The 61222-nt window shown below is 45.6% G+C and overlaps 1 long non-coding RNA gene across 1 annotated transcript; it reads right to left on the bottom strand.

The window, feature by feature from the left end:
• Positions 1-10562: 10562 nt before the first annotated feature.
• On the bottom strand, positions 10563-31965 carry LOC139044372 (uncharacterized). The gene is made up of 3 exons (XR_011501311.1): positions 31826-31965; positions 30453-30578; positions 10563-10699 (listed from the first exon to the last, which is right to left on the bottom strand). It is a non-coding gene; the product is annotated as an uncharacterized lncRNA (long non-coding RNA).
• Between the last annotated feature and the right edge of the window lie 29257 nt (positions 31966-61222).

The raw sequence follows: 61222 nt of genomic DNA, 5'->3' as shown, positions 1-61222 counted from the left end.
CCCTGGCTCCAAATCTGACCAAGGCCCCGACCTCTGGACTCCAGGGGTGCGTCCAGACCCCAGCTGAACAGACAGGGAGGGGGAGGGCAGGGTGTCTTGGGGGACCTGGCCGAGTGGCCCCGGCCTGCCCCACCCTCACAGGGCTGTCTGACACCCAGCCTGGGCCAAGCCTTGCCATAGCCTCACCTCCTAGGATCCCCTCAGGATGCTCCCCTCCCCTCTCCTTCTGGCCTCCTTCCAGATCTCCAGCCTCCAGGTTACCTGCACTAGCAGCTCCCTGCTCACGCGTTTCTCTCTCCTGACCCACTTCTTCCAGGTTCGAGAACTCTCCCTGCGGGGTGGGGAAAGAAAGAAAGCAAGCAAGCAAGAAAAACTGTGGGATGCTTGAAGGCAAATCCCATTTGTTTGAGAACCCAGCAGATCCAAACTGCCTGGGGCCTGGATGAGGGATTTCACTGGGGTGTTCTGAGCTCTAAGGTCCCCATGGGACTGCGGAGGGGCCTCTCCTCTTGTCCCTTGGGGCCTCCATTCCCAGATGTCCCAAACAGATCTCTTTGGAACAGTGTTGGTTTCAGCTGCATAGAGGCTTCTGTTGCTGCAAAGGAAACACCTGAGAATCTCCACCTGGGCTCAAGCCAGGATCTGGTCTGGAAGGAAATGAATCCCTGGGACGGAACTGCTGGCTTAAGGGCGCTGAGAGACTCAGAGACCCAGCACCCAGGTCAGTCCCTGTGCCCGGCGTTCGCTGTCTCCCAGGTGGTCTCACCTGACTTTGGGGGACATGCCGGCCCAAATCAGGCTGCCTGGGCCACCTCACCCTCATGGTGTTTGGCTGGAGAGCAGACCACCCACTACCCACCTGGAAACTTGTCCCCAGGTGTCTTGGAGACGGGCAATGGCAGGGCTCTGCAGGGCAGAAAGGATTGTGTGGAGGGAACAGAAGTTCCCGAGGCCTCGACACTCCTGGGGAAGCGAAGAGATGGAGCCGTGAGGGGGAGCTGAAGCTCTGCTGCCTCTGGTTTCTGTCCCCTCACGGACTTCCCCTGTCCTGGAGGAGACACATGCCCAGGGAAGCCAGGGAGGGCACACCTGCCACCCGATGAGTAACACTGCCAGGCACAAGGATTTGTAGCTCAACACAAGGGAGGAAGTGAGCTTGTCCCCACTGGGACCTCAAGTCAAGGTCAACGTGGCCCTGGCATGAGGGTCAAGGGACAGTCCAGGGACTAAGACCCCAGACTTCAATCCTGAGAGCTGAGAAACAAGAGGCAATTCCCACGCATCCAGACAGAGCGTGCCAAGGCTTACCTCAGCCACCCTGATCCACAGCTCAACCACCCTGGCCCTGTCCCGCGCTGTCATGCTGGGGTCCCCAAGGCAGGTGACGAGGATGCAATTGGCCACGGTGTTGTCGTGCATCACACTGTCACGGACAGTGGGTGCCAGGTACTCTCGTTCCCTGTTGTCGCACTCGGACCAGATGGAGCCGAGGCAGTGGGCGGGCACCAACGTCTTGAACAGCTCCTGCAGAAGATTCGGAGTGTCACCCGGTCCTGCCGCACCCCAGCTCGGCGTCCACATTCCCCCATAGGCCCAGCAGGCTGAGATCAGAACTGGAGCTCAGGAAGCAGAGCATGTGGCCTGAGGCTTGTGGGAGTCCCTGGGTTTTGTCTGTGTCCACTGAATGCACCCAGTCCAGGATGACCCCGGACACAGTACTGTGGGGAAGGGAGGGGACATTTGCTCCCAGCCCCGTCTCACTTCCTCCAAGCTCCAGAAGGCAGCCCACACATGCCCACCAGAAGGGCCATCATCCACCCATCCCAGTGCCCCTGAGGTCCCACTCCCCATTCCCATGCACATTCCCCCTGAGGCAGGGACAACCCCCGGCTTTGTTTGACTGTCTCCACTGGAGTCAATACACATCACCTTCCTGCTAAGTGCTGAGGCTGTCCGGGCCACCTGCACAGATGGGGGATCCACCCAAGGACCTGGCAGCACTTCAGTGAGTGCCCATCCCCCACCAAAGGGCCAGACTCTGCCCACCTTCCACTCTCTCCCACCTCATTCACCGGCACAGCCACCCTGTACAGCAGGTGCTCTGAGTGTCCATCTCTACTGTCCTCTGTTCTCTAGGGGACAGTGAAGGCTTGGGGAGAAAGAAAGCTGCCCAGGTCACAGTGTTGATAAGGGAGGGAGCAGGGATTTGGACCCAGATCATCGGAATCCCGAGCAGGGAATGGCAGGTGTGGGGCGGCTCATGGCACCGGGAAGGCAGGGGCCACCCGCCCCGTGAGCTCCTCTGCTCACCGCAGCCATCCTCGTCAGCTGCTCTGCCACCAGCTGGGGAGGGAAGTCCAAGATGTTCAGCTTCTCCTCCCGCAGCTGGTCCTCGGTGGTCACGGCCCGGGGGCAGCTGGGCTCTGGGGCTGCCTCTAATGGTGGCCCTTGCTCTGGTCCTGGAGTGGCCGACTCAGGGGCTGCTGGCTCCAGCTCTACCACACGTGGTGAGACTGGAGGTGCAGCTGGCTCCAGCCCGGGGGCTGGCACTGGCTCTGGCTTTGGAAGTGGCAGGAGCTTTGGAGCTGGCTCTGGAGCAGGATAAAGAGAAAGTTGCACCCACACACCTGACAGTTTCTGTGCCTTTCCAAAGATAGGAAGGGCTCCACTGCCTCTAAGGGAACGCTAGCCCATGAACCTCAACACAGACAGTCTTCCCAGACTCCAGTCCCCTCACCTTTCCGTTCGGCCTCAATGGCCTTGAGATGCTCCAGGTGGCCTGGCAGAAGGTAGGCATGGCCCTCCACGTGGGAGCCACCAAAGCTGATGTGCAGAGTGGCCAGCTGCAGGGTCCAAGAGGGAAACCGCAGGGGCTCCCTGCAATCCTGCCCTTGGCCCAGCCAAGTTCCCAGCAGGAAATAGATAGCACTGCGTGGAGGCAGATGGGCCAGAGAGTCAGTGGCCTGGCCTTTCCTTAAACACCGTCCTCCCAAGGCACTCTTGTTAGCATCTGCGCCCCTTTGCCAGACCCTCCCCCTCCAGAGGAGGGCCCCATCCCAGCCCTGAGCCCTGGCTGGCTGTCCTGGCTGTGGCAGGCCTGCTCATCCAGCAGGCTGAACACAGAGTCTGTGAGAGTCTCTTGTTCCCACCGATACTCTCCTCCCCAAGGGTCTGGACAGAGCCCACCCAAGCCCTGCATGAATGTGGGCCACTGGAATGAAGACTCCAGCAGATTTGGGAGCAGCTTGCTCACACACCTCCTACTATGGACCTGGCGGTGGTGCTCACAAGGTGTGGATGTGGAGAAAGGGAGGCAGGAGGGGCTGGGACTCTTCTGGGAGTGGGTCTCTTGGGGACAACGCAGCCCAGCCTCCCTTCCAATTCTCAAGGGGCCTGGGACCCATGCACAGCTCTCTTTGAGTCCAGTCCTGCCGGAGTGGAAGCCACCAGAACTCAGCCCTCCCATGGGAATCACAAGATGGGTGAGATGCAGGTTTCTCCCAGGCCTGACCCGGCCACAGCCTCCATCCTCTCCCCACACCCTGTTTGCTAGAGACAGGAGGCCCTCCTTCTCGACCCAAAGACCACTCACTTTGGGAGGTGGTCCTGTCCTCCAGCATCCCGCACGCAATGGGCCAAGCTGCCTCCATGTGTCCCAAAGGGGATGAGGGCATCGCCCGGGATGGAGGGTAGATGGGACCTGTGAATGCTGTCAAGTGTGACTGTCTGACTCTCAGATTAGAGGGGAGGGCCAGGGAGGCTGTCTGCTTCAGTCACTGAGTGACACTTAGTGTGTCCAGAAGTCCTGCTCAGAGTAGGTCCTTCATAGACATTGTTGAATGACCTCCAACCAGAACCACCCCGGGTGTCTGAGTGGGCCTGTGGCCCCTCTGTGGCCCTAGAGATCCCTAAGTGGCTACACCAAGGACAAGCACCAGGACCAGCTGGATGGCATCTCAAACTCCTTGACAGGGTGCTCTCCAGGTGCTTTTCCAAACTCAAAAAGCCACAAGCCAGTGAAGGGAGAGGAAGACTACTTTCCGTGGGGGACAGAGAAATAATCACCACCAGCAACCACAGCATGGCCCACCACCCTCTCTGCAGAGCCGGGCACCAGGGCAGCACCTGGAGGGCTGATCCCATTCATCCCTGGGAGAAGCCTAGCAAGTTCATCCTCTCCCACCCCACGTTTCAGAGGAGCCAACTCAGGCTCAGAGAGATGCGGTGACATTCCCAAGGCAAGACACACAGCTGGCAGTGGGCAGAGTCACCACTGTGCTGAGGAGGAGGCGGGAAGTCACCTGGGAAACAGCTGGTCCAGCACCTGGTGGGCTGTGCTGGAGCCTGAGTAGCTGCAGAGGGAGGTGATGACACTGCAGAGGACTCTGCTGGGGAAGGCTGGCAGCACAGTCTCTGAGAGCCTCTGCATCATGCCTGCCCGGAGGGCACGCATCCTGCAGGCCTCAGTGACAGACAGAGTGGACTCATCTTCACTCTGGGTGGGACGAGGAGGGACACAGAGTCAGGGTCACCACTGCCAACCACCAGCGTTATCAGGGTCTGCAGCTGACCCAGGAACTCCTAGCCCCTCCCAGACGTGTGCGACAGGAGAGACAGGGGTCCCAACTCAGCAAAGTTCTGGGTTCTCAAAGCACAATCTGACTTTGGTCCTGCGAAGGATTCCACATTGATCTCCCTCAAGGCCATTTGCTCGCTGAGGGACAACAGACCTCCGTCTGTGCAGAGCACCAGCCCAGTGAATCCTCAACAGACACCCCTCTCTAGAGAGGAGAACAGAGGCTTAGGCATGCCAAGTGGCTTCTCTAGGTCCTGTGGCTCAGAACTGAGAACCGCCCAAAGTGAGGGCTGAGGGACATCCCCTGTAACTGCCTGAGGCTTTATCAGACCCTGACCTGGAGGGAAATGTTATGTGGCCACCTCACCCCTCCCAGGTCTGGAAACAGTGTACAGGGCAGTGACACGTTCTGAGAATCCCTTTGACTTTCAAACACGCTGATGGTTATTTCTTTTACATTAAAGGGAGTTTGGAGACCCTTGTTATCGAGGTTTCATTTTCCAAAAAAGGCGAAATTCAAAGATACTCAGGGCCTATTGGGAAGTGACAACGACATCAACGTTTTCTCTAATCTTCCTAGGAAAATGCAAAGAGTGCCCTCCTACCCTCCTCCTATGCAGCTGGTGGGGAGGAGCGGAAGTCCAGATTCCTTTGGGAATGGGACTGTGGGACACTCATGGGGGACAGCCCTGTTAGGGTCCCAGGAGAACGGCAGTTTGAGGTTGGATTCTGGGCCGGCCCTGGTCATCTCAGGGGCCTGGGTGGGAAGACCCCTCCGTGCCCACTCTCACCTCAGAGCAGCCCTGGTTATTGATGGTGGCGCGGTGCAGCTGGTCCCTGTCCAGGGAGATGGAGTACCCGAAGCCATCCGTCAGCTCTTCCACCACCTCCTGCGTGCAGCTCTGCAAAGACAGTGCCCGAGAGCCGGGCCGGGAGGCCTGAGGGGCATGCCTCGACTTGGCCACAGGAGGAAACCCCAGCACAGATCAGGTACCGAGCAGCATCTGCATAGACCTCTAGCCAGGGAGGGAATGAGATGACACCTGGATGGCTCGGGACTAACCTATGGGTAGAGGAGCTTGGTTCCCAGCACCCACTCTCCCATCCTGCTAGCCACCACCTAGGCTGGGGACACGACACACTGCCAGGCTTCCAACACCGAGCAAATGGCTCCTGCCCAGTGTGGGTCCCCGCTCAGCACCGCCGCCCATCTCTCACTCCCCTCCGACACACAAGGAGGCTCAAATTGTTGTGCGGGTGGCATCCAGTTGTGGCCTAACCCGGTTGGCTTTCCCTGTGTTACCTGAGTGCTCCTCCTGCCAGTTGGACAGAGGCGGTGCAGGTGAGGGCCAAGCCAGTGTCTATAGTGACTGAAAAGGCTCTTTTTCTTGGCTTTCCTGAAGCCAGAGCCTCCACAACTCGGGAGACAGCAGGAGAACATCCTCTTGTCTTCAGTGTCGCCACTCAAGTGGGCTCAATAGGATGCTATGTCTAGAATGTGGGCGCCTGGAGACCAGTGTGCTAAGTTCTGTTGGGGTCTGTCTCCAAGGAAGTGAGGTCACTTCCTCAAGTTTCCCTTACCTGGGCGCCTTCTTCAATCACACCCACCGAAAACCTCTCTGGGATCTTGGCTGCTCACCCTCCTTGCCCATGTCACCTCCAGAACTGTACACAAATAGCCAGCACAGATCCCAACACAGGACCTTGAGATGGAACCAGGGTTCCAGCTTGAGGACATGCAGCTGAGTTCCGACCTCTTTTTTCCTACAAGCTCTGTGTCCTGGAAATGCCAATGGGCCTCCCAGGGCCTCCTCAATCACCCAACCTGCACAATGGGGACGAGGCCAGAAATATCTCCCTCGGGACGTCCTCAGGTGTAGAAGAGACAATAGCAACAACACCTGTGGTCTGGTTTGCATGTGTCTGATGCACACACTTAGAGATGAAAGAATGACAAGAAGGGGTGGGATGTAGTGTGGAGTACCCCTCAAAACAGGACTGGGTTCCAGCTCTGTGACCTTGAGAAAGTCACTGCCCCTCTGGGCCTCATTTCCAGGTCTGCACCTTTAAGAGGTGGAAATTAGGGGAAATTCAGATACTTCCATTCACTGGCATGAAACCTTGCAAGGTCTCCTGTTTGACTTAGAATCAGACCCAAGTGCCTCGTGTCGGCCTATGTAGTGGGCAGCCTCCACTATGGCTCCTGGTGCTCACTGTCTTCTGCTGTGCACGTCCTTGTGGAACCACAAGTGGTCAGGAACTGCCTTCTGAATAGAATGCAGCCAAGGTGATGGGATGGCCTGCAACCCAGGGTTAAGAACAAAAAGCCTGGCCCTTCCTTCTTACTCATTGGCTTTAGTCCCCTCCGTCTTTCCCTCCTTCTGTTTCCATCTCTCTCTCTCTCTGCATCTTATATCTCTGGAACTGGGGGAGCAAGTGTGCATGTTTTCAGTTGCCCTATGAAGATGTTCCATAGGAGAGAACGGAGGGAATGATTGGCCAACAGACAGGCAGGAACTCAGACTTTCAGTCCAAACAAACCCCGTCAGCATGCATGTGAGTGAACTTGGGAGCAAACCCTCCACAAGTCGAGCCGCAATATAGCCGCAGCCCCTGCTTCACAGAGACCTTGAGGCGGAGGCACCCAGCTAAGCTGTGCCCCATTCCTGGCACACAGAATTTGTGAGATGTTAAGGATTTGTATTTTCTAGGTGCAATGTCTTAGAGCAGTGTCATCAGAGAGCGACGGGAAAAGCACAGTCTGCCAGTTCCTGCCCTCTGGCCCTGCCTGTCCCCATCTACCCTCCTCTCTCTTCTCAGGCTCCTTCCAGCTACACTGCCCTCTTTCGGACATTGGTCAGACCCACTTCTTCCTGTGAGCCTCTGCGCCAGCGGTGCCTTCTCCCTGACACTCAAACTGTTCCCAGACACAAGCGGGCGTGCCTCTCATCTGGCACCCTGCTGACAGCAAATGTCACCCCTATGATGCCTTTCAGAGCCTCCCAGGCACAGGCTCCACTGTCACAGGTCTCCCACCTGCAAGGGCATCTCATGATGTCCTCCTTCTTGGTCTCATCTGGATAAAGTGAGTCCATGAAGGAGGGCTTTCTGCTTGGCGGACGAGGAGGCAGCTTCTTCTGGTTTCCTCAGGATCATGACTGTCTCTTCTGGGCTGAATGTTTCCCCTCCCAAGTCCATCGTGAAAGGAAATTCTCATTCCCTTGCTTTCAAGGGTCTGGTTTCCCCAAGAACACAGGGAGACTGGCCTCTCCCTGGAATGCGGCACCAGCCCCTACACCCAAAGCCAGAAAATTAGCACCCAGCTTGAAACACCACCAGATCCTGAAGTCAATTCCTGCTGAGGTCCCCCATCCATTTTGTAACCCCATAGTATCTCCTGATCTCACCTTTCCGCTAAGACACAGCTCCCAGCCTGCCCTTGGCTTCTTACAGGAACAGTGGGATTTCCCAGAAGCACTCCCAGCCTGGGCAAGAAATGTTTTGAAATGTTCTCTATGTATTTTCCAGGACATGGGATATGGGGAGAAGTCATTTTGGTTGTGTATGTGCAGCAGTTTTGATGCGAATAGCATCTTTTTCAGACAGAGATCAAAGAGTGGGGCTACCGGGTGTAACAAGAAAATGGATACACTGAGCCAACGTCTTCATGGTGTGAAGTCATAGGGAGCAAAGAACATGGTTAAGAGCAGAGAATATGGAGCCACAACTTATGTTCAAATTCCACCTCAATCACTTCCTAGATATTGGTAGAGGGCAAAGTACTTACCTCATTGGTGCCTCAGTTTCTTCATCTGTTGTTGGCAAGAAGGATAAGCGTACCTAATTTGTGAGGATATGGAGACTGCTAAAGGAGTTAATGTTTCAAAACACTTGCAACATCCAGCACATTGCATGCCCTGTACGCATACATTACAAATGAAATGTAAATGTTCTTCTGACGCTGTCTGTTTGCTCCAGACGGGAGACTAGGGGCTGGAAGGATGTAGACAGCACTCCCTGAGACAGGATGAATCGATGAATGAACAACCCTGTTGAAGGCATTACCAATGGCAAATCCGCCTCCCTATGGACATTCCCAAGGACAATCACACCCAAGCATCCCTCCTCCGTCCTGCATCGTCTTCTGGGATTCTATCCAGGAATCACGGGGGCTTCTTGAACCCTGGGACCCACACCCACCACAGGTTCTCTTCTGTCTGACAGCAAACCCCAGGCCTTGTCCTAATGGCTGCAGCCCACAGGCTCTGAACTCAGATCCTTTTCTTCACTTGAGGGAGACGTGTCATTCCCAGAGCTGGGCACACAGAGTGTCAGCCTTGGAGGAAATGCCTCCCTGGCCAGTGGCAGGTGGAAGAGCGCCGTGACGGAGTAGGATTTGTGGAGAGTCCTCCAGGTGTGGTCAGAAGGGGCCCAGCCAGGGCATTTGTCAGCAAGGTCTGGTTGGTGGACCTTGGTGGCAAAAGAGTGGTGGGGACAGCATGTTTTAGAGTTCCTGGCATGAGACAATCCACAGGATGGTCATGAAGTCAGAATCAGCCTAATGAGGTCCAGCGCAATGCACTGTCATTTGTTCCCTGACTGGCTCACTAATCCAGGAGTGATTTACAAGGGCGATATTCGTGTTCTACCATCTTTTCGTTGATTGGCAGGAGCTAGTATTCTTTACGAAACTTGTGTACTTTTACATAGGAAAGGATAGGTGAGTTCTGTAACAACGCTTCTTGCAAAGTTCTCGCTAATGTATTGAGTCTCTAACAGAATCCACTGCTGGGAACTTCACCAAAGATCCTGACCTTTACTCTCTGGTTTTAGATCTTCCTGGTTGGTAAATTTTCTTGACTCCTGGCTCCTTTCTTGAGGTTCGTCCACTTAGAACAATGTAGGACTGCAAGCTCTTGCCACATGAGAAGTAGTGGTTCAACTCTATGATGATGTTGGTCTTGCTTTCTAAGTGTGTGTGTGTGTGTATGTATGTGTGTATGAGACTGTTGTCTGCATCTTGCCACGTGGGTCAGATTGACTCCTTTCCTGGGAAAAATTGTCCCTAACCACTTTCTCTGGGCTTTATTTTCACGTCTTGAACAGTGCTGTCCAACAGTAGAATTTCACACTCTATCTAATGAAATTTAAACTTTTTTTAAATACTGACATTGAAAAAAGTAAAAATAAACAAGTGAAACTAATTTTTAATGGGATATTTAAACCCATTATAACCAAGATATTACCATTTGTCCAGGCAATCTATATGAAAATTAATAGTGAGATAGTTCACATTTTTTTTTTTATTGGGATCAACAAATCCATTTACATAGTCTCCGTTTGTAAGTTGAAACTTTTTACATATGTGGTTTCTGTGTCCCCCACTCAGAACCTGGGCTGACGTGTTAGAGAGGAAATAAAGCAGAACAGGCATAAGTAACGATCACTGTCAATCCAGCTCAGCACGAGCACTCACCACCGACAAAAAGGCTGTCCCTGACCAGGGAGTAGAGGCCCCTCGGGGTCACATGGTGGATCAGCTGGTTCCGCACCCAGGAATGCTGCTCTCTGTCACATGGGGTCTCTGTCACATTCTCCATCATGAGCCATGGGGTCAGGGTGGTAGGTGCAGACAGCTTCCATGCTGGAGGCTGCCCCTTCCTCCGCAGGCCCGGGGAGAGAGGAATGTGGGGACTCTAGAGAGATGTCCTGAATCCTCTGATAATGGGGGCCAGAGGGAGGGAGGAGCAAATTGGCAGTCAGTGGGAAGAGTGATAATTGGGGTGGTCACCAAAAGTGTTCATGACTCTCAAATGCTCAGAAAAGGGACTTCCCTGAGGGAGATCAGTCTACAGCCCAAGACAAGGGGCCCAGGCTGCTCTTCTTGAACAAGGATCCAAGCAGGGGAGGAGGCAGGAGGAGGACGAGCAGGAGAGACAGCAGGTGGGGTGCTCCTGGCTGGGACTCATCCTGCCGGGAGCTGCTGGCACCAGGGTCTCATCAGGTGCTGCAGGACTCTCTCAGTGGAGTTCAATGTGGCTGAGCTCTTGCTCATGTCTGTCAAATACTGGATGTTGGAGATGGTGGAGTTGAGTGTGAGGGCCTTCAGGTCGTGCCCCTTGGCTGCAAGAAGAGAGGGAGAGAGATGGCCATCACTGAGAGCTGGGCTGAGACCAGATCAGAAGCCTGAACTCAGTATCATCTGTTGCCTTTGCTCCCAGTGGAACCACCACTCAATGCTGCGCTCATCCAAGTTGAAGCCAGCATATCTCTCAGCTCCTCCTCCCTCCCCTGCCGGTAACACCAACTGCACCTACAGATTGCTCCTCAATGCATTCCTTCTGTTCATTCACGTCCCAGGTAGGTCTTATCTTTTCTCACCGGAACCAACACCCTAACATGCTCACTGGATGCATTGTCTAAAGGATGTTCTCTGCCTTGAACATTAGAAGCATTTTTCTGAAATGAAGATCTCACTAGAACACTCCTGCTCTAGCATCACCCATGGCTCCCTAAGGCCTTCAGGGTTAAGTTCAAACTTCTTGACCTGGCACTCAAAGCCCTTGCACATCTGGCTCCTGCTGACTCTTCAGCCTCATTGATGCATTCACTCTGAGTTAGGCTTTGTGCTTCAGGCAAACCAAATTCCTGTCACTTCTCCCGTACACTATGCTGTTTTTGCCTACAGGGCCATTGCTCATGCAATTTCCTCTGCCAGGAACACGCTCCACACCTTATTTCCCTATATAATTCCTACTCCTTCTTAAAGACCCCAATTGGGCAAAACTCCCTCCAGAGAGCTCTTCCCACCCAAAGGATGCCAGGTGCTTCTCCTCAAAACATCCCACCTTGTATTAGAATTTTCTGTGACTTTCACAAGACCAGGGGCTCTCTGAGGGCTGCGTCAGATTGAAATATTGGTATAATCCTTGTGATCAGCATGCTTGCCCTCAAAGCAGAATTGCACACCTCGGCTTCCCAGCTGCCCAGTAAGAATTGGTCAGTTGAGGTGTGGGGCTAGAGAGCTCCTCTGGGGAAGGAAGAGGGGCCCCCTAGGCCTGTGGTGGCTTCTGGTTGCTCAAGCAATGAGGAAGTAGGCAGGAACATGCTGCCCAGCTCAGGAGCTGTGGAAAGGGCTGTCGTCTGGGAGACACAGAGACCCCACACAGTGGGTGAAGCCCCACAGGCTCATCTGCACTCCAACAGTGGCTGTCCCAGGACAACCATTCACAGGTGAGCCATAAATGTGAGTGACAGAAGGAGGGATTGTGTGAGTAGCGGGATGTTCGAGCCTGTGAGTGAGATGAACCCAAGAGAGACAGTGTGCTTGAAGAAGAGAGAGACGCAACAAAGAGACAGGTAGAGGCACAGATAGAGGGGATACCTGGATGGACAGAGGAAGAGCGGACAAATGGAGGGTCACAGGGAAAGCAGGAAGAACAAAGACAAGGAAGAGAAGTTGAGACATGGGAGGAAAGAGGATGGAAGGAGAGAAGAAGGACAAACCGGCGAACAGGCAGGAGGACAGTTGGACAGATTGATACCTGGACAGATGCTCGGGTGGATAGATGGAAGGAAGGAAGGAAAGAATGGAGGGAGCGAGGGAGGGAGGAATGAAGGATAGGAGGAAGAGAGGAAGGAAGGAGTCTGAGAGGAGGGAGAACTGGGAAAGTCACCTGCCCACGTTCAGAGGGTGCTTTAAAGGGAGGGTAAGGCTGAGAATACAGGACCCCTAACTCCCAGGCTTGTGTCCACCTGTCCCAATGCTGCCTGTTATTACTCGTAGAGACGGGCATATGGATGTAAAGGAAACCTTGAGCCCTACCCTCACAACACACAAAACTCAATTCCTGGACACTTTGACCTAAAGGGGAAAGGTAAAATAATGAAACTTCTAGAAGACAACATAAGAAAACATCCTCGGGACCACAGGGTAGAAAAAACTTCTCAAAGAAGACACACACACACTCTCCATACAAGAAATATCGGTAAACTGGGATTCACTAAAATTTAGGCTTTCGGTTCATCATAAGACACATTACAAGAGGGAATTTGCAAGTCACAGGATGCGAAGAGATTGTCCCAGTTCCAATATTCAACAAAGGATTCACATGCAGAATACAGAAAATCTTCAGCATATTTATTAGATAAAATGCCGTGAAAGAGATACATATTAATGCTGCTTATTTTAATGAGCCACATTTATTTGACAAGGACAGTGAACAAAGCAATCTGAAAAGCAGGGGGTGAAAAACGAACAGTAGATAAACAGAATCCCAGGAGGGTTTGGAAAAAGCAAGAGAAGCCCCTTACATAACAGTTCATTGGCCTTAGAAAAGGAAAGTACTACTGGATTCTGTTAGGAAGTCAGAAAGATTGAAATATCTAGTGGCTTCAGCGGAAAAATAAGATAGGAAAAAATAACTATGATAGTTATTTGATTTTCCTCCAAATGACTTTATCCCTTAGAGAGCAAGGCACTTTCCTTTTCAATCATCAACACATCAAAGTTTAATTTCCCTCCATTTAGCCTTTTTCGTGGCCATAGGTTAGAAGCAGCAAAGGGGCTCAGCAGGCTGAACCAGTCTGCAGACATACTCTGTCCTGTTCCACACTGGCTCACACATGTGCAAAGTGGTCGCTTCTCACAAGGGAAAAGCCTGCAGGGCTGAGGGGCAGCCACCCCTTGGACCCTGTTTGTTAGTACCATTGGAAATTTCTCCTGAGTCCCTACTCAAAAAGGAAGTGGGTGGGGGGTAGAATAAGAAGGCCATATATTTGAAGGAAATAGGAGAAAATATTTCATTGTGAAAGTAATAAATGTTGCTTTTCAGAAGTCATGTGTATGTTGAAAGTCTATGTCTTAAGGTACCATAATGAAACAACGTACACCTCATCTTCTCCCTCTTTTATCTGAGCATTAGGTTAAAATCCATGAAATTCCTAAGCTTAAAAAAACACACAAAAATCACAAGGAAAGTTTTGGAGGTCATGGATGTGTTCAGCACTTGGTTGTGGGGATGATATGATGGGTGTATGCATATGTCCAAACTAATCAATACACATATAGAAAACGTGTGCATTTTTTGTCTATTACTCATACCTCAACAGAGCTAAAAATTCAAATAAATTCCTAATTACTTTTTGAGGGTGCATAAAAGTCAAAATTTCTAATAAAATTCAGATTGTTAATTTCTCAACATAAATAGCATTCCTGCTTTGATGGGTGACCCCACAACTCTCAAAAAAAATCAAGAGCAGTTGCTACTGTCAATCTCAGTGGAAGTTATTTTCAACACCTCACCCCCTCCTTTACACCTCATTATTTAAAAACCAAGGAAATAGTCTTCAGCTTTTAAAATGAAGGAGTAAATGAGTCAGCTTGACATTATACTTTATTCAAGATTTAATGTTAAGTAAAGGAAATAACTGAGCATGAGCAGAATCCCTTCCATAACTCATCTTTTCTCCTATGCTGATAATAAAAATGACACTCTACTGAAACATAGTTTGCATCATATATTCTCAAGTAAATATATTTCACTGCTGGAGATTTGATTTCGTTTTTTTTCTTTTTTTAATCAATAATTTACACAAAAAAATCAATTTAGGAGATAAAACGTATTGCTATTTAGAATTACTTCCTGATTGTAAATTACTAGAAGTGTAAACATGAAGTCAACGCTAAGGACGTTTTAATTCCTTCAATTCATTTTGCCAAATTTCTTTTTTAGAAAATAATGTTAATATAGGACTTTGAGAAACCTGTTTCATGACACCCTAATCTGTTGAAGGATAATTTTGAGATTCTCATTCAATTTCTTCATATTCATCTATAAAACTTATTTGGCATCTTTCATCTTTTTAACATTTTCATCTTTTTAACTTTCGAAGGTTTAACTTTCCAAGAGACTATTTTTTAATGACGAGCTAACTGATGAATTTGTGCACCAACTGTTTTTTTGAGACTGAATATACAAATGGACAAAGGACAGATCATATATGACAGTATAACTCTGACCCCCCAACGTGGGAAGCAAACATCCCAAGAAGCCAAGTCACAGCCCCTGCAGCATTCAGCACAGAACAGTCAGCACTTGGTCAGTAACTGCCAGTTTCCAAAACTCTCGTTCTGCTTTCAACACAGGACCGCCAGAGAAAGCCACATGTGCTCCCTAAACCATCACATAGGATGCCTGCCTTCTATTTAGTGAGCTCCAGCTTCCCCGTGTCAACAAATTCCAATCAGGCCACCCCTCCCCCACTCCCCTGACCTCTGCCACCCTCTCCCCTCCCTTTCCCTTCTCTCCTCTTCTTGTGCATGCGACAATCCTCTCCTGTCGCATTACAGTCTCTGCAATATTTTTAACGTGTGATAGACCAGCTCCTCCCTCAGAGTTCTTCCTGGTCCATATTTTCCTAGCTTAGCTTATGCGTTTATTTTTTCCATGTAGGATCATTTATCTAACTCAACAGAAAAGCTCGTTAAAATTTTTATTGGCATTGTATTCAATTTATAAAGTAATGGGACTGACCATTTAATGAAACTTCCTAACTTAAAACATAGACTGACTTTCCATTTGCCAACTATTTTTAATTGAAATTTATAGTGTGATCATTGTAGATTCTACACTGCTGTAAGGAATAACTCCAAAAGTTCCAGTGTACACTTTACCCAGTTCCTTACAATGATAACATTCTGCAAAACTATAGGACGATACCACAGCCAGCTTGTTGGCATTGATGCAATCCACTATCTTATTCAGATTTCTCCAGTTTCACTTGTACTAATTTGTTCCTGTGTATTTAGTTCTGTACAATTTTATCAGATGTGCAAGTTTCTGTATCCATCACAGCTAAAATAATGACCAGTTTAATCACTACAAGGTATTCTTGCATTGCCTATTAAAAAATCAATGGATGTTATTTTTTAGAGCAGTTTTACGTTTACAGCAAAATTTAATGAAATACACAGTGTTCTCATATAGTCCCTGCCCCCACATATGCATAACCTTTCTGTTGTCAATACCCCTCATCAGAGTAGTATACTTTTCACAATTGATGAACATACATAGGCACATCATTATCACTCAAAGTCCATAATTTACATTAAGGTTCACTCTTGGTGTCAGAGATCACTAGGGTATAACTCTGTGGTCCATTTCTGGATTCTCTACTCTGTTCCATTGATTTATGTAGCTGTCCTACAATGAAAATGATGATGCTGTGATTACAGTATGTACAAGGCAATACTAAATATTGTTAAAGTGTTTACTGCCGCATTATTCTTCCTGTCATGATTGTTTTAGCTACTCTCAGCTATGTGCCTTTCTATATAAATTTTAGAAAAAGGTGTCTCTGTCTACAAACTGTGGTGGAATTTTTATTAGAATAATATTAGACCTATAGATCAATTTGGGGATAATTGAGACCTGTCCTCATTATTCTATCCAGTAACATGGTGAGGACTGCAGAATTCTCAGCACATAACAACTCCTTCCAAACCCCCACACCAGGAGGAGACTCAACCAAACTCTGGCGTGGCTTCTAGCTGCATAAGTCTGTGTAACCGGAATGACTCCAGCCCACCATTAAAATGCCTTCCTGAGAGCTCAAAGCTGACAGAAAAATTTTCTATTTATTTTAGTCAACACCCAATTATAGGCCTCTGATCCCCCTTCTTAGAGTATTTACTAAAGAGGGCTTACAACTGTAGATATGTATCTCTCACAATTCTCTAAAGGACCTAAGAGCCACTCCTTTGAAATACGATCATTAAGACAGATAGAGCCTCTTTCTCTCAACTTCTGAGTGAGGATAGAATCCTAACTTTGATAACTGCAAAGTAACGAACACAGTGGGTCTAATCACAGTTACACTGACCAACCTTTGTACTTTTTTACTTCTTTGACTCTACTGAGCCCCTGAACCCTGCTCCTTCATTCCGTCTTTAAAATTCTAGATTCACCTCCGTACAAATCTGAGCGCAGCTCAGCTTCTGTCAGCTGTTACTGAATAAAATCTGCTTTCACCACTTTAACTAATTTCTGCTGCATTTGTCTTTGACAATAGTAAGGCTCTCAATTTATTTGCATCTTCTTTAATCACTGTAATCGGTATTTTATAATTTTCAGCATCAGATCCTGTACACATGTTCTTGAATTTATGCCTGAATATTTCATGTTCTTCGGAGTGGTTCTAAATAATACAGCATTTTCAAGTTTATCATCTGCAGGTTCATCATTAGTTGTAGAAATAAAATGGTCTTTTGTGTGTTGATCTTGTACTTGGTGAACTTTTTGTACTCATGTATTAGTTCTGATTTTTTTTTTTTTTGTAGATTCCCAGAGTTTTTTTACACAGACAACAATGAAACTAGGAATGGTTACATTTTTTCCTTTCTAAACTCTATGGCTTTTATTTCCTTTACTTCTGTTATTGCCAGAAGCTTCAGTATTTTGTTGAATAAGAGTAGTGAAAGTGGTATTCCTTTCCGTGTTCCTTATTGTGGGGAGAATCATTTAGTCTTTCCCTGTTAAGCATGAAGTCAACTGTGCATTTTCTGTAGACGACCTTCAACAAGTGAAAGTAGTTTCCATCTATTTCAAACTTGCTAGAAAATTTTATGACAAACAGGAGTTGGATTGTATCAAATGTTTTCTCTACATCTCTTGCCTATTAACAAGTCTTGCCCTTAAACAAATAGACAGCCAGTTATTTCTCTGGCAAAAATTGGTTTATCTGGGATTAGCAAAGAATAGCCATTTGGAGTGTGCAACCATGGCAAGCCATGCAGGAGCACCCAGCAAGGAAGAGAGGAGAAGCTCTTTTATCTCAGAGTGGGGAAAACTGTGGGGGCTATTGGACACAGTCTTGAGGGCAGTGGCTTTTCATCGGCAGAGTTGTGACAGTCTCTCCTTGGGTTAGTTTCTGACTGGTCAGGAAGAGGATGTCTTTATTCTTCCTGTTGCACTGCGCCTTTGACATAGGGCATGAGAACTCCCTCTATTAGCCTTCCAACACTATTTCAACTACGTTTCCGTTTATTAACTTTCACATGTCCCCATTTTGATTGCCATCTTTCTCTGAAAGCACTGTTGATCTGCAGTCAGATTTTTCCACTTTCAGTAGCCTCTCGTCCCTCGAGGCCAGGAAGGAGCTTCTCTGGGAGTCATGTCCCAGGTTGGAGGAAAAACACACAGATTGGAAACCTATTGTGGCCACATTTGAGGAACACGGAGTGAGAGGAGGGAGAACTCTCTGGCACTTTTTACCTGAAGTTTGCATGTTATCAAGATCATAGGCATTGGAGATGATCTGAAGTGTCATGTCATCCTCAAAGGTTTGGCAGACAAACTTCCAACAGACCTGGTCCAGACACCTTGGAAACCTTCGCATCAGATACTGTCTGCTTCCATTTGGAGAAATCTTTATTTTTAAGTCACCAAATGATGTGCAGTTCCCCCCAGAGTTTGTGCTTTCTTCAGGTGTGTCCCATGAATCCAAGTCTTGAGTTTTGTGGCAAAAAGCTTGGCTAGCAGCGCCCGATTGAGGAAAATACTATCATCTTGGTTGAGTTTTGTTAGTTTGAAATTTTTGGTAAGTTGTTCCTTGTTTTCAAGTTGTTAAATTTATGAGAATGGAACTGTTTATATTATTTTCAATGGCTGAAGAACCTGCAGTGATCTATCCCTCTCGTGTGTCTCAGGCCTTTGAGGGTGAAGAGGCTTCCCCAAAGCTTCTTGAGGCAGAACCCTGTTTGCTGTTGGCCTCTAACAGCTTGAGTGCATCTGGGTTGGGGAGGAGACAGAGACTTCCAAGAACAAGTTGTTTCTTCTTGAAGGAATGCTGAAGATGCCCAAAGTATGGTACTTTGACATACAAATTATTTGGAGCCAAAAGCAATCGAGAGCCCGCAGATGCAGGAAAAACTCTTGATCTCCACCTTGACTGCTTTAAATGAAGGATAGACTTCCTCTTTGGAAAGGAAATTTATGTTTCTAAAGGAAATTTCCATTAGTAAAAGCATCTGCACCAGAAAGAGAATGACTCTTAGAGAATTTTTTTTGGAGGAAGATTAGCCCTGAGCTAACATTCCCCACCAACCCTCCTCTTTTTGCTTAAAAAGATTGGCCCTGAGCTAACATCCGTGCCCATCCTCCTCTACTTTATACGTGGGATGCCTGCCACAGCATGGCTCAATAAGTGTTGTGTAGGTCCGCACCTGGGATCTGAACTGGTGAACCCCAGGCCATCAAAGCAGAATGTGTGAATTTAACCCGTGTGCCACCAGGCCAGCCCCTACAGAATTTTTTTTTTTTTTTTTAGGAAGATTAGCCCTGAGCTAACTGCTGCCAATCCTCCTCTTTTTGCTGAGGAAGACTGGCCCTGAGCTAGCATCCACGCCCATCTTCCTCTGCTTTATATGTGGGACACCTGCCACAGCCTGGCGTGCCAAGTAGTGCCATGTCTGCACCTGGGATCAGAACCGGCAAACCCCAGGCCACCAAAGTGGAACGTGCGCACTTAACCAGTGAACCACCAGGCCAACCCCTAGAGAATTTTTTTAACTGAGAGATTTATCTGCATAACAAGGCAAGCTTTATTTATTATACATTTTCTCCCTTCATCTTCCCATAATTTTCCTTCATCCACTTCCTGCTGCTGCTCACCCAGATGGCTGCCTGCTTCCAAGCTCCCCCATGTGCACCCAGTGTGGACTGGACTTGCAACTGGCAGCTGGTGTGGAGCTGCCTGCTCGAGGGCTGCAGAGCCCCATCCTAAGTCTCATCCCCAGCATGACCTACCTGGCCAGCAATACTCAGGATCTGCCACCACTGCACAGGATTGGGGCCGCGGCACTGATGGTTCAGATTGTGGGCAGTACCCAGCCCAATTCCCACTCACTTTTGTTGACCACACGCCTGTGCTGTTTGCAGATGGTACAGATTTAAAAGAGAAGTCATATCCTGCTGTTAAAGTGGAACTGTTGGACTGACTTGAGGGATTTTTCAACACCTGTAAAACTAAAGAGAAGCTGGGAGAATTATCAGAAGAGTTCTACAAAAATGAACTACTATCGATTGAAATGTTGAATATACATGTCCCTGCAGTTGCTAAATTGAGACGTCTTTTAGACAGTTCTCCTAGGGAAGATTTACTAGACATTCTGACATCACTTATCCAAACAAGCAACAGAAATGCTCCAAATTTTAGATACTGTGACTCTGGAGGAAACTGTCCAAGATGATGATACCACTGCTGGTGAAACAAATGCAAGAATTGAAATTGCTTTAAAAAAACAGAAAACTTGGGGCCGGCCTGGTTGCACAGTGGTTAGGTTTGCGTGTTCTCCTTCAGTGGCCTGGAGTTTGCCGGTTCAGATCCTGGGTGCAGACCTATGCACCATTCATCAAGCCATTTTGTGGCAGGAGTCCCACATATAATGTAGAGGAAGATGGGCATGGATGTTAGCACAGGGCCAGTCTTCCTCAGCAAAAAGAGGAGGATTGGTGGTAGATGTTAGTCAGGGCTAATCTTCCTCAAAAAAAAAAAATTATAACAATAAAACAGAAAAAGTGAGAAAGATGATAATAAATGCATTATATGAATATGCCTCAATAGGATTTCACACATCCTAGGTACTTTATTTTCTGGCACATTGTTATGGGATATCATGCAGGTGATTTCGACATATCCTGTGTGTTTTCCATGCGTGTCCGACACCTGATTCTGGCGTGTCCGGCAGGTAGTTTCAGTGAATCAGGCACCTGGTTCCGGCGTATCCAACAGGTGGTCCCGGCATGTCTGGTAGGCGATTCCAGCACATGTGACATGTGGTTCCGGCGTATCCGGCAGGGGATTTCGACGTCTCCGGCAGGTGGTTCCAGCATGTCCAGCACCTGGTTCTGGCATGTTTTGCAGGTGGTTCCGTCATGTCGGCACCTGGTTTTGGCATGTGCGACACCTGTGTCTGGTGTATCTGGCAGGTGGTACTCACAAGACTGGCAGGTGGTTCAGATGTGTCTGGCACCTGGTTTTGGCATGTGCGACACCTGCGTCTGGTGTATCCGGCAAGTGGTTCTCACAAGACTGACAGGTGGTTCAGCTGTGTCAAGCAGGTGGTTCTGGCATTTCAGGCACCTGGTTCTGGCTTCTGCTGTACCTGTTTCTGGTGTATCCATCACATGGTTCCAGCGTGGCTGGCACATGGTTCTGGCATATTCGGCAGGTGGCTTCAGCGTACTGGGTGCCTGGTTCCGGCGTATCTGACAGTGGGTTCCATGGTTTCTGGCAGGTGGTTCCTGCGTGTCTGGCATGTGGTTCCGGTACGCTCTGAATGTGGTTCCAGCATGTCCGTCTGGCGGCTACCATGTGTCCAGGACCTGATTCCATCGTGTGCGGTTGGTACTTTCAGAGTGTCCAGGTGTTGGTTCCAGCATGTCTGGCCGTTGGTTCCCGCATGTCCAGGGGTGATTCCGGTGTGTCCAGCAGGTTGTTCCCGCCTTTTCCAGAAATTGCTTCTGGTGTACCCAGGACCTGGTTCTGGTGTATCCGGCAGGAGATTTTGGCGTGTCCAGCAGGTTGTTCCAATGTGTTACGCTGATGGTTCCGGCCTCCGTGGCAGGTGTTTGTGGCATGTCTGGCACCTGATTCTGGCGTATACGGCAGGTGGTTTCAGAGTATCTGGTACCTGGGTGCGGCACATCCAACAGGTGGTTCCGAAGTGTCTGGCAGGTGGTTCCGAAGTGTCTAGCATGTGGTTCTAGTACGTTCGGAAGATGGCTCAGGCGTGACCGTTGGGTGCTTCAGGCATGTGCGGGAGTTGGTTCTGGCGTGTCAGAGTCATGGTCCCAGCATGTCCGTCATTTGGTTCCAGGTGGTTCTGGCTTGTCTGGTGGGTGCTTCTAGTGTGTCTGGCGGGTCGTTCTGGCATGTCTGTGTGGTGGTTCCAGAGTGTGTGGCGGGTGGTTACGGCATGTCTACCAGGTTTTTCCAGCACCCAAGGTGCCTGGTTCCAGCGTATCGGGCAGGTGATTTTGGCGTGTCCAGCAGGTGGTTCAGGTCTGTCCGGGAGATGGTTCCGGCGTGTCCAACATGTGGTTCTGGCATATCTGAGAGGTGGCTCCGGTGTGTCCGGCAGGTGGTCCCATTCTCTCTGGCACATGGTTACGGGGTATCATGCAGGTGATTTCAACGTGCCCTGTCGGTTGTCGAGGCCTGTCTGACACCTGGTTCTTGTGTGCCCGGCAGGTAGTTTCAGTGAATCAGGCACCTGGTTCTGGCATATCCAACAGGTGGTCCCGGCATGTCTGGTACGTGATTCCCGCCTGTGCAGCACATGGTTCTGGCGTATCCGGCAGGTGATTTCGACGTGAGCGGCAGGTGGTTCCAGCATGTCAGGCACCTGGTTCTGGCATGTCTTGCAGGTGACTCACTCGTGTCTGGGACTTGGTTCTGGCATTTCTTTAAGGTGGTTCATTCATGTCCAGCACCTGGTTTTGACGTGTACAACACCTGTTTCTGGAGTTCTTGGCAGGTGGTTCTCACAAGACTGGCAGGTGCTTCAGGCGTGTCCAGCAGGTGGTTCTGGCATGTCGGGCACCTGATTCTGGTGTGCCCAGCATGTGGTTCCAGACTGTCTGTCAAGTGGTTCAAGCTGGTCTAGCAGGTGTTTCAGGTGTGTCCAGCAGCTGTTTCAGGCGTGTCCGGCACCTGGTTCTGGCCTGTGCTGGACCTGTTTCTGGTGTATCCGTCACATGGTTCCAGCGTGTCTGGCACATGGTTCTGGCATATTCGGTAGGTGGCTTCAGCATACTGGGAGCCTGGTTCCGGTGTATCTCACAGTTGGTTCCATGGTGTCTGGCAGGTGGTTCCTGTGTGTCTGGCATATGGTTCTGGTACATTCGAAAGGTGGTTCCGGCATGTTCAGCAGGTTGCAACAGTGTGTCTGGGACCTGATTCCATCCTGTCCGGTTGATGCTTTCAGAGTGTCCTGGCTTTGGTTCCGGCCTGTCTTGCAATTAGTTCCCACATGTCCGGTGGGTGATTCTGGCGTGTCTGGCAGATTTTCCAGCCTTTTCCAGAAATTGGTACTGGCGTATCCAGGACCTGGTTCCGGTGTATCTGGCAGGTGATTTTGGCGTATCCAGCCTGTTGTTCTGGCGTGTTAGGATGGTGGTTCCAGCTTGTGTGGCAGGTGTTTGTGGCGTGTCTGGCACCTGGTTCTGGCATATTTGGGAGGTGGTTTCAGTGTATCTGGTACTTGGTTCTGGGATATCCAACAGGTGGTTCCGAAGTGTGTGGCATGTGGTTCTGGTAGGTTCAGAAGATGGTTCCGGCCTGTCCGTTAGGTGCTTCCAGCATGTCTGGAAGTTGGTTCTGGTGTGTCAGACTCATGTTTCCAGTGTGTCCAGTGGGTGGTTCCAGGTGGATCTGGTGTGTCCGGTGGGTGCTTCCGGTGAGTCTGCTGGGTCATTATGGGATGTCTGTGTGGTGGTTCCAGAGTGTTCGGCGGGTGCTTTCGGCATGCCTGTCGGGTTTTTCCAGCCTCTAAGGTGCCTGGTTCAAGCATATCCAGCAGGTGAGTTCTTTCTCAGCTTCCTAAAGAGCTGGAAGCAAGACAGTTTGTGGCTTGTCTCCGCTTGAGGGATGGAGGCAGTGCTTTGTGCCATCCACCTCTCGAGCAATATAGGGCATGGTTGAGAGCAAATGGGCCTTTCTGACATAGGGGCTTTCTGACACTCTCTCCACGAATGCACAAGGACAGTTGGTTAAAAGCCTCTTGTCTCTATCCTCCTAAGCTTGTGGAATCACAATCATTCGGGCCTTGGCCCCCTTGCTTAAGGGGAAGATGTAGCCATTACCCCTGAGCCGGGTTGGCAAGAGGGAAATGTGGCAGAAGCAGAAGTTCTAAAGCAGCGAGTTAAGGGCTGGGAGGAAATGGCGTTCAGCTGCCTGTGTATGAGAGGTTCCCAATATGCTATAAGAGCACTGTGGAAAGCGACTTCTTTCTCAGCTTCCTAAAGAGCTGGAAGCAAGATGGTTTGTGTCTTGTCTCCCCTTGAGGGATGGAGGCAGTGCTTTGTGCCTTCCACCTCTAGAGCAATGTAGGGCACTGCTGAGAGCAAAGGGGCCTTTCTTCCATAGGTGCTTTCTGACACTCTCTCCTCCAGTGCACAAAAGCAGTTGGTTAAAAGCCTATTGTCTCTCTCCTCCTAAGCATGTGGATGCACAATCATTCGGGCCTCAGCCTCCTTGCTTAAGGAGAAGATGTAGGCATTTTGTCTGAGCCGGGTTGGCAAGATGGAAATGCCCCAAAAGCAGAAGTTCTAAAGCAATGAGTTAAGGGCTCCAAATAAACAGCATTTCAGGTGCCTTTGTATGAGATGTTCAAGGTACACTATAAGAACAGTGTGGCAAGTGAGTTCTTTCTCAGCTTCCTAAAGAGCTGGAAGCAAGATGGATTATTGCTCATCTCCCCTTGAGGGTTGGAGGCAGTGTTTCGTGCCTTGCAATTTTAGGGCAATGTAGGACTCTGCTGAGCAAACTTGGCCTTTCTTCCATAGCTGCTTTGTGAACACTCTCTCCACCCATGCACAAGGGCGGCATGAGAGGTTGCCAGTATGCTGTAAGAGCACTGTGGAAAGCGAGTTTTTCTTAACTTCCAAAGAGTGGTTGGTTAAAATCCTATTGTCTCTCTCCTCCTAAGCATGTGGAAGGACAATCATTCGTGCCTCAGCCGAATGATTCGGGCGGGACTTGTGTGACCCACCTGCCTTAAATGCTGGAACCAACTGTTGGACACTTCAGAAGCATCATCTGGAAACGGTGGAACCACCCATCGCAGATGTGAGAATCAGGTCCAAAACGTGCCAGAAGCACCTGCAGGACACACCAGAACCATCTGACTCAAACGCCAAAATCACCTGCCGGATACACAAGAACCACTTGATGGACACTCCAGAATCACATGACGGGCATGAAAGAACCATCTCTCAGAGTGCCAGAACCATGTGCTGGAAATGCCGGAACCACATCACTGACAGACATGAACCACCTGCTGGACACGCCTGAACCACCTGCTTCACTCGCTGGAACCACCTTCTGGACAAGCCAAAATCACCTGCCGGATACACTGGAACCAGGCCCCTTAGAAGCCGGAAAAAGCCAACAGACATGCCAGAAGCACCTGCCGCACACTCTGGAACCACCATACAGACATGCCTGAATGACCCGCCATACACACCAGAAGCACCCACCAGACACGCCAGAACCACCTGGAACCACCCACCGGACACACTGGAACCATGACACTGACACGCCAGAACCACCTTGCAGACATGTCAGAAGCACCCAAAGGACATGCTGGAACCATCTTCCGAACGTACCAGAACCACATGCCAGACACACAGGAACCACCTGTCACACACTTCGCAACCACCTGTTGGATATGCCGAGACCATGTGCCAGATACACTGAAACCACCTCCCGAATACGCCAGAACCAGGTGCTGGCCATGCCACAAACACCTGCCAGACAAGCCGGAACCACCAGCCTAACACGCCAGCACAACCTGCCGGACATGCCAAAATCACCTGCTGGATAAACCGGAACCAGGTCCTGGATACGCCAGAACCAATTTCCAGAAAAGGCCAGAGCAGCCTGCCAGACAGCCTGGAATCCCCCGCCAGGCATGCGGGAACCAACTGTCAAACACGCCGGAACCAACACCTGGACACACTGAACGCACCAACCACACACAAAGGAATCAGGTTCCGGACACATGGTAGCCACCAGTCGGACACGCCGGAACCACCTTCAGAACATACTGGAACCATATGCCAGACACACAGGAACTACCTGCCAGACACCACGGAACCAACGGTCAGATACGATGGAACCAGGCGCCCAGTACGCTGAAGCCACCTGCTGAACACGCCCAAACACTGTGCTGGACATGCCAGATCCATATGATGGATACACCAGAAACAGGTCCAGCACAGGCCAGAACCAGGTTCCAGAAACAGCTGAAACAGCGGCTGGACACACCTGAACCACCTGTTAGACCAGCCTGAACCACTAGATGGAGAATCCTGAACCACATGCCAGGCACACTGTAACCAGGTGCCCGACACGCGAGAACCACCTTCTGGACACGTCTGAACCACCTACAAGTCTTGTGAGAAACACCTGCCGGATACACCAGATACAGGTGTCGCACACACCGAAACCAGGTGATGGACATGACTGACCACCTGCAAGACATGCCAGAACCAGACATGCCAGATGGGGAAGAGGTGATTTTGGGGGAGAGGAGCTTTGTAGATTTCTCACTTGGGCACTTACCTGTTTTGTTCTCCATCCAGGGTTTCTCCTGGGAGCAAGTTCTTGAGAAATCTATAATGAAAAGTATGAGCTATCTACATAGGGAGAACTCAGACTTCGTTCAGCAATTTCCTGGGCGTCTGGAGACTCGATAGAATACTTTTTTCTTTTTCCATTGCCAACACCCATGCCCATTCAGGCCTATGTGAGTTTTTACAATGCTCCTCCAACTGGTCTCCAGGCCTCCAGCGTGCCTCATTTCTCTTCATCGTAGAGGACAATAGCAGATCAATGTTTCTGAGGCATGGCTCCACCAGTGCCCTCTCTGATGCGGAAACCTTCCTCTCACTGCCTACCTGATAGACTCCAACTCTCTGCCTTAGCACTCAAGGGCCCCTCCGCCTTTCATGTATCCCACAGTCCTGCCAAACCGAACAGTACCCACTACCCAAAAACACACATTGCATTCTTCTCTTTCACCTCTGCCTGATCAGATGATGGACTTGAAACAAAGCCATCATTTGCTAGTTAAGTGACTTTTGCACAGGTCATTTCACCTCCCTGACCCTCAGTTTCTGCATATATAAGTGATGAATAGTAAGAGTCACCTCATATTGTTCTTATAAAGAATTAAAATTGACTTAGAGAGCATATGCAAAAACAGCTGGCTCCCTGCCTGACATGCTGCAGTCACCAATAATTATTCGGATCTAAATATTGGCTCATGCCATGCCCTGCTTCTTTTCCTATTAAAACCTTATCCTTCAAAAATCGGTGTGTACCCTTTCTTGAAGACCAGCCCAAGGTGTAAACTGAAGTTCATTTTCCTAAGCTGCTCAGTAACATTTATAACGCAAAGTCTAATGCATTAGACCGTTGTTTTTTTTTTTTAAGCAAAAGAAGCTAACTCTGGCTAACTTCAGTTTTCTTATTAAAGAAATTGACTAGAAGGATTTACGGTAACTCACATAACTGAAGGGAATTTTTGAAAAAATCAACAAACAAAAAGCAAAAATAAGCTTTGGAAGACACAATAGAGCACAGTGTATAGTTATTATTACTGCCGTTCACCAAATATTGTCGGCTCTTCTCTGGCACACAGAAGGGATGTATCTTCTTGGCCCCTTAAAGTCAAATGTGACTTTGTGAGCCTTTGGCAAATGAAACTTGAGCAAAAATGAGGCTGTCTCTTCCAGACAAACCTTTGGCAAACAGTAGGAGTGTGTTTTTCCTGCCTGGCAGTTGTGCAAGAAGTTGGATCGAGCATCTTTTAGCTGCCATCTACTCAATCCTCCAGACTGAGCAAGGATAATACAGAGCCAGCTCCTGATGACATGGAGCATGTTCGAGAAATAAACCTTGGTTATTTTTAGCTGAGACTTAGGAGTTTGTTGTGAATACAGCACAACATGGACTATCTGACTGGTGAAAACATATGTAGGGGAGGAAGACATTTCCTCTTCCCAAATGTGGGTTCGTCTGGCTGGAGAACGAATTAAATTCACATGAGACAGAAAAGCAAGAGAAAATTGGACAAAGCTTTATGAGGAACCGTGGCCCGGTGCCTTTCTTCCCGAAGGAAGAAAGGGCACCAAAGAAGTGGGGTGCACATAGTGGTTATATACCGCCAAATGGGGTGTTTCACATGTGATTGAAATGTCCCTCCCACAATAGTCACAAGATTGCCCTGTCGGCACTTGATGGACACAGCAGGTAGTGGGTCTGCTATCTCAGTGGGCATAGCAGGACTCAAGTCGATTGTCTGGAGCTGGGCGGTCACAGGTGAGCTCAGCAATCAGTTCCTAGCCTAAGGAAAGATGCTTAATCCTTAAGAAATGCCAACGTTGGGAGGGGGAGGAAAGTCAGTTACAGGAGGTTACCAGACTAGCACAATAAAATGCAGATTTAAGTCCTTGCCTTTGGTATTGATTAAGAGTTTTTAGAGAGAAGGTCATCTCCTTTCTTCTTCCTGGTACAGGGAGGGAGGCAACTTTTACAGATAGAGATTTACCTTACAAATGTAAATGTGCCCTAACAAAGGGCAAGTTCCATTCCTCCTTCCCTGTCCCAGTTTCTCAAAAGCAATCAGCCTCAAATAATCCTGATGCCAAAGAGACATATCTTGGGGTGGCCATTTCCAGGTCCCCACACATACATATTACCAATTTCCTGTGCTGTTGACCAAAATGACTTCAGTGAGCCAATATTAGAATTCCTTTTCACAAAGGTGGATAAGTGACAGATTAGAAGTCTACACTGTCCCAGGAGTGTAGACAGATACCATGCTTATATATAGCAAAAATATTTCCTCATTTTGTCCTTTACCTGTCAATAAAAAAGCATATCTATAGAAATCTGGAGGTAAAGCTCCAGACAAAACCAACATGGTGACAAGGAGGAACATTACATACTTGTAAAAGGAGCGACAGATGAGAAAATAATAATAATGGCTGGGAACTTATAGAACCTTGCATTGAAAGGGATCTCATATGGAACTCAGGAAATATTTATAGCTGAAAGCACTACATGACAAAATCTGGTGGATGGAATTAAACAATACTTAGAAGAAAGATACCTTCAACATACGTATCTAAAAAGAAAAATTAGAAACCAATGAGCTACTTGTTCAAGAAGCTAGACAAAGAGCAAGACAGTAAAGTCAGGAAGAAAGGAAATGAGAAAGAGAAATGCCAAACCTTTGTTTCTATTTATTTGCTCTTTATTTATTGCTATGGACTGAATTCTCTCTCCCCACCATTCATATATGGAAGCCCTGACCCCCCCTTGTGACCATGTCCAGACACAAGGTCTTTAGGAAGTAATTATGGTGAAAATGAAGTCATAATGGTGGAACCTAAATCAGATAGGACTGCGGCCTCATCAGAAGTGGAAGAGATCTCTCTTTCTGTTTCTTCACACGCATACACACACCCCACCATCTGAGGACTCAGTGAGAAGGGGACCTTATGCAAGCTGAGGAGAGAGCCCTCGCCAGAACCTGACCATGCTGGCATCCTGCTCTCAGGCTTCCAGCCCCCAGAATGGTGAGAAAATAAATTTCTGTTGTTTAAGTCACCCACGCTATGGCATTTTGTTATGGGAACCCAAGCTAAGATGCTTATCTTTCACAGTTTGTTCCTAGGTTCTGGTACCAATTCCAATGTGTGTGGGGTTGTGGGTCGGGGGAGTCCCCCCCACCAACAAGCAATTCTTGGGACACCAGCTGGGTGTCCTACAACTCAACTCGATTCTGACACTATGTACCCAGAGACAGCATCACACCCCACAGGTTAAGGGTTCAGCCCCACAAGACTGCCCCCACTGCAGGTGCCAACAGCAAGTCTAGGTTGTCGCCTATGCTTCTGAGCAACTGGCTGTCAGTAGGAGGTTCCCAAGACTCTCTACTCCGGTTCGACGAATTTGCTAGGGTGGCTCACAGAACTCAGAGAAACCTCTTACTTACTAGATTACCTGTTTATTAGAAAAGGATATGACTCGGGAATAGCTCGATGGAACAGACGCACAGGGCAAGACATGGGGAAAGGGCACTGAGCTTCCACGCCCTCTCCAGGTAACCACTCTCCCAGAACCTGCACGTGGTCACCAACCTGGATGCTCTTGGAAATCTGTCCTTTTGGGTTTTTATGCATAAGCCGTTTATTTATTCTCTTACCCTCGGCTGCTGTTTTTCCTTCCCCATTTATAGCCCAAAGCCAATCAAAGAAGGACATGTGCAGTGTGATGCTGTTCCTGCACATTTTTTAAGTGCATAACAATGTAAGAATTTGTTAACGGAGACATACACATGTATGTCTTGACTCTGCATAAAAATGTAATCTTTTGTTAATGGAGCCATGCACATGGATATTCTTGGAATCATAAAGAATGTAATTAATTTTAGGATATTGATACCTATGATGAGGGAGGGAGGAGAACGGGATGGAAATGTGAATTTTAGGTGTGACGGCAACATTTTGCTTCTTAAAAACAGAGATATCGTTGTGGGCTGAATCATGTCCCTGAAAATTCATATGTTGAAGTCCTAACTCCAGGACCTAAAAATAGGGCTGTATTTGGAGAGAGGGCCTCTAAAGAGGTAATTAAGGTAAAGTGAGGTCACATGGGTAGGCTCCAATCCAATGTGACTGATAGTCACGTAAGAAGAGAAGATTAGAACTCAGACACACACAGAGGGAAGACCGTCTGAGGACACAGGGAGAAGCGGCCGGGGAGAGAGGCCTCAGAAGAGACTATACCGGCCAACGCCTTGATCTTGAACTTCAGCCTCCAGAACCGTGAGAAAATAAATTTCTATTGTTTAAGCCACCCTACGTGTGGTATTTTGTCATGGCAGCCCCAGCAAATGAATGCAACATCGGAAGCAAATAGGGCAGAATTTAACGTCTGTTCTTTCTGGGTATTGGGGCCGGAGATAGAGGTCATACTATGTACTCTTCTGCATATTTGAAATATTTCCATAATAGTTAAGAAAATAACAAGCAGATCCCGAAAAAGAATAACCAGAGAGTAGAAATTTATGTGTGATTACCTTACAGGCCAAGGTGGGTTTCGTGTTGGGCAGGTGGTTCTCTTCCACAGGGTGTGTCAGTCACCCATGAATTCCCGTCTCTTGGCTCTGCCATTCCTGATGCCTGTATCATTGTCTGCAACCAATCTGCACAAGGAGAAAGAAGGAACACGGAGAAGACACACCTGCTTTCAAAAGTTCCAACCTGGAAATGGCACACACCACTTCCACTCCCATTGCATTGGCTGAAACATAGTCACACGCCACACCTCACTGCAAGTTGCTGGGTGACTGCCTTCCTGGGCACCCAGGACAAGGATGTGGACAAACAGCCAGTAGTCCCACCCACAATGTCATCAGGTTGACCCTGGTCTTCATGCTGCTGCTCAGTCTACAGCGTGTCTGCCAGCTCTATGGTTAGGGTTTAGATATTTTACAAAGTCGCGGGGTTGGGGGTCATGGTTTGGGACTTCAAAGAGGAGGAAGCCGATTCACAAGGAGACAGGAAACCAAATGTTTGCTGGGCCATCTCTAAACAAATGAGAGAGAACTTGTGTAAAATGGGCCCGGCTAGGTACCTTCTTCTCTACCACATCTAGAGTTCCCTACGTTGACAGCTCCTTCCTGGAACAGGCCTTCTGTCTTAAATTCTTTTAGGCAGTTAGGGGCGAGGCCAAAGTTTCTTTTATATATAAATTTTATGTGTATATATGTAATTTATAGAACTAAATAAATGAATTTAAATATAGATACAATGGATTATATATTCTATTATATATCAATATTAATATATATTATATATATATAGATAATCTCCTTGGTTCTCCAGAGAACCCTGACAAATACAGGAGGAGTTAATATTCTTTTCTCGATGGCATTTACATTTAATCATTTGAAATTCTTAGTTATGACATTGTTATGGCTTGCAAGGAAGTGTCCTTTTCAGTGTTTCATTTAGAGGCCTCAAGATACCAATTTTAAAAAGTTTCCCATTTTATTTGTTTGGTTTGATAGGCTTTTTCCAATTGAGTGCACAGATAAACCAATTTAGGTATTTCAAAGGAGCCCCATTTAGGCCAGCGAAGCTTTAAATCACCCTGAGTAATCTGAGCCCAGTGGGACAGAAATCTACATGTAGAAGGTCTGTATTCTTTAAAGACAAAACCAGCAGGAGTCCCAGAGTGGGGCTGTTCTTCGGTGGTCCTCTTAGAAAATGGACTTCTCATTTGTATGAACTTACCAAAGGATCAAAGGCCCAGAAAAGGAGTGAAAGAAACAGAAGTTTCTAACAAAGCTGACAATGGAAGGATGGCCAGAACCAGTATCAAAGGACGCCTACATAAAGAGTCTGGACCTCTACCAAAAATGGGTGGTCCAGGCCCAGGAGGACTTACCACCAGGAACCAGAGCCACCAGGAGGAGACGACAGAGCACAAAAGATTCTTTGCAGGCACCTTGCTTGTGTCTGTGAAGTGGCACCAGAATTGAAGGTCAGTAGCTAGGGATCCCACTTCTGTCACCACGTAAAGTCAGCAAATAAGAGGCATAAACTGCAAAAGAACCAAAAAGTTTATTTGGGGTCTCAAGAATTGCAATTCAGGAGATGTAGATTCGAGTAGAAGCTCAAATGTGCTCCTAGGAAGACAAAGGAGGCAGGGGTATATAAAAGGAAAGGACACAGGCTTACAAAGCTCTACAGTGAACAGTTAATGACTGGTTCTGGCATGGGGTGAGCTGACTTGCCAGAACATAGTTGGTCCTAGGCAGACTGCCCCTTCTTGGAATGAGGAAATACTTCAAGATGTGACCTCTGCTGTCAGGTAAAGCTCAAAAGTTCAGTTAACGTCTGGTGGTGGATGTGGTGTACAAGCATAAGCCCCACTTCCTTAATGGCCTCCCAGCTCCATTTTAGAAGCCTTGAAAATGGTACTCCATTTTGTCATTGTCATCCACCACAGTCACGCACCATGTAACAATATTAACGATGTTTCGGTCACTAATGGACCACATACATGAGAGTGGTCCCATACGGGTAGCACCACATAGCCTGGGTGTGTAGTAGGCTCTACCACTTAGGTTTGTGTAAGTACACTGTGTGATGTTCACACAACAGTGAAAGTGCCTAATGATGCATTTCTCAAAACATGTCCCTTTCATTAAGTGAGGTATGCCCGTACTGATTTTAGTCTTGTGAATGTTGAATAATGAATTATTCATTTCAATTATTTGAGCCAGCCCCACTGGCTGAAGACGGTAAAGGCTGACTGAAGCAAGAAACTAAAATTTGTTATTCAACATTCACAAAACCAAATGAGTAAAGAACTTTAAGTTCTATATCAGGGTTCATGTAAGGCAAAAACATTCTAAAGGAAAGATGGATTTGAGGACATATATGATTCTGAGTATAAATGTCTGGGTACTAGCAAAAATTCCAGGGAGCATTTCAGACTTTCGAGGCAGTGGAATTGGTGAAACCAAAGTCAAGCTCTCCAAACAGTCAAGGGGGCCCAGGCAATATCTGGAGTACAGGTGGAACAGGCAGAAAATTCCATTAATGTAATTGTATGATATGATGAACGGACAGAGTTGGAAAATAGGATGGCAGGGTAGGGCAGAGGGACCTGGAGGGCCCAGGATGGATGGAGAGATCAGCTGGGCTGGTGGGGGGAAGGGGCCATGGGCACACCCTCTTCATGTCCCCTCCCCCACCCTCTGAAACCCTTTGTGACTCTTCAGTGCTCTGTGATGCAGGCCTGGGATTATAGGCAAGTGTGGACACTCTCAGAGCTCAGTTGCCTCAGGCAGCCTTGCGATTCAGAAAATGGAGTTCAGTCAATGGAATGTTCTCTCATTTCTGAATAGCCATATTGAGTTGTTGTTGAGCATCTGCTCAACATTCTTAGATAGTGACCACAACCTCACCATCGTGTGTGGGTTGTGGTTGCTTCTTCTGTTCCTGTGCTTCCTGGTGGGGATTCCATCTTTACCAACCTTCTGGAAAACCAAAATCTACCAAAAGGTAAGGATCCCTGGGCAAGCCACCAACAGGGATTTTTTATTGTTGTTTCCATTTCTAGTCCCACATTTTTAAATGAGTTGGTCCAGAGAGACTCCTAAGATGGCAAGTCTGAATAGAGGATAGAACATCATCCTTCTAGGGGAATAGGCCAGGCAGGACTAGGGGTTCAGCTGGGACTGTTTCCCATTTAAAACTCACAGACCATCTGGGTGTGGTGGAGGATTCCTGGATAAAATCCCATCACTGATTTCACGGCCCTGCATTAGGTTATTTAGAGAGTTTGGGATCTGTGTAGGAGAACACTGTTCCCAACACTGGATCATGAGTCACGTTCCCATGTCGGGCGTCATTCGACCAAACTGTCCTTTGTATTGGGCAGATCAGGAGAGCAGGGCTGAGCCTCTGAGCAGACACTGGAGTGTGAGCTCTGTCCCAGGATACAGGGTCCTATCTGAGGAAGCACAGATGTGACTGTGGGCCTCAGAGTCTATGCCTTCCTTGAGCAGAGGACTTCTGACTGAGAATATCAAGTGTGGACTCTAGCCAAAAATCCTCCTTCGAGTTTTTCAAAGAAGGAAAAATTGAAAGTATCTTATCACCTTTAGAAATTCAGAAAGGGAAAGAACACAAAGTGCTAGTAATAAAAATGGAGAGTGACATTAATCTTGGATGAATATCTGAGTTTCCTAGAGAGAGGAGCAAGCCAACTAAGTCCTCGCTCCTCATTCTTTTCTTTTTGTTCTCAGCGTCAGGGCAGAGCCAAGAGGAGAAGAAGAGGTGGAACATCAAGTGGTAAGGTTCCACCTATCCCACCTGAGCTCTCCAAGGGTGACCCTTCCTGTCCTCTCCATGAGGTCCCAGGTCCATGGTCTCTGAGGATGTCAGTCGCTAGATAGAGTCCCTCTCAGAAGATAGAGGCCTCAGAGGAAAGGCTCATGGGAAGGTAGTCAGAACCCGAGACATTTCTCAGATTCCTGCTCTGCCCAGCTCTGGGCATGAAGCAGTGATGGGCCTGGACAATGGGTGTTGCCCAGTGGGTGGCCGTGGGAGACGTCAAGAGTCAGAACTTCTGTCTCCTGACCTTGTAGAAACTACGTTGACTTCCTGGATGATCAGACTCCTCGAGGTAACCATTGACCTATGTTCCTCACATGGTGGTTTTGAACATCCCATGGGATAATGTATGTGACAGTACTTTATAAATGAAGCAACAAACACATGTGAACCTTATTAATATTATCATTGACCGTTTGACCACATCTACTGGTTCTTGGGGCTTTCAGAGTTAACAGCCCGTTAATATCCCAAGGGTCTCCCCTAAAGGGACTCCTGTGTAACACCTATGCTTCTACCTTTATTACATGTAATTCACTCTTCTGGTTTCCCAGGTTGGAGAAATTACCAGAGGGAAACAGAGGAGAAAAGGAGGCTAATTTCTATTCTGAAAAGGTGACTAGTCTTTTCTTTCCTGATCCCTCTTTGACATGTTCTCTGCAATTCCAGGGATTCAGTACAGCCTGCAGTAGTCATGGGAGGGGTTTGCCATAGGAGTGGGTATGTGAATGAAGGCCTTGGGGTGAGGGCTGCTGAGTGTATGGTGAAGTCATAGACGTGGGGCATTGTGAAGGGGCAGCAGGCTTCAGGTGGCCCCTCCCCTGACAGGCCAGCAGGTCCTCCTTTCCTTGTTCTGGTCCGGGCTACAGTTTTCTACTTCCTGTCTCCCGCAGGCCCCTAGGCCGGCCTCTCGATACCACCCGCTTTCGTCAACTATTATGCCCAGACCCCTCCTGTGAGGTGTGTAATAGCACAACTGCTGAGATCAATCGGCTCCTGGAGGACCTGGAAGATGATAACGCCTCTGTGTCCTCTCTGGCTTCCACAGCTTCTGGGACTGAGTCATCATTCACTCTGTCCTCTGCCTTCTCAGAAGTCCCTCCAGGAGACCTAACACCATCCCCTCCACCTGACCCTTCCCCACCGCCCCCCTCCGTCCTCTCACTTAACCCAATGACACCCTTAGCTGACTTTCTTTCACCCTCACCACCGGGTCACTCTATGCCACCAGAGCCTTTTCCTCCCTTGGAGTCCAAATTCCCAGCAGACCGTTCCCCACCCCAACCCCTTGCCCTTCCCCCTCTGCCACCACATGACACCCAGGCAACGGGTCCTATTCTCCAACCAGAGGCCACTCTGTCTCTGAATACGATCTTCTCTCTTGACCGCACCCTTTCCCAAGATATTAACCCCTTACCAAATTTGTCCCAGATAATCAATCCCACTGATTCACTGGCTTGTCATCACACACCACCAAGGCTGTCTGTCTCACCACCGACAGACCACCCTTTAACTGTGACTCAATCTAAATCGGTTTCCATCTTATTGAAGTCTGTTCCAGAGAACTCATCTCCAGATAGCCCTGGTGGGTTGTCCACTTATGTCCCAACAGTCAGAGGCACTGACCATTCAAGCCTGTCAATTTCAGAATTATCCTGGTGGCAAGCTTCTGCCAAAGACTTGTTCTTAGCACCTTCCACCTTGGCACCATGTGATTTTAATCGAGAGTTTCTTGCCCTCCATTCTTCAGAGTCCTCTCTGGAGAGACACCCTACAGCTAACCTTATAGAGCCTGGTAACCTCTCATTTCTCAGCCCTCATGTCCTGGCACTCCTGGAGAGACAAGTCTGAAAGAGGAGGGATTTCCTGATGTGGAAGGAAAAGGAGAAGGAGAAGGGTTCTTTTCCAAAAAAGATTAGGCCAGACTACCAACTAAATCCTTCGGGGAAAATGCTAGAGTCAAATGCTGATGAGTGTGACTCAGCATTCTCCCTTCCTTTTTGGAGCAGTGCAGGCAAACCAAAGGAGCTGCACATGCATGAGCAGCCCCCATATCCTAAAATCTGGGAGGACCATTTACAGGAAAAATGTATGCAGCTCTTCTGGGGTCTCCCATCTCTGCACAGCGAGTCCTTGCCCTCTGCTATCCGTGACTCAAGTGACTGCACCACAATCTTCCTTTTCAATACCATCTCAAATGCCTCCATGGGCCAAGAATCCCCAGTACCTCTCCAGCGCCCACCTCCATCCTTGCCTGAGATCCAGCCCCAACCCTTGCCTCAAACCCTGCCCCAATCCCAGCCCCTACCTCTCACTCAGGTCAAGTCCCAGGCCCACCTTAAATCCCCACTCCCAATCCTACCATCTGGTCCTCTACCCCAGATAAGGATCTGTGGAGTGTGTCACCATAGACCCCAGGATGAATCAGAGTCTCTCACCTCATCTGAAATTCAACAGCTGGAATGGAAAGTGTTGCAGAAGCAACAGGAAAGTTTGTGGGGTTCCCCCTCTGTAGTCCAAAGATCTCAGGAAGAATTTTGTTCTTCAGCTCCCAACTTTCCTTACCATCGGGCCTCCCAGGCCCATGCCTCCATCTCCATCCTTCCCGTAGAGTTTCCTCTCAGTGATGAGCTGAGGAAGAAACTGGAACATCACCTTCGAAAGAGGCTCATCCAACACCGGTGGGGCCTGCCCCGCAGGATCTGTGAGTGTCTGTCACTGATGATGCCTCCAAGAGATTTCTCAGAGATAGCTAAGGCAGAGAGCAATCGTGGACTCTCACGGATCTCGGTGAACAAAGATCTAAATGTTGGATTGAGCCAGTCCAAAAGCTTCCATGAGAGGGGTTCAGAACTGCTTCAGGTAGAGAAGGAGATGGGGAAGGATCAGGGGCATGGCCCAGAGAACGGCCCAAAAGCTCATCTGTTGAGTGACCCAGAGAGCTCTTCAGATAAGGATCCGGCATATGACTCTGAGAAAGACCTAAATAGTCACGTGGCAAGTCTGTCAGGGAAAAATTCAAGGGCCTTGGAGGAAAGTCTAGATCAGAAACAACTTGAAAATGTCCTGAAAGCACATTTGAGCAAGAAGTTTGAGGAAATCAGTGAGGCTCGGCTCCCTGGGACGGTGCGCAGTTCATGGCATGCCAGCAAGCAGACATTGCTGCTTTCTGACAAATCCCGCACCCAAATAACACAGAGGAGTTTGCCTCCTTCAGTGGGTGGGGACTCCTCCCTGAATACCTTCCAGGAGCTTTGCTTCATTGATTCCAGTGCGCAACAGATGATGGAAACCCATATTAAAAGCTTTCGTATGAGAATGGAGTGGGGCCTTCCCTGCAGGGTCCTTGAATCCATACAGGCGTTTAAATTGGAAGATGCTGCATCCCAGTCCTTGACCTATTTCTACTGTCCCCCCTCAAATAACCCAACTTTGGAAGTGGACTCCAAATCCGAGGGCTTCGAGCCCCATAGAGGAAGCTCTAAATCTGTTCTTCAAGAAAAAGCAGAAACAACAAATTCAGCCCTGGTCCTGGATCGTCTTTGCCCTGCTACTTCACCTATGGGCAGGCAAGGACAAGGGGTGCCGAGACAATCACCCTCTGGTATCAACCAAGAGATTGCAGAGGTTGTTCAGAGGAGTAAGGGTGCCAGGCAGACTCATCTGCCTGTCACGTGTGGCATCACAGGCAAAGCGAGTCAGAAATTTACTCAGCTAGGCAACAGATGCCCCCCAGAGCTGCCTGCAAGGCAAGCTGGTGCCAAACATGAGACAAAGGATGAGAGAGTGAGTCCCAGTGATAGAAGAGAAGGGCGACAGGACAAAAAGATGAAGTCGGAACCCTTTTCCGTGCACAGCACGGCCAGGGACATATTCAGGGCCAAGGAGCTCAACGCTCTGCAGTCAAAAACTGCTAATGTGTTGACAACCAGCAAGCCAGGAAGCTCCCAAAGGATACGTGAGAATCACAGTAAAATAGAAATTACTGGGACCATTGAAAGCCCTGCACCAAAAAGACAAGCTCCCCAAGACCCGAAGTCATCGGATCTTAAGGAACATCTGTTTAGGGAATTAAAGTCGAAACTAGAGAAGAGGAATCAGAGCCAGGTCCAAGGCCAACACACTGACAGGTCCCCTGCCTCAGAGAGCTTGACTTACAAGGCCTCACTGACTCATGCCCACGGTGTCTCCAGTGGGGACATGGGAGCTTCCCAGGTGCTGCATGTCCATCTGGAGGACACTGGGATCAGCAGGCAGCAGCGGCAGGAGCCTTGGGTCCCTAAGAAAGACCGAAAGAGGTACGAGGATAAGAAATTCCCACCAGCTACAATGAGAGTGAGCCCTCCGGGCAGCAACAAAGAAGAGCTTGGTGGAGGGGATGCAGGGTTGGGGACATCCCAACCTACAAGAAAGAGTTTCCCTACTCAGATCACAGCATCAGAGGAGACGCTTGGGAGCAAGTCTTCCCAGACCTCATCACAGAAAGCACAGCCGCCTCCTGAAAGTCTGTTCAGAAAAAAGATGAACCACATTTTTCAATGGCTTCGTCCTGGGACAAAAGGCAAAAACCAAGAACATCCCCAGGAAAAGGGCAGCCCCATATCATCTGCACAGAGCAGAGGCCTGGTTAAAGGGAGAGCTGCCGTTACTGGGACCACCACGGCTCAGAAGACCAGGACGGTCCCTGGGAAGTTCCCAGTGGAGAAACTGGGGCAGCGGTGTGCAGCAGAGGTCACCCGCCCTCAAGAGCCCCTTCCTTCCCTGAGGAAGTTTGTGAAAACTGACCAGAAGGCAGAAGAGCAGGCCCAGGCAGAGCCCGTCCAGGGACATCCTTCCAACTACAGGGCTCCCTCCTGTAAAGTGCCAAGCACCAAGTCCCGCCACCAAGAAGTTGTCTTTGCTGGCCAGAATTATCCTACATGTTCTAGACGGATCAGGGACCAGAACAGACACCCTCAGAAAGTCATGGCGTTTAAAGATCAGCTATTGGATCAGAAGCGTCCCTTATCTGTGCCCCGCAGGGAGCATGTGCCCCATCCAAGCTCCACCTGCAGGCGTCAAGCCGGCCCAGGGGCCTCCAGCTGTTCTCACCACTGCTAAAGGCACTATGTTTAGGGATCCGTCTCTATGTCAACAGAAAACGCTTTTCCAGCGTTTCGAGAGCGGAAAATTTCCCACCGCAAAATAATTCCTTCTTGTGGAGAATATTAATTCTCCCCAATAAATGATTCTCTAATAATAGTGATGTCTTTTCTGTGTCCTGTGTTGGGGGCATGGGTTTCAGGTAACTCAGGGCTTGTGCTTAGGGAAAAGGAGGAGTGAGTTCAGCTCTTACTGATTGCTTCCTCTGGCTTCTAAAAGGTCACCAGTGCTCTGGAGCTCTTGTTGACAAAGAGATATCACGTGCCCCCAAAAGCCCATTTCCTCCCTGATGAAGTTTGAGGAGGTGGGCTCTGCCTCCTGCCTCTTCGCTTAGCCTTAACGAAAGTGTAGAGCAGCTCACACCTTCCGCTCACTGAATGTTTTACATCCTTCAGAGAGTAGGGAAGACAGGTGTTCTCTATCCGAAGAGGGTCAAGAATAGGTATGCAATTCATAAAACAACAATGAAGAAAAAACAGTGGCTTCATCATGATTTAGAGGTCAGTGACCAGAGGACCCCACAGGTGGGTGAACCCTGAATGGGATTTGGGGGGTGGGGGAGGGTATTGCTGCAGTGGATCCTGGGCTGGTGGGGGAGGGGCTAGGAACAGCACAGACGCGGCTTAAGAATCTGTCATGCGAGTCATATTAATGTGTTAGGGAAGAATACTTTAAACTTTACATTGAGGTTTCCCTACTGGAAAGGCACCTGGGGGAAGTGGTTCCCCTCTGTAGGTATTTCTTCAGACTGCCAAATGATATTTTGTTGCAGAGCAAAAGCATCACTCAGCTGCCAGTAGTAACAATGTTGACCAGGTAGCCACCTACCTCCCAGGATAAAATAAAGCGGAGAGTGAGGAAAAGATGACTTGGAGTAAGCGAGGAGGGAAGAAAAAATGAAGAGGGGAAAGGAGGACCTTGCTGGTAGAACAAAGCTTTATGCCTCATCATCCATATGGTGACCCTGTCCTGTTCCCCCTGCCCCCTCCTCAATCTGATCCAGGCATCACCACCTTGAGGCTGATCCAGGCACTGCACAGCACACTGATGCCTTATTCCAAAAAGGCACTGGGCTGTTCTTTGAATACTAAACAATATCTGCAGGGAGGTCATCAGGCATGGCATCCCCCTCTTTGGGGAAGGTGATCTTGCTGCCTTCCTTCCATCTATGCTTAATAGGAATATACAAGATCTTGCCCTTAGTGTGTACAGTTCACCTATCAGGATGGAAGTGCCGCCTCTGATATTCACGGTCTTGGTGGAGCCATGGCTGGTCTCCCCCAGAACATCTGCAGCTCATGAACCAGAGGTGAGTCCCAGACTGTGCACCAGGTTACAGATATATGGGGGTCTCACCATGGACTGCACACATACCCACCCTTAAAATAGGGGTTTGGAGGAAAGGCAACTCCACTTAGACAGACTGGGACTCAAAAATTGGCTGAGTGTCAACTGGGGCAAAATTCAAACAGCATTATGATGGTGAGCATTAAATACATTAAGTTGTAGACGTCTAAGTAAAATAAAGATGGCTACAAGGGTGGAAAAATAAAATACCAATTTTGTTTTCTAAAAACAACATGATTTTAAAAATGGAAGGGAGGAGAAAAATGGAAAAATAGAATAAAATGATTGTTCTATAAGTAATAAGAGGGGGTCAAGATATAGGTGACAAACGAAATAAGACTCCGAGTAAGGGAAAGGAATTTGAGGACATTAGAAAAGATACAAGTATAATGGTAACTATTGTAACAAAACCGAACACGCACGCGCGCACACACACACACACCACACAAATGGGGTGAGTATCCCAGAGGGCACTGGAGGTAGTTTTCCCAGAAAGGCTTGTGAATGCTAGGTGTTAAAACAAAAACCAAAAACAAAACCGGTGTCCACTACAGCCTCTCTCACTCCACACTTGTATCTTCTTGTCCAGAGTTATGCCATTGAACCCACAATGTCTGAAACTTGAGGTCAAAGAAAGAATGCAGATTCTGTGGAGGTCCTGGGAGGGGGATGGGGCCCAGGGCAGGAGACTTGAAGAGGTGAGGCGGCCATGGAGGGCTCTACCATCGATGTGGATAGACCAGCCAAAGACCAGCCTCTCAGTTTCTACATCATCTCATCTTAGGGTCCTTTACTTCCATTCCAGTGTAGTTACTGCCACACTGCAGAGCTTATCACCAGGAACACTTCAGCCATCCAGATTATTACAGTCGGACATTCCACCCCTTGGCCTCGTCTCTCATTCTTCTGATTCATATGCCCCTTGTTAACTTTTCAACTCCAGGCCCTTCATTTTTCCACTTACTCCTTGTCTGTCGGTCAAGCTCTTGTTTACATTTCCTCCCTCTCCGGGGTAGACTCGATGGTCTGTCAGCTAACCAACATTTAAAAAGCTCCGCTACTAATGGGCCCCATCCAATCCCTTTTAATCCTGCCTGTCTGGCAAAATCCCATCTCTCTGCCTTTCCCAGAAATGCCTTCCTATAACTAACTGATCACTATTGGATTAAATCTCACAATGGAGTCTACCGATGCCACAGTAAATTCAGCCCCAGCACTAGCTGGAAATCACTCACTCATTCCACAAAGAATTATCCCATGCTTACTAACATGAGAACAAGACAAATGGAGCTTAGGTCGCTGTTTCCTTATTCCATTCTCTCTCCAGGGACACTCAAATTTATTTCAAATCTCCTTCACTTTCCTCAAATTTAGGCTGTCTCCATTTGCTCAGTAGATGTGCTGGACCACTGATCACAGAGGAACTAGAAGTCAGGAGACAGGAACTTTCCGTCAATAAACCTTCACAAAAACCTTTTCCCGTTCCTCCTTTCCTTCTTTCCTGTTATATGAAAAGAGGTTTCCTTCCTAACCTCAATGATTACACTTCCTGAAATGTCCTTATTGAGAGAGCTAAACCCTCGTCTTGACGGACTGAGCCCCCTTGCCAGGTATCCTCTCGTCCCCTCCCTCTCTTTAGGAGACACCCAGCTTCTTTCATTATTTTAAGCTTTCTATTACAGAAATGTTTAAACATGCACAAGAGCAGTGGGACTTCCCAGGTACCCCTTACCCCACTTTCACAGTTATCATCTGGCACGTGTGATACGGCCCGTCTCCTACAGTACGGTTAAGGGGCAAAAGCCCATGGGAACATCCTGCCATCCGTCTCTCAGGTGTATGCTTTGTGCCCATGTCACAGCTCTCACGTTTCTTTGACATTTACTACCTGTGGAGCTCACTGACCCAAAACAGATGGACAGAGCCATGGGGAGGAAACGCACTGAGCTTCAGATGCTCTGGCCATCAGTTCTGCTCAGCCCTGTAGTCAAGCCTGAGAAGTCACTGAGTTAACTCCTCCCTCCACCCCACGCAGAAAGGAATCTTCCTAAGCAAATGCAGTGCACGGTGTTGCAGTCCCTCAGTCACACAGTGACTGCAGCACGTAGAGAGCACAGAAGGAGAAAACTGTACATGTGATAAGGACTTCACATCACCATGCAAGTGCTTTCAAAGATTTAGAAGAAAGTTTCTTTCCTGTAATACATTTAAAACGAGCTACTGTATGATGAGTTAAACACAGGAGATCAAACACTTTTTTATCTCCTCTCCTTCCCCAAAAGTAAAATATTACATGAAAAGATGCTCCACATCATTAGTCACCAGGGAAATGCAAATCAAAACCACTGTGAGATAGCACTTCACACACAGGATGGCTAGAATCAAAAAGTTAGATAATAGCAAGTGTTTGAAGGCCGAGAAACTGAAACCCTTCTATGCTGCTGGTGGGTATGAAAAATGGTGCAGCTGTTTTGGAAAACCATCTGGCAGTTCCTCAAAAGTTAAACACAGAATTACCATATTACCTAGAAATTCCACTTCTAGCTATACACTCAAGAGAAATGAAAACATATGTCCACACAAGAACTTGTACACAAATGTCCATAGCAGTATTATTCATAACGGTCAAAAGACGGAAACAACCTAAACGTCCATCAACTGACGAATGGGTAAATAAATTACGGTATATCCACACAATGTAATATTTTTTGGCAATAAAAAGTACTGATACATGCTACAATATGCACAAACCCTGACAACATTATGCAGAAGTGAAAGAGGCCAGTCACAAATAACCTCATATGATTCCATTCATATGAAATGTCCACAACAGGGAAATCTAGAGAGAGAGGAAGTAGACTAGTGGTTGCTTAGGGCTGGGGGGATGAGAGGACAGGGGAATGACAGCTAAAGGTTATGAAGTTTCTTTTTGAAGTCATGAAAATGCTTTAAAATTGACTGTGGTGATGGTTACCCATCTGTGAATACACTAAAAATCATGGAATTGTACACTTTAAATGGGTAAGTTGTATGGTATGTGAACTATATTTCAATAAAGCTGCTAAAACAAGTAAAGGATTTAAAAAGAATAAGGCCCTTGAGGATGACAAGAAGGGGAGAAGATATGACAAAAGATGTCAACACAATTTTTGAAGACGGAAATCCGGTGCAGGAGTGGTAACTGACTAGCAGAGCAGAGGCAGTGCCGGCAAACCAACTCACACCACAAAACCCCAGAAGACGGACGACCCAGTGGCACCAGATAAGGAAGAAATTAAGGGTTTCATGCTGTACACATGTTGAATATTTTGTTCTTTCCTTTGGTTCTTGTTTTATATTATGTATAATTTTTTAAAAAAAAATTGGGGGGGATGCTCTTTTCCAGTATTTTGTGAAACCCTGTTGAAATGTTAGCACACTTTAAATGTGCAAAGAGGATCCAGGGTTTCTTGCCTGGGACAGAACCTGCGACAACTGTTTTAAAGTCACCACTGCACACTTCTGGGGTCTGGGTAGGCTAGCGATGGCAGGTGCGGGAATCAAAGCCAGAAATTTCAAAGGTTAGGCAAAATTTGGGACAACAGCCAATGGTCCATTTATAAAATGTATTTATTTAAAGATAAACTTGTGGAAAAGTTGCATGGATGGTAAACAACCATATACCCTTTATCCAGGTGTACCCATTAGTATTTTGACCCATTTTCGATATCTCTCCACTTTCTCTCTGTCTCCGCTCCCTCCCTCCCCTTTCTCTCTATATCAGCACACACACACACACGCACACATGGATGTCCATGAATGAGCCATGTCCGCGCCCGGGATCCAAACCGGTGAAACGCTGGGCCACCAAAGCGGAGTGTGCAAACTTAACCACTTGACCATGGGGCTGGCCCCACCTGAAACTATTGTTGGTGGAGCTGATCTTGCTCAGACTTTAAAGGATGATTTGACAATCATGAGTCCTGGGGACCTTAGGGGCAGTCAGGACCAGACTTGCTATAAAAAAAAAACAATGCCAGAGAAGCAAAGATACATAGAGGGATTTGTCTGAACAGAGACCTCCTGCAGTCGAGGGAGGGTACATGAGAGGGGTGGGCTTGAAGTGTACCTTCCTTTTGGGTAGAGACGATGGTGAAGCTGTGGATGAGGGAGAAGACAGGGAAAGAAAGGAGCTGTCATTACTGGTAAACCCTCTCACATGGGAGGGAAAGGATTGGGTGTCTGCGGCCAAGATAGATTCATCAGACTCAGCGAGGGAATGCGGGCAGGCAAAGGGAGGACATGACACAGGGCTTCATTCCAGCAGTTTAGCACTGAACAATGAAGCTGTAAAAGTTATAACTATTAAATGACTAGCTAGTGTGGGGGGAGATGAAATAAACATATATACACCATCAACAAAAAGGACATTATTGTTTAAAAAGCTACAGAGATGTCAATGGGAATTTTGGGGAAAAGATAGAAAGTAGATGGGGAAAAAAATCATAAAACCTTTCATGGAAGAAGTAACCATAGGTGTGATTCAAAAAAAATCTAAAGGTACTGTCAAATATGATTACAACTGTGCTCACTAGAAGTTATGCTAAAGAGAAGCCTAGTCCCTAAATCAAGATGAGTTTGACCCTGCAGGTCATGGTCCAGCACAATTGCTCTGTAAAATAATGGAAAAGTTTAAAATTTTGCTGGGAGGACGGGCTTTGGCAGAGAAAAAGAGGGAGCAGCAGGGTGAGACACCGTATGGGTGGAGGGGGCCAGATTTGAGAACCTTTAGAGGCTGACTAGCCTAAGAGGGATTCGGGGAAAAGAAGAACTACCAAACATTTTCAAGTTGTTTGCCCTGGGTCCACGGATGTGCCACGCCCTTGTGGCCCTCTTTCTCATGCTTTCTGTTGGTTGATACAGACTACTCTGTTCTCTCATGCTTTTGGGTGATAGTGGATTCTTTTGAGGAGATAACGGGAGGTGGGGCTGCTGCTGAGTGTATTTGTGGTTTCATACAGGTAAAAACACATCATGTATGAGGGGAAGTTTTAGTTGAAGGCCGAGTAGATCTTGGGGATGTAAATCCCTGGGCACAGGACCGACTTTCAAAGATGACGTGGGGGTCCAAAAGGAGATCACCAAGCAATAAAAGGCTCTTAGGTAACAGCTGGGTAACAGAATAAATAGAAAATTTCACCAAGGTGAAATATATGCTATGGTGAACATGTGGAGTTGGAAGGTAAGTTGGAAGGATCTAAAGGGCCTCAGAGGGGTGGACTGATTTGCTGGCCTGGATGGTGGGGGAAGGGTTGTGGGTTCATCACTTCTGTGTTTTCCCCTCCCCGACCTTCAAGAACCTTTGGTGTCTATGCTAAAGCTCTGTGATGTGGGCCTGGAACTCTAGTCTAGAATGTGCACTCTTAACGCCCAGCTGCCTGAGGTGGCAGTGCACTTCTGGTGATGCAGATCACCCTCTTTGTCTGAGGAATGTTAATGCACCATGGCTGAGCTCCAGCTTGAGTTCCTAGGTATTCCCATCCCTGCCTTCCTGTGTGGGGTGGGGCTCCTTCTTCTGTCACTCTGCTACCTAAAGAGGAGTCCATGTTTCCCAATATTTCGGAAAGAGAGAGACATCAATCAGGTAAGTAAATCAGGTCCCTCAGAAATATCAAATCTTTCTTTTCAAATAGATGCATTCAATGCTATCAATTTCCCCCTAAGTACTGCTTTTGCTATACCTTATAAATTTTAATAAGTTCTATTTTAATTTTCATTTAGTTTAAAATACTTTGAGACTTCTTCCTTGACCAATGTGTTTAGTAGCGTGTTGTTTAATCTCCAAACATTTTAGGATTTCCAGCTATCCTTCTGTAATTGATTCCTAGTTTAATTCCATTATGGTCTGAAAACATACTTTGTACAATCTCTATTTATTTTTGTTAAAGTGTGTTTTGTGGCCAAGAACGTGGTCTATCTTGGTGAATGTTCCATGAGCGTTTGAGAAGAATGAGTATTATCGGATGAAGTACTCTACAAAATGTCAATTAGACCACGTTGACTGATGGTGCTGTTCAGGTCAACTGCATCTATACTGATTTTCTGCCTGCTGAATCTGTCCATTTCTGAGAGAGAGGGTGAAATCTCCAAACATAACAATGGATTCAGCTATTTCTCTTTGCAGTTCTACCAGTTTTTGCCTCATATTTTGACACTATGTTGTTCGATGTATACATGTTGAGGACTGTGTGTCTTGTTGGAGCATGGACCCTTTATGGTTATGTAATACCCCTCTTTATCCCTGATAGTTTTCCTTGTTCTGAAGTCTGCTTTGTCTGAAATTAATATAGTTACTCCTGTTTTCTTTTGGTTAGTGTTAGCAGGGTACATTTTTTTCTGTCTTTATTTGTAATCTATCTGTATCTTTATTTTTAAAGTGGGCATTTTGTATACAACATTTAATTGGGTCTTGTTTTTTTATCCACTGACAGTCTCTGTTTTTTAATTGGTGAATTTACACGATTTATATTTAGCGATTTTTTTAAAATACGGTAGGACTCATATCTACAATGTCTATAACTGTTTACTATTCATTATATCTATTCTTTTTTCTTCTCTTTTTCTGCGTTTTCTGGTTTTAGACAAGCATTTTCTATGATTCCATTTTCTCTCATCTCTTACTATATCAATTGTTCTTTAAAAAAAATTTCAGTGGTTGCTGTAGAGTTTGTAATATACGTTTATAAGTAATGTAAGTCCTCTGTAACATTGTTTTCATTCCTTTCACTTATCCATATACTATAATCACCCAATACATCGTCACTATTATTATTAGCTCAATTGAGAATAAGAAAAATAAAAGTTTCATTTTACCTTAATTTATTCCTTCTCTTCCTCTTTTTAATGAAGATCCAAGTTATCATTTTCCTTCTCCCTGAGGAACTTTTAAAAACTATTTATTGCAGAGCAGGTCTGCTGCTGATGAATTCCCTCAGTTTTTGTTTGTCTGAGAAAGGTTTTATTTCTCCTTCACTTTTGAATGATAATCTCACTAGATATAAAATTCTAGGTGGGTGGTGTTTTTTCTTCTTTCAACACTTTAAATATTTCACTCCACTCTCTTCTTGCTTGCGTGGTTTATGATGAGAATCCCACAATTCTCATCCTTGTTCCTCTAGATGTAGGGTGTTTATTTTCCTCTGGATTCTTTCAAGATATATCTTTTGGTTTCCTACAGTTTGAAGACGATATGTCCAAGTATAGACTTTTTTAGTATTTATCTTGTTGGGGTCTTTTCTGAGCTTCTACAATCTATGGTTAACCTGTCATTAATTTTGGAACATCCTTGGCCATTATTACTTCAAATATTTTTCTACTCTGTTCTTTCTCTTTTCTCCTTCTGGTATGCCAATTACACATGCGACATATTTTGAAACTGTCTCACAGTTCTTGGATAGTCTGGGCTTTAAAATTTTTTTTCTTTTTCTCTGTGCATTTCAGTTTGCAAAGTTTCTATTGACATATATTCAAACTCACATATTCCTTCCTTGGCCGTATGCAATCTACAGATGAGCCAATCACAGGCCTTCTCCATTTCTTGTAGTGTTTTTGGTTTCTAACATTCCTTTTTGATTCTTTCTTAGAATTCCCCTCTGTCTGTTGACATTCCTCATCTGTTCTTGTGTGCCATCTATTTTTTCCATCAGAGCCCTTAACATACTAATCATGGTTATTTTGGATTCTATGTGTGATACTTCCAAAACCTGTGTCAATGTGAATGTGGATCTGATGCTTGCTTTGTCTGTTTAGACTGTTTTTTCTTGCCTTTTAGCATGCCTTGTAATTTTTGGTTGAAAGCCACACATGCTGTATTAGGAAATAGGAACTGAAATAAATAAACCTTTAGTGTGAAGTTTTATGCTCATCTGGCTAGGTGTTGGGCTGTGTTTAATATTTACCGTAGCTGTGCATGTCAGAGGCTTCAATTTCCTCTAGTGTCCTTGTTTTTGTGTTTCCTGTGTCTTTAGGTTCCCCTAAATCTCCTCCTTAAACAGAGCCTATGCCTTGCAACTCTTTCAGCTATGATCCCATCACTATACTGCAGCCCTGGGGACACGGTAGGAAGGTGTTAAGGGAGGGGATATAATTAAATCTTTTAGTGGGCCTGTGACCCTGGGTTGTGACCTTCACAAGTGTTTCTAAGCTTTTTTTTTTCTTTTCTTTGAACTCTTTAGATGAGACAGGAAGGCTACAGGGGGCTGCAGTTGGTTAATTGCCCTTCACCCACGTGGGATAAGGCTTGGTACTCTTTTCCCCTGCTGTGGAGGCTTCTATTACGGATCACACTCAGGGGATATTTCAAAATCCTTTCAAAATGGTAACCTTTCTCCCCCACCCTCCCGTGCCAGAAACATCAGAGTTTCTTCATGGTTCTTCACTGTGAGAACTTAGTAGGGCTCCTGGAAGTAAAACTCATGATGCTCCAAATTTAAGATACTGTGACTCTGGAGGAACTGTCCAAGATGATGATACCACTGCTTGTGAAACCAATGCAAGAATTGAAATTGCTTTAAAAAAACAGAAAACTTGGGGCCGGCCTGGTTGCACAGTGGTTAGGTTTGCGTGTTCTCCTTCAGTGGCCCGGGGTTCACCAGTTCAGATCCTGGGTGCAGACCTATGCACCGCTCATCAAGCCGTGCTGTGGCAGGAGTCCCACATATAACGTAGAGGAAGATGGGCATGGATGTCAGCACAGGGCCAGTCTTCCTCAGCAAAAAGAGGAGGATTGGTGGCAGATGTTAATGAGGGCTAATCTTCCTAAAAATAATAATAATAATAATAATAATAATAATAATAAAACAGAAAAAGCAAGAAAGATAATAATAAATGCATTATATGAATATGCCTCAATAGGATTTCACACATCCTAGGTACTTTATTTATTTTTTTTATTTTTTGAGGAAGAAGAGTCCTGAGCTAACATCTGCTGCCAATTGTCCTCTTTTTGCTGAGGAAGACTGGCCCTGAGCTAACCTTCATGCCCATCTTCCTCCACTTTACATGTGGGATGCCTACCACAGCATGGCTTGCCAAGCGATGCCTGGGATCCGAACCTGCAAACCCTGTGCTGCTGAAGCGGAACGTGAGCACTTAACTGCTACACCACCGGGCTGGCCCGCATCCTAGGTACTTTAAAAGATGAACATGAGGAAGAAGATAATCATGATATTGTCATGCTAGAAGAAAAAGTGAGCATCCAATATGTCAGAAGAAGCCCATTAGGTCTGTGTCAAAAAGAGAAAAAGACTAAAAAGATGCTTCAAGCAATGCCAGAATATGTTCAGATTAGAAATTATTTAGAATTTATGGTGGAACTTTCTGGAACAAAAGTACAACCGACCATCCAGACATTCAAGAAGCCCAAATTCTTCTGGATAATAAGCATTTTGCCTTGAAAAATTGAAGGACAGAATTTTGGAATATTAGGCTGTCAAACAGCTGAAAACCAATCTGAAGGGCCCACTCTTTGCTTTGCTGACCCTCCTAGAGCTGGTAAAACAATGTTGGAAAGTCTGTGGCCAAGACTCTAGATCGAGATTTCCACAAGATTGTATTTGGATGAGAACGTGAATAGTCTGACATTGGAGGACACAGGCACACCTATGTTGGCAGTATACCTGGTCATACAATCAATGACTTGAAGACCGTTGAGGTTAACAATCTGGTGTTTCTATTAGATGAGGTTCACAAATTAGAAAAAGTTGTGTCCAGGTGATCCTGCAGCAGCTCTGCTTGAGGTATTGGATCATGAACAAAACCATAGCTTCACAAATCAGTCTCTAAATGTGGGCTTTAACCTCTCCCAAGTTATTTTAATGACTATCGCCAATACCACTGCTACTACTCCACCTGTCTTCTTGGACAGAATGAGGACATTCAGGTGCCAGGGTATACACAAGAGAAGATAGATTGCCAGCAAGCACTTGATCCCAAAGCAACTGGAACAGCATGGGCTGAGTCCTCAGCAGATTCAGATCTCTCAGGTTACTCCTCTTCACATCTTCACCAGGTGTACCAGAGAGGCAGGGGGTCATTCTCTGGATAGCTGGTTTGGGGCCATTTGCCCAGCTGTTGCTGTGAAGGTGGGAAAAGAACAATATAAGGAAGTCAAGTTGGACCATTTTGATGTGAATGAGAAAGAAATTTACAGAGAAAACATCTTAGAAGACGCAAAATCTGAATCTATCAATGACAGCACTTACTTGGCCCTACCACCTGAAATGCCAATTTTGATTGATTTCTATGCTCCAAAAGACATCTTTGGGCTCCAGATAGATAAAATGGGCATTTGAGTCAACCAGGAATGGCAATAAGTTTGGCTTGGACTCCCTTAGGTGGAGAAATCATATTTGTGGAGGCAAGTTGAATGGATGGTGAAGGTCATTTAACTCTAACTGCTCAGCTAGGGGATATCATGAGAAGAGTCCACCCATCTTGCTATTAGTAGGCTCTGCAGCAATGCCGAGAAATACCATCTGCCCTGTGCTTCTGGAAGTTTTGATCTTAACAACACAGACATCCATGTGCACTTTCCAGCTGGAGCTGTCACAAAAGATGGACCCCATGCTGGAGTTATCATAGTGACTTGTCTTGCCTCACCTTTTAGTGGGCTGCTTTTACATTCAAATGTAGTTATGACTGGAGAAATTTCAGAGGGGTCTTGATCTTCCAGTGAATTAAAGAAAAAGTGCTGGCAGCACACAGAGCAGGATGGAAGTGAATCATCATTTCTCAGAGGAATGAAAAGGACCTTGAAGAAATCCCAGACAATGTATGATAGCATTGAAGTTTTGTCACAGCAAACTGCCTGGATGAAGTTCTTAATGCAGCTTTTGGTACTGTCTTTACTGTCAAGACCCACCTGCTCTCTTAAATAGCGTTTTGTAGGCCCAAATCTCAACTTTACAGAATTTTCAGTTATGACGTGCCAACAGCACTGACAAAATTGATTTTATTCACAGCAGTAGGGGTAAGTAAACTGTCTCTAATTTGTGAACACAATCACAAGAATGATTATGAATCTCACTCAAGTGGCGGTTAGTGTTTATTAGAGAAACATTACTTTAATAAATTGGTAAAAATTGAAAAAAATCTGAGTCATCTGGCTACATTCTTGAGTGTTATATTTTATGAAATTCAAGCCATAGTTAAATTACTGTGTAATCAATTTATTTTCTTTTGTTAATTTGTCTCACGCAAACTTAATCTGCAGAGCAGCCACAGAACCTAAAAACCTAGGAGGAAGTCATTTTGTCCCCTCCAGTGGGCAAAGTGCCTCTTGCTGCTGCCCAGCAGGCTTGGTACCTCCAGGGAAAGGAGGAAAGTCTCATGGGTGACAGGGCAGGAGAATCTTCTCTTTGTTTCCTTTGTTAGTGACACTTTCCAAAGACCCCCTTGGGAGTGTTGCTGTGCTAATTTGGAACAATTCCTGAGACTCATTACATCTGGAGGAGGACAAGCCTACCTGCGCTGAGTTCTGTTGGCAGGTCAGGATCTGAGATTACTGAATCTGGGTCTCCTTCTAAAGTTGGGGGGTAAGACACCCTGTCACTGTGTTGTTCCTCCAGTCCTGAAGTCCCAAGTCAGTTTGCCTTCTTCTTACCACCTTTCAGAGTTCTCACTAAATTTCTTCTTTTATGGTTGTCCAGGTTTTATGGTTGAACTTAGCAGAGAGGACCATCCTGTCTCTGTGTTTGTTATGCATTTATAGGTTATTTTGTACTTTTGTGTATAGAGGTCCAGGTCATTTCTTGGTAGCTTTTTCAGTTTATCTTTCCTTATTTCTATTGTAAATAAGGTCTATTCATCTATTATATGCTGTGGCTACTGTTTGTTACATGAATGCTACTGACTGTTGCATGTTAGTTTGACATCCTGCTACCTCATTGGATGTTTGAACTGTTGGCATTAGTTTTAACATTGATTATCTGTGGTTTGCCATGTTTCATGTCACATCATTTTTAAATGGAGCACATATAGGAGAGTTCGCCAGCCAAGGGGAAGCAGGCCTGTCATAAGGAGTCACATACAGTTCACGCCTCCCTCTGTTTCCTTCACTTGTCCTCTGTGGTGTTTTCACACCCTTCAAGAGAAGGCTGAGCAGTTGCTGTGTACAATTCATTTTTTCATGGAAGAGGGGCACAGCCAATTACTTCTTGAACCAGGAGGGCCACATTTGTATGGAAAAGGGAGAGCCCTCCACTAAGTCCCTGGGGGATGGGAGGGAAGGGGTCTGGCAAGGGGTGGCCCAGATGATTGTGCAGGTGGATATGGTTGCCGACTGAATACTCTGCTTATAGCGAGCTTGAACCAGACTGGAACAGCTGGCTTGCAAAGATCCAACAACAGGAACATCCCCCCACCTATGTATCACCTTTCTCCCCCACTTCCCATTATGCCTTAGCCAGATTATAAGGAAGACCGAGTTGCAGTCTGCAGAATGGACTTTGAAGCAGTGTCTCCTGCTTGTTATCATACTATCTTTGTCCTGTGATGTGAGAGCGGCCAGGACAACCAGATGTTAAGCTGCTACGTGTGGTCAGAGAGCCTGTGTGGGGGGTTAGGGTCTGCCTTCTCCACTGTCTCTGGTTGGGTGTGTTTCTGAGACTAGTTTTTAAGTTGATTATGGGAGAGAAGCTTATATAAGATGCTTACCACCCTGCTTTCACCCTCCCCTCAAAACTTGAGGGAACCTTTTGTTCTTCAGAGAAGCTTTGAGGAAGAGTGAAACAAGACCATAGACAAGATTTGGATTTGGAGCTGTGCTGGAGTATACACTGAATAGTTTCCAGGTTTGTGGTGACTTCTCCTTCCTTAGCATAGGAAAGAACTTGTCTAGTGTCCCGTCATATTTGGGGCCGTTATCACCAGCTTCCCCTGGTGAGCGATCAGAGAGACCTTCTCCTTATGACCCAGACATTCCCAGCTCTGAACTGTTTCTACAGTAGGCCCCAAAGCAGCAAATTGTCGACATTGCATAATTTCTGCATTCCGCAGTTTCCCTGTCTGCACGTCTACCTTGTACTGGGGGCTGTGATCTTTTCCAACTTCTCAAAGGATACTTTCCTTGGTGTAAGTCCATTCAGCTGCTATAACAAGAATTCACAGACTGGGTGGCTTAAAAAACAAAAATTTATTTCTCACAGTTTTGGGTGCTAAAACTACAAGATCAGGTCTTGCAGATCTGATGTCTGGTGAGGGTTCATCGATGACCATAGTCTTGTTGTGTCCTCACATGGTGGAAGGGGTAAGGGAGCTTTCTGGCATCTCGTTTACAACAACATTAATCCCTTTTAAGAGTTGCCTCCTTATGACATAATCATCTACAAAAGTATTATATTGGCAGCTAGGATTTCAACATATTCATTTGAGGGGATACAGATATTCAGTCCATAGCATTTAGTTCAACAAAAGGGCTCAGATTTGGGCAGAATCTCCACACGTGAATGGAGTACATTAGCAGGTATTCATACATGCATGCATGATCTCCCCTCTTTTTGCCACAAAAATAATTTTATCTGTGGCATTTTCCTTTAATAGGCTTCATTTTTTCCCAGGATGGAAGAAGTGTCACTCTAAACCTAAAGAAGGAACTTCCACCACAGAGTGAACCTCATACGGCAGTATGCCAGAGTGTGACCAGTGAGAAGAGGGGCATGAATGAGCCCAAACTGCCAAGTTGAATTAAAATCCCTACAGAGAAGACTGGTTCAGAAGTCGGGGCTTAGTAACACAACTGGACTCCATTTCCCGTCTCACCCCCTCCCCACCACCATCTCTTTTTCAGGTCATGGTGTCCGTCCCAGGTAGGCCGAGTGATGTTTATGATGGGCTTCATGGTGCCGGCAGAGAGCTGAAGATGAGGAGGTTTTCCCTCAATATTTAAGTGCATATTAACATAATTATTGCAATCAGCAGCAATAACAACTAAGACAACATATTCAAAGTCAAAACACAAAAGACATATCAGAAGAAAATATAGACAACATACGTGATGGAAAAAGGATTGGTATAAAGAACAAGCCTTTTAAAACTCCAAAAAATTCAATAGGAAAAGATGAATACCTAAATAAATAGGAAAAGAGAAATGGATACCAACATGCAATTCACAGAAGAGGAAGATCAAAATGTTACCAGACATTTTAAAAGCATGTCAAGCTCACTAGAGGTCAAGGTGATGCAAATTGAACAAACGAGGGATTCAAGTATGCCCACACATTACTTTGGCAACAATTAAAATTCTAACACTGCTGGAGTTTGTGTAAATTGGAGAGAACTATTTTGGGGAAAAATGTGCCTCAAGACTTGATACCCTGTGTACTAGATTCGACTTTTTAGTTTAATACAAGGAATAGTGCAAAACGTGCAATGGAATATTCTATAAAATTGATAATCACAAACAGAGCAGCATTAATGAACCTAAACGAAGAACACAGACTTGAAGTTGAGTATTAAAATCAAAATATAAAAGAATACTTTATTGCCATGACATTTATAAGACATCTCCAAATATGAAACTAAGCAGCATACAGTTTTAGCAGGATATCTTGTAATCTGTATTGATATTCTAGGTGATGATAAGCAAAAAGAACCATATTGGAGGCTAACAATGGGGTTACTTTGGAGTATTATTTTAACTTTGGGTTTATGCTTTTATTCTTCTGGATATATTATCAAAAGTGAAATTGCTGAATTATAATGTAGTTCTATTTTTAATTTTTGAGACTCCTCCATACTGTTTTTCACAGCGACTGTACCAATTTACAATCTCACTAACAGGGCACAGGCATTCCTTTTTCTCCACATCCAGGTCAGTATCTCTTAACTGTTGTCTTTTTGACCATGGTCATTCTAACAGGCATGAGATAATATCTCCTTGTGATTTTCCTTTGCATTTTCCTAATAACAAGTGAGGTTCAGCATATTTTTATGTACGTTGGCCTTTCGTATATCTTGGGACAAATGTTTATTCAGATCCCTTGCCCACTTTTTAATTTCGTTGTTTGTTGCCACTGAGTTGTATGAGTTTTTATGTTTTGGATATTAATGCTTTATCAGATACATGGTTTGCAAATATTTTTTCCAATTCCAAGTGTTGTCTTTTCACTTGGTTGATGGTTTCTTTTGCCATGCAAAAGCTTTTTTGTTTGATGCAGTCCCACTTGTTTATTTTTTATTTTGTTCCTGTGCTTTATGCGTCAAAAAAATCCATATACAAAAGTTTATTGCAAGATCCGTGTCAAGGAGCTTTATTCCTAAGTTTTCTTCTAGGAATCTCCTTGTTTCAGGTCCTACATTTAAGCCTAATCCATTTCAAGTTAATTTTTGCAAGTGGTGTAAGACATGACCTCAGTTCCATTCTTTTAAATGTGAATATGCAATCATCCCAGCACCATTGATTGAGGAGACTGTCTTTTCACCATGGAGCATTCTCAACTCCCTTGTCAGATATTAGTTGACCACACAAGCTTGGGTGTATTCTGGGCTCTCAAAGCTCTTCTACTCATCTGTTTTTATGCCAGTATTGTAATATTTTGGTGACGATAGCTTTATACTATATCTTGAAATCTGGAACTGAGATTCTTCCAGCTTTGTTCTTCTTTCTCAGAATTTCTTTGGCTATTTGGGGTCTTTGGTCATTCCATGTAAACTTTAGGAGTATTATTTCTATTTCTGTAAAAATCGCCATTAGAAACTTGATAGTGATTCCACTGAATCTATAGATAGCTTTTGATACTATTGACATTTTAACAATATTAATTCTTCAGATTCATGAACACAGAATACTTTTCCACTTGCATTCTTTGATTTCCTTCATCAATGTTTTGTAGTTTTCAGCAGAGATCTTTCACCTCCTTAGTTAAATTTGTTCTTGAGTATTTTATTGTTTTTGATGCTATTGTGAATTGGATCAATGTCTTTGTTTCTTTTTCAGAAATTTTACTGTTTGTGTAAGAAATGCTACTGATTTTTGTATATTAACTTTGTATCCTATAACTTTACTCAATGTATTGATTAGATTTAACAGATTTTTGGTTGGATCTTTAAAATATTCTCCATATAAAATCATGTCATCTGCTACTAGGAACAATTTTATTTCATTCTTTCCAATTCTGATAATTTTTGTGTCTTCTTCTTGCCTGATTGCTCTAGCTAGGATTTCCAGTACTCTGTTGAATAGGAGTGGTGAGAGTGAGCACTCTGGTCCTGTTTCTAATCTTAGAGAAAAATCTTTCACCCTTTTGCTATTGAGTATGATGTTAGCTGTGGACTTGTCATATATGGCCTTTAATATGTTCAGATATGTTCCATGTTTAAATTGTTGAGTTTTTATTATGAATGGATGCTAAATTTTGTCAAATGCTTTTTCTGTGTCTATTGAGATGATTACAGGATTCTTTTCTTTCATTCTATTAATGTGATGCACCACATTGATTGATTTGCATATGTTGAAACGCTCTTGCATCCCAGCGGTAAACCCAACTTTAACACGGTGAATGATCTTTTTAATGCGCTGCTGGATTCAGTTTACTAGTATTGTATTGATAATTCGTGCATCGATATTCATCAAGGATATTGGCTTGTAATTTTCTTTTCTAGTAATATCTATTTCTGGTTTTGGTATCAGGTTAATGTTGACCTTGTAAAATGAGTTTGAGAGTGTTTACTTCTCTTCAGTTTTGGGGAAGAATTTGAGAAGGACTTTTTTAAAGTTTGGTACCATTCACCAGTGAAACTATCTGATCCTGGGCTTTTCTTTGCTGGGAGATTTTTGATTACTGGTTCAATGTCCTCACTAGTAATTGGTTTATTCATATTTTTTAATTCTTCCTGATTTGTTCTTGGTAAGTTGTATGTTTCTAAGAATTTTTTTTTATTTCTTCTAGGTTGTCCAGTTTGTTGACATATAGATATTCATAGTAGCCTGTTTTGATCCTTTGAATGTCTGTGGTATCAGTTGTAACGTCTTCTCTTTTAATTCTGATTTTCATTATCTGAGTCTTTTTTTTCTTGGTGAATCTAGGCTAACTCCTTTCTAATGTATAATTTTCTTGATTTGGGTTCTTTCTCTTTTCTCCTTGGTTAATCTAGCTAAGAGCTTGTTTATCTTTTTAAAGAATCAACTCAGTTTGGCTAATCTTTTGTATTGTTTTTCTGTCCTCTTTAATTTATTTCTGCTCTAATCTTTATGATTTTCTTTTTTTCTGCTAACTTTGGGCTCAATTTGTTCTTTTTCTTGTTCCTAAAGATGTAGAATTAGGTCATTTATTTGGGATCTTTCTTGCTTCTTAATGTAGGGGCTCATTGCTTTGAAGTTCCCTCTTAGAACTCTTTTTGCTGCTTCCCATAAATTCTGGTATGTTGTGTTTCCATTTTCATTTGTCTCAAGAAACTTTTCTTATTTCCTCTTTGATTTCTTTTTTGATCCATTGGTTCTTCAGGATAATGTTATCTAATTTCCATGGGATTTTGGATTTTCCAGTTTTCCTCTTGTTTTGATTGCTGGTTTCTTGCCATTGTGGTCAGAGAAGATAGTTGGATGATTGCAATCTTCCTAAATTTACTATGACTTATTTTGTGGCCTAACATATGATATGTTGAAAAATATTTCACATGAGCTTGAGAAAATGTGTATTCTGCTGTTGCTGGACAGAATGTTCATTATATGTTTGTTAGGTCCATTTGATCTATACTGTTGCTCAAATTTACTGTTTTCTTATTGATTCTGTCTGAATGATCCATCTGCTGTTGAGAATGTGGTATTAGAGTCCCCAATAATTATTGTATTGCTATTTCTTTCTCTTTTTAGGTCTGTTAGTTTTTGTTTTATATATTTAGCTACTCAGATCTTGGGTGCATAAATATTTACAATTGTTCTATCTTCTTGATGTGTTGATCCCTTTATCATTATGTAATAATCTTATCTCTTTTGATCATGTTTAGTTTAAAGTCTATTTTGTCTGTGATAAGTATAGCTACCACTTCTTTTTTTGTTTAACTTTTGCTGAAATGTCTTTTCTCATCCCTTCACTCTCAGCCTATGTGTGTCCTTAAAATTATGATGAGTGTTTTGTAGGCAGCATATCACTGGGTCTTGTTTTTATCCATTCACCCTTTCTTTATCTTTTGATTGAAGAGTTTAATTTGATTAAATTTTAAGTAATTATATATAGGTAGGACTTACTATTGCTATTTTATTAATTGTTCTCTGGCTGTTTTATATATCCATTGTTCCTTGTTTCTCTTCCTTTTCCTGCTGTCCTTTTTTTGTGTTTTCAGGTTTTTGGTAACTGTATGCTTTGACTTTTTATCATGTTCTTTTGAAGAATTACTATGAGATTTTTCTTTGTGATTACCATGAGGCTTACATAAAATACCTTAAACTTATAACATCCTGTTTTGAACTGTTAACAATTTAACATCAATATATTTTACATTCTTTATATTTTGGTTTCTTCTCCTCCTCAAATTTTAGATTTTTGCTGCTACAATTGAAATTTTTTTAGTATTGTGTAACTAATGACAGATTATTGAATTTTTGGTTATTTTTGCCACGTTGACTTTTTTACCTTGTAAACTAGAGTTGTGAGTTATACACCACCATTACCATATTGCAGATTTAACTATGGCTATACATTTACCATTACCAGGGAGATTTGTGCTACTTTTTTGAGTTTTAATGATTTTTTTCTTTTGAGGAATATTACCCGTGAGCTAACTACTGCCAATCTTCCTCTTTTTGCTGAGGAAGACTGGCCCTGAGCTAACATCCATACCTATCTTCCTCTACTTTATATGTGGGACGCCTGCCACAGCACGGCTTGACAAGCAATGTATAGGTCCGCAACTGGGATCCTATCTGGCAAACCGCAAGCCGCTGAAGCAGAACATGTGAACTTAACTGCAGCACCACTGGGCTGGCCCCTAGTAGTTGCATTTTTAATTTTTTAAGGAAACTTCATAGTGTTTCCCATAACGGCTGATCAATTACATCCCCAGCAACAGTCTTCAAGTGGTCACGTTTCTCTAGATCTTCACCAATATGATGTATTTGGACTTTTTGATAGTAGCCATCTTAGCAGATTTGAGGTGATGTCTAATTGTGGTTTGGACTTTCATTTTCCCTATGATTGGTGAAATTGAGCATCTTTTCACATGTCTGTTCGCCTTTTGTGTATCTTCCTTGGAAAAATGTCTATTTATGTCTTTTGAGTGTTTTTTAATCAGGTTATTTATTTATTTACTTAACTTTTGAGTTGTATGAGCTTCTTATATATTTTGGATAGTAATCTCTTATGGTATATATGGTTCACAAATATTTTCTCTCATTCAATAGATTACTTTTTTATTTGTTGATTGTTTCTTTTGCCATGCAGAAACTTTTCACTTTGATGTAGTTCCATTTGTTTATATTTTTCTGTTTTTGCTTATACTTTTGTGTCGAAACCACAAGGTCATGGCCAAGAACAATGTCAAGGAGTTTTTCTCTGTTTTCATCTAAGAGTTGTTAGCTTCAAGTCTTACTTGTAAGTCTTTAATCCATTTTGAGTTGATTTTTGTACATGGTATAATATGGAGTCTAATTTCATTCTTTTACATGCAGATATTGTGTTTTCTCAACATCATTTATTGAAGTGACAATCCCTTCCCCACTGTGTATTCTTAGTGCCTTTTTCTTTTTAAAGATTGGCACCTGAGCTGACATCTGTGGCCAATCTTCTTTTTCTTCTCCCCAAAGCCCCCAGTACATAGTTGTGTACTCTAGTTGTAGGTCCCCTGGTTGTGCTATGTGGGCCGCCACCTCAGCATGGCCTGAGGAGTGGTGCTAGGTCTGCAACCAGGATCCGAACTGGCAGAACCCTGAGCTGGCAAAGCTTAATGACTCGGCCATGGAGCCAGCCCCTTCTTAGTGCCTTTGTAAAAATGTTAGTCAGGTTTATTTCTGTTCTCTTTTTTTCTTTTTTTAGTGTCCTACGTCTTTTTTATGCCATTACCATATGGTTTTGATTACTATATCTTTGTAACCCAGCTTGGAATCGGCTTTGTTCTTCTTGATCAAGATTGCTGTAGCTATTTGGAGTCTTATGGGTTCCATGCAAATTTTAAGATTTTTTTTCTATTTTCTTGGAAAAATGCCATCGGATGTTGATAAGCATTGCTTTGAATCTGTAGACCATTTAGGGTATAATGGACATTATAACAGCATCGATTCTTTCCATGCTTGAGCACAAGATATCTTTCAGCTTATTTGAGTCTTCTTCAGTTTCTTTTATCAATATTTCATAGTTTTCAGTGTACAGATTTTCACCTCCTTTAGTAAATTTATTCCTAAGTATTTTATTCTTTTTGATGCTATTGTAAATGAGATCTTAATTTCTTTTTCAGGTAGTATATTGTTAGTGTATAGAAA

This window comes from Equus asinus, unplaced genomic scaffold, assembly GCF_041296235.1.
Source record: "Equus asinus isolate D_3611 breed Donkey unplaced genomic scaffold, EquAss-T2T_v2 contig_803, whole genome shotgun sequence".
Classification (NCBI taxonomy): Eukaryota; Metazoa; Chordata; class Mammalia; order Perissodactyla; family Equidae; genus Equus; species Equus asinus.
The sequence above is the reverse complement of the archived record's forward strand: the minus strand, read 5'-3'. Positions and strand labels throughout refer to the sequence as shown.